This window comes from Lactuca sativa, chromosome 5 (genome assembly GCF_002870075.4).
Source record: "Lactuca sativa cultivar Salinas chromosome 5, Lsat_Salinas_v11, whole genome shotgun sequence".
NCBI lineage: Eukaryota > Viridiplantae > Streptophyta > Magnoliopsida > Asterales > Asteraceae > Lactuca > Lactuca sativa.
In genome coordinates, this window is record NC_056627.2 from 143,747,338 (window position 1) to 143,819,426 (window position 72,089).

Below are 72,089 nucleotides of genomic sequence, written 5' to 3' on the forward strand. Positions count from 1 at the left end.
AGTTGTTATCTTGGATAAGACAAGGACCAACTAGGACCAATTTATGAAATGTTTTGATAAAAACTACGCCAACTCTTGAATATTTGTTTGCCAAGAAATGGTTATTGACAAGAGAATCTTATATGTCAAGGAGTAAGTGGGAGTCTTAATGGTTTTGAAAGGTTTCAAGAACAAATCAAATAAACCTTATCGATCATCACTAGCACACGAGTTGAGGTTTACAACCTATCGTGTTGACATTATTTTGTTTCTGTGCCAATCCAATCGAGTTCATTATGCATGTGAGTCCTATGAGTTCTCATTTGAGCTGCGTAACTACTTGAAAGACATGGTGGGCAGCTATGCTACCACAAGGCAAGAAATCAAGATTAAGAAAGTTCGATCCATATGAGTTTGAATTTGTCGTAAACTTTGGTTTTGACAAATTCACATGGATAGGAACACATACACCGTTTAAATCTAAGTGTCATAAGATTTCCTCCTTCATGAAAATGATTGTGAGGAAATGCTTTCAGTAAGAGAGATGCTAAGAAGATAGTGATTGTAAAATTTCATTCTCGAATTCGATTATGGTTACGGTATCCCTTTCCATGATTTGAATTGTGAGGTTTGGCAATTAGTCTTAATTGCTTAGACACATATATGAACTATCTAGGGCAAAGGTGTATAAGTTCAAGAAGCCTTGATAAAAGATTATCAAAGCACCAAGTATTAGAAACATGAACTTAAGAAATTCAATAAGTATTGTTTTTCTGAAAGTTAGGCTGTTTCTGAATACATGTCAAAGCTAGTGGGAGCATAAGTGTTATGTTTATAATAATCATCATGATAGTGGGAGCATAAATGTTATGATTGTATGATTATTAAGCAAAGTATTGCAAGGTTAGCAATATTAATTATAGAAAACAAGAGTCATACTTTGGAAAGTCGCAATAGTTGAAAAGTTGTTTTGCAATAATTAAGGGAGAGAATATTATGCTTCATTTCAAATCTAAAGGTTTAGGTTGTGGAATATTAATAAATTTAGTCAAAGGTATATAGTGTGTTCTTAAAATTTCGATTCTGATTACGTCATTCTTCTTCACAATTCGAATTTTGAGAATATAGCAAATAAAATATTATGGCGGAAGATTGATAAAGTACCAAATCTTTATGTAAGACATCATGCATCGTCTCCCATACGCTTCGGGTATAGGATCAATTGCAAATGCTATAATATGTGACCATTCTAAAATTTTCCAAGTGTCTAGCGCATTTAGATGGAAAAAGGACAAGAATCGGTTTTGAGTAAGATAATTAAACAACTATCAAAGGACAATCCAAAGTTCGTCGAGGATTGGTCGCTTGTGAGTAGTTGGAAGTATAGTATTAGAAAATATGGAAATGTTTCCATATTGGATGGACCATATCGACATTATCATGAATAGATAAGATTCTACTAAGAATGAGTTGTCATATGGAAATTATGGAAATGTTTCAATATTGGGAATTAAATATTGAAAATCTATGTCTAGATTAGAAACTCTTATGCAAAAGGATGTTCAATGGAATGTTCTTTGAGTGAGAGACATCATATCTAAGGAATTGTATTGTAACAATCTCCGATAGAGGATTTTGTAATATCATTGGCAATAGTCTTTGTGACGTTAGTGCAGCGATATTACGAAAGGATCATTGCATAAAATTTTAGAATCTAACATATTCTATAAGTGGCAAGAACCATAGATAAACATTGTGTGCATGCTAGGAACATGGGACAAGTGTTGTAATTCAAGTAAGAAGTTGATTAACCGAAACGACAAATAATGAGTAGTCGATATGGTGATAAATAAAAGGTGTTTTATTTATGCTCAAAGGGTTGAGGCCATATGGGATTAGTATTATTATTGTGTTTCACTTTGCATGTTTTGACTTCCTGAATAATTTAATTGGTTAAGAACAGTCAAATTATTCAAATGGGCCACAGTCGTTCATATGTTGGAAGTAGGTATGAATGAAGACTTTCATGAATTGGTGTGTGGATTGTTTAAAGAGTATTAGACATAAGCAAATGTTTGCTGCAGCATTCATGAGTGCTTATGAATATGATTTGAGCATTGGATTAAACCCACGCTCACTTGGATCACTTCATGGATTGTTATCACGAGTGATTGGTGAGACGATAACATCTTATATTCTTGAAACCGAGATGTGTCAGTTGTATCTTGCAAATTGGTTGCACATTGATAATATGTAAACACACTAGTAACTTGGTGTCATAAAACATATTGTTGTGTGTGATTCGGTGAGTAAGTGCAAGCGAGCATTGAGTCAAAGTTTATCCGTTCCTTTTATCCAAAAAAGATAAAAGCGATGTCTTTGGGCCCCTCGATGATTTAGTGATGACAAACGTAAATGGTCGGTTGGGCTAGGACTAATTTGATTTGTTCAATTAGTCAGTCGTCATAAATCGGGAATCAATATATAGTACAAAGAGAATGATTTGAAATCATACCTAATACGATCTCTAGAATGGCGGAATATATGATCCCTTATCTAAGGACACGCGTATCTGATAGGATCAGAGTTGACAGCGGCTTTGGAAAGCTACGATTGCAGATCAGGATCTGAAGTCATACGCATAAGAGTTATTAGACTTATCCAAGTGGGAGACTGTTCGATTAGTGTCTAATTCCATAGCTATTTTGGTATGTACTTGACCCAATGGTGCATGGTCCTTTTGGGTTGCCATCACCAAAGCAACTTGATAGGATGAATTATGGAGAGAAAGGATTAAATATGATTTATTAATATATTATGAGAATAATATATTAAAGGAGAAATCATATTGTTTAATTAATATTAGTCAAGAATTAATTGGTAATTAGTTTTGTGACTAAAAGAGATTAATTAAACTTAAGGGACTGAAATTGTAATTATAAGATAATTGCAATATGGGCTATGGATTGTCTTATATTAAGGAGTGGACGAATTCTATGGGGAAACCCATGAGAGATCGTCCAAGGCCTTAAGATAAAGGGGTCCATGGGTTGCTTAGGGCTTAAGCATCCAAATTAGGGTTTCCTTGTTAGATAACCCTAATAGCCTCACTATATATAGACCCCTTAAGGACCAAAAACGTGGACAAGCAACCTTCTAGGGTTAGAACACGTTTTGAGCAGCCTCCATCCTCTCTCCTCTTCATCCTCTTGCTAATGGTGTTTGTGAACCATTAGAGGAGTGACATTTGTGACTCTAAGCTTTCTAAAGTCAATACAAGGAGGTTTGGGATTGTTATTGCTACATAACAATCAAGGTAACATCTTAAACCTATTATCATGTTAATATGATTACTTGAATGCTAGAATTAGGTTTTATAGTCTTGGATAACTTGCACGTACAATAGAGAAACATAGATCCAAGCATTAGGATTTGTATGAGCACATAGGATGTTCTTATGACCATAACCCAAAAATCATAACTTCTTATCATAACAGTTGTTAATAGGGTGCAAACGAGTCAAGCCGAGCCTAAGCCTAGTCAGGTCAATCCCTAAAAGTCAATCACTTCATATTATAAGTCAATTTCATTTCTATTTGTTTTTAACAAATTTAAAGTTCGTTTGACTATTATGATAATTATTCTTTAAATGAACGGGTGAAAGAATGTAACACCTCGAGTCTTGAAATTTCAAAACCATGAATACCACGTAGCTTAGAAGTTCATGGTTAAACTTTTATGTTTGGGCCGTAAACTACCCCAAAAACCGTAAACTTATGCCTTAAGCATGAGTTTACTCCCCAAAGTACCTCATTTTTTACTTTCATTCTCAGGAGTAAACTCCGAACACTCTCAACTATCATCCCGGTTTTCATGTGATTTCCCGAAAACGTGAGTATTTCTCGACTTGATTAGTTGATGTATCATAACCACTAGTGACTATACATCTTTTCATCCATCACTAGTAAGTTACCATAGGGGTAGCACAGGAGTATACTAATACTATTACTAGTACAATGAAACATACAAAGAGTCAGTTCATTCATGAGTCTGTACATTCTATACATGCTAGATAGAGAGAGAACATACATTACAGCTAGTACACACAGTACATTACTATATGTCACACCCCAAAACCGAGAACGGCGGAAACGTTCTAGGGCGGAGGACGTCATGTAATGTATCACAACAATGCAAAGTAGTAAACAAGCAACAACATCATCCATTGCGTTAATAGTATAATTTTAATTACATTTGAGTTCTTTCATAGTATAATTCTACAAAAATGAATATTCAAAAATAAAAGACGAGTCTTGATTGCTCCGTCTTCACAGAACCTGGTAGTCGTACCTGTCTATCCGTATCCTGGGAATACAAGTTATTTTGAAAGCGAGTATCAGCAATAATGTTGGTGAGTTCATAAGTATTTATGTGACTTTAAGTTGTAAAGCTGTAAAAAAAGACCTGTAAATGTATGAAGGAAAGTTTGTACCAACGAACATGTTTGTAAGTAATTGTACACGTTTGAAAATCCTTAGAAAATCCCATATTTTCTATTAGTATAAAATGTAGCCTTCTACCAAGACTCGACTGTTTTGAATGTTTGCTTTAGAAATTCAATATTTGTTTATAAGTGGATGGTAGATTAAAAGTCCCAAAATGAACTACCATGATGTTTTTTATGTCATAATATAGTAGATTTGTGTACAGTTATAATCGCTAAGATATATGAAAACTCCATAAATCAACATGTTTTTAATACTCCATGTGAGTTTTATAACCATGCTAATGACCTAGACTGCCTGTAACAACGTTCTTCAGGCGTTGGAATGTTATGACATTTGTCACCCCAAACCTGCCGGTCTAACTGTAGCTAACAGTTTAGGTGCGGGATCGTCAATCCCGTATAGATCTATACACAAGTATCATGCTCCCCCTACAAGGGATTATGGTATATAATACAGGACTTAATAATGCATACTCGAAAGTACGTGAAAAGTCTCACAACCTAGTATAAAATAGATTTACGTATGAAAATGTCCATTTGTTCTTGTATATGAAAATATCTCTTTGATATGGTACTTGTAGTATGTAAAATTTCATTAATATCTATTACACTATCTTATGTAATCGTATATCTTGTAATTGTATGTCTTGAAATTTGTATGCCTTGTACTTGTATGTAATCGTATCTCTTGTAATTGTATGTCTTGAAATTCGTATGCCTTGTAATTGTATATAATCGTATCTCCTTATATAGTATATAATGTATTAGTATAAACTGACTCTTGTGTGATTCCTCGTAAGTAGTATTTTCCTAACTATAACTATTATAGTTACTAGTAGTGTATGTGTATAACCGAAATATGTCTTTGCTACCCAAAGGTACTGAACCAACTGATGGAAAACTTTTCTGTTTATAACTGTATACATGTTATATATATACATATATATATATATATATATATATATATATATATATATACACACACACATATATATATATAACTACACATGTATAGGCGTGCATTTGACAATAAAAATATAAAAGAAGTTTTTGTACAACCTTTGAGAAGTTCAATAAATAAGAAATGATGACTGGATGTCAGTTTATAAAACGATTTGAAAGTAGTTTGTTTGTTAAGAACAATTTTTAGTATAAGAAGACCCTTGTTTGAAATACGATTCTAGCAGTGTTTGAAAGGAAACATAAATTATGTAAGACAATTTGATAAAGAGTTTTTGACGTGTAAAAATGTTTGTCGTAACCTATTATAGTTTTTCCAAAAGTTTCTTTCGTTTGTATAGTAAACCCTAGTGTGATGCTTACTTATTATGTAATGTGTGACTTTTTGTGGTGACATGAACACATATAGTCAAAGTATAAATAAAGTGTTTGATTCGTATATAACAACATATCTAATTTCAACAGATAAGATGATATTGATGGGTTTTAGCCATAAGAACTTTTCTATGTGCGCATGCAAAACCCTAATGCTTGGATCTAGGCTTTCTAATAAACATGCTTTGAATCCAAGTCTTCTAATGACTAATTAGGTTAAATAACAACATTGCAACAGATCTAGAATTATACCTTTGAGTTCCTTGTTGATCTTGAGGTCTTGGAGCTTCTAGAGTCACAAATGTCACTCCTCTAATGGATTACAAACACCAATAGCAAGAAAGATGATTTAGGAGAGAAGAGAGAGGAGGAATTTGGCCAGTGTTCTCTTGCTTTTGGAGATGTGCGGAATTCCCTATGCCATGTGGTCTATTTATACTTGTAGACTCCTTAAGGGTTACAACCTAAACCCTAATTAGATAACTTAGACTTTAAGTTAATCCATATCCTTTCCTTGATAACCCTTTGGACGATTTTGGCTTATCCCAGCCCTAGAAATCGTCCAATCCTATATCAATAAGGATTTACAGTCTAAAGTTTAACTATCAAACAATTGACAGTTTATACCCCTTTATTTAATTAATCTCCTTAAGTCTCCAAATTAATTCTAATTAATTCTATGACTTATATTAATCAAATAACAAATATATTATTCACTATATTATTCTCATAATATATTAATAATATTTACTCTCTCGTAATAAATCATCCTATCAAGTTGCTATGGTGAAGGCAACCCAAAAGGACCATGCACAACCGGGTCAAATACTTGTCTAATATAGTTGCAGCCTTAGACACTATTCCAACAGTCTTCCACTTGGATAAGTGTCACACCCCGAAAATCGAAGGCGGAAACATTTCCGGGGTTGACTCCACGTTGAGTATCAAATCCAATGCACATAGTAAGTAAAGTAGAACAACCATTACATTACATTATAAAGTTTTATAGTTGTTTCAAAAGTAAAGTTTGTACAATTGTGATACATAGTATATATAAACAAAAGAAACGGATCTTCATGTACTTCATCTTCTGATCAAAAGAAATCTCCGGGTACCTGTTCTAACGTTGACCTGAGAACACAAGCGGTTTGAAAATCAGCATAAAGCTGGTGAGTTCATAAGTAGTTTTGTTTTGTGAAAATGTTTATGATTCCTTTCTGTTTCTGAAAATGTATCAGTGTATTCCCAGGAAAGTCCCATACTTTCCTGAATAGTTAATTATTGTGAAAGATGTAATGATTTACAATTGGTTACACTTTTCTGGTTTTATGAATGTTACCCAGAAATGCCCCATGCTTTCCTGTATGTCGGTTTTTAAAGTAAGAGATGTTTTCTGTCAAACTGGTTATGTACAAAGTTTTCCCCAGGAAGATCCCATACCTTCCTAAATGTTGGTTATCATATGTAAAAGATGTAAAAGATGTAAAGGATGTAAAAGATGTAAACTGATTCCTGATTATCCGTAAAATCTAGTATAAGGTTCATTATTACTGTAAGTAAATCTCTGTTATCCTAATTGCGAGTTCCATAACCATACTAAAGACTGAACCTGTGGCAATAAGTAGTCCACAATTCCTATGACTTTCGTCACCCTTGAACCATTTCGGTTCGGCTGTACCTAGCAGCCAGGTGTGGGGTAGTCGGCCCCGTATAGATCTATACACTCAAGTCACGCTCTCTAAATTCCAGAGATTCTGGTTACGGGTGTAGTCCTCCACTCGCGTATCTCTGTGGAGTGTTCGCCGAGGATGTGTCTCCAATCATACGGAATAACAAATTTACTAGTAATAATAGAATAATCCTCCATTCGCGTATCTTTGTGGAATGTTACCGAGGACAGGACAGTGTACGAATTATATTGTTCATGTGTTATAATGTCATGCTTTTAACTGATAAAATGTGGAAACCATTTGTGAAATATATATATATATATATATATATATATATATATATAACATAATCATTTAGAAAATCTATTTCACAAATAAATGTTTAAGTGAACTGTATGATCTACTAGTTATCAGTTACGTATATCAGTATTAAAAGCATAAGAAATGTAAAACACACACACGAAAATAAGTTTTGAGTACAAGGAAACCCTTGTACTTTGCTTGTGTTCCCCCCCTGAAAACAGTGAAAAATAGTGAAAAAGGTAGGGGTATGAACTCACCGGACTCGGAAACGTGTCGGTTTTGAATGCTAGACGTTGGTTCGAGGTTTGATTACTCGCGATGACCCTATGTAAAATGAAATAATGTCCATATATATACAATTAGGGATACATTCACTAATCATATGGAACATTACACTCCAATCAGTTTAAACATCTTAAAATGAGCGTTTGGAGTGACCCGGGTGGCGTTTAAGGACTTGTAAAGGCACTAGGGACTAGGGACTTGAGTTTACTCTCCATACGTAAACATTTAAATGAGTGTACAACCACAAAACACACACATACATGAGTTTACGGCCGTAAACTCATGTGGGTGTGGTTTTGGGTGTTTAAATTGCTTAAATGGCTTACTTGGACATGGGAAATGATTCTAGGCTTTGATCTAAATGCATGGAATGAATTAAAATTATCAAAATGATTAATTTATGGGAGTTTACGGCCTAGCATAGGCTCCTGGCCGTAAACTCCTTATTCCTTAAGAAAATGATGCCAAATGTTGTTAAAACAAATCACATGTGATTAATAGGATTATTACAAGGCCTCGTATGAGTTTTATGGGACATATGAGGGGAGTTATGGAGTTTACGGCCCATGAGACCCTCTTCATGGCCGTAAACTCTAATATAGAGTGATATAATGTGTTTCAATGTCTATAACTTGCATAGAAGGGCTTCTAAAATTCATCTAAAGGCTTTAGGGGTGTTTAGTTTGCATTCTAACACCAAAAATTTTGGAGTTTACGGCCCAAGAACAATGCCTTGGCCGTAAACTCTTAGAAAACCCACAAATGTTGTGTTTAAGTCCCTTAAACTATTTTTGGTTGGTCCCTTGATTTATTCCAAGGCTTTTGGTGGTGTTGGATGGCTTTCTAACACCTTAGAAATGAAATTATGTCATGTTTTAGGGAGTTTACGGCCCAAGCACTCCCCTTGGCCGTAAACTCACATAAGTCCCTCAAAAGTTATGTTTCAAGTGTCCAAATGGTATATCCAAGGTCCTATAATTCATACCTAAGTCATAGAAGGGATTTGGAAGGGTTTAAAGGCATAAAAACCCTAGATTATTGAGTTTACGGCCCAAGCTTGCTCCTTGGCCGTAAACTCTTGTTCTTGACCCTAAAACTCATTTAATTCATCAATTTGAAGGCTAAAGATGATGAATAACATGTTATAGAGGTTACCTTAAAGATTTGATGCCTTAAACTTGTGATTTGGACCTTAATTCTAGCTTGGAGGAGAGAGGTTGTAAGAGTTTAGTGTGAATTTGGCCAAAGGCTTCAAATGGAGTCTTAAACATGTTTATATAATGTTCGAGAAATGGACACGATAGAATTCTACCCAATACCGACGTTAATTGAGGTTTTTGGTCGTACCCGATTGAGTTACCTTAACCCGACATAGTAATTTCTAGAAATATTCTGATCACTAAAGTTGGGTGTTTAAAATGATTTCTAATGTATTAAGACACCCATTAAGTCATTTTAGGTCAATATAAACTAATGACTTTAATAAATTGGTGAAATCGGAAACGAAATTGAAAATGACATTTGGTTGATCGGATCGGATTACAAGTTGTGATATAAGAAGTGATATGAAATTTCGGGTTGTTACAATAAGTCTAGTAACTATATTTACAGGTACAATTCGGTTTGCAATCGTAGCTCTCAAAGACGCTGTCAACTCTGATCTAATCAATCTTGTCCTTTAGATAAGGGAACGTACAGTCCTCTGTTAGATATCATGCTGACAATCCTATGGAATGGTTAGTCAAGCATTTAGGTTTCTCGATCTCTGATTTATTTGACATAGAACTTAATCGAACACATCAATTCAGTTCTGACCGGGCCCGGCACATAAGTCAAATCAAATCATCGAGCGGCCGAGATATCGCTTTTACCTTCTTAGATAAAAGTTACAGATAAAGTTCGACTTATATGCATTTACTTATTCATTAACCAACTATACACAACAATACGTTTTATAACACCAAGTTACTGATGCGTTTTCGTATTATCAATGTACAATCAATTAACAAATAACAAATCATATATCTAGGTTTTAAGACTATATGATATTATCGTCTTGCGATCACCTTTTATATCGTATTCCATAAGGTGATTCCAGCAAGCGCGGGTTTATTCCAATGCTCAAAACTAGTTCATAAGCACTCATGAACGTTGCAGCAATCCTTTGCTATGTCTAACACCATTTAGACGTTCTACACACCAATTCATGACAATCTTCATTCATATGTACTCCCAACATATGAATGATTGTGGACCATTTGAAGAATTCGATTATTCCTAATAAACTCAATTATTCTGGAAGTCAAAACATGCAAAGTGAAACAATAGCTAAACAATTAACATAAGATAGTAACATTACTCATAAATAAAACTCCTTTATTTAATCATCAAATGTCAATTACATTTATCTATTACACGTTTCTAATACTATCTAATCTATGCTAATATCATCCTTCAGCCCAATACTCCTAGCATGCTGCAAGTGCTTAACCCTACTTAGTCCCTTCGTAAGCGGATCTACTGGGTTATCTTCTGATGATATCCTCTTTACTACGAGTTGTCCTTCTTCTACACCATGTCTAATGAAGTGATACTTTCTGTCGATATGTCTTGATCTACCATGATCCCTCGGTTCCTTGGTCAAGGCAACCGCGCCTTCGTTATCACAGAAAATCTCCATTGGCTCCTTTATGGCAGGTACAACTCCAAGATCACTGATGAAGTTCTTTAGCCATATTGTCTCCTTCGACGCTTCGCTTGCTGCAATGTACTCTGATTCGCACGTTGAATCAGCTACGGTTTCCTGCTTGGAACTCTTCCATGTCATTGCTCCTCCATTTAGGGTAAAGACCCAGCCCGACTGCGAACGGTAGTTGTCCCTGTCGGTCTAAAAGCTGGCGTCACTATACCCTCGCACCTTCAAGTCATCACTCCCTCCGAGGACTAAGAACCATTCCTTCGTCCTCCGAAGGTACTTAAGGATGTTTTTCACCGCAATCCAAGGTGCTTTGCCAGGATTCCCTTGATATCTACTAACCATGCTCAAAGCGAAGGCTACATCAGGGCGAGTACAAGTCATAGCGTACATGATTGAGCCAACTGCGGAAGCGTATGGTACTCGGCTCATTTCTGCTATCTCAGCTTCGGTACTCGGACTTTGAGTCTTACTCAATTTGGCATTACTTTGTATCGGTAGTTCTCCCTTCTTTGAGTTTTCCATACTAAAACGTTTTAGTACATTCTCTAAGTAAGTATTCTGACTAAGTCCAATTAGTCTCTTACTTCTTTCTCTTACTATCCTTATTCCCAAAATGTAAGAAGCCTCTCCGAGGTCCTTCATAGCGAAGCACTTCCCAAGCCAGGACTTAACCTCCTGCAGAGTCGGGATGTCGTTTCCTATGAGTAATATGTCATCGACATATAGAACGAGGAAGCTTACTATACTCCCACTGGCTTTGACATATACACAAGATTCGTCTTCGCTTCGTACAGATCCAAACTCTTTGACTTTCTCATCGAAGCAAAGATTCCATCTGCGAGACGCTTGCTTAAGTCCATAAATGGACTTCTCAAGCTTACACACTCTATTCGGATGCTTCGGATCCACAAACCCCTCTGGCTGAGCCATGTATACATCCTCAGCCAACTTTCCGTTAAGGAAGGCGGTCTTGACATCCATTTGCCAAATCTCATAATCATGAAATGCGGCAATTGCTAGCATCACTCTAATAGATTTAATCTTCGCAACTGGCGAGAAGGTCTCATCATAGTCAACTCCGGGAGTTTGAGTAAAGCCCTTCGCGACCAATCGCGCTTTATATGTGTGTACGTTTCCATCCACGTCGGTCTTCTTCTTCAAGATCCATTTGCACCCAACGGTCTTACGTCCAGGCACGTAATCAACCAAATTCCAAACTTGGTTATCATACATGGATTGGATCTCGCTATCCATTGCCTCTTTCCACTTTGCAGACTCCGGGCCTGCCATGGCTTCCTTATAGCTATTAGGTTCATCAAGGTTTACTAGTGTACCATCACTAATATACGTGTCCCCTTCGGTAGTAATATGAAAGCCATAAAACTGGGGATGAACTCTAACTCTATCGGAACGTCTAAGAGGTAAGGATTCGTCAATCGGTTCAACCGGAGTTTCCTCCTCGGGTTGAATGCCAGCGGTAGAGGTTCCTTCATCTATCGACTCTTGAATCTCTTCAAGTTCGATTTTCCTCCCACTGTCTCCTTGGCTCATGAGTTCTCGCTCTCGGAAAACTCCTCTCCTCGCAACGAAGACAACGTTGTCCTTCGGTCTATAGAAGAGATATCCAAAGGATGTATGCGGGTAGCCGATGAACATACATCGCTCACTTCAAGGTTAAGGCTTGTTGTGAGTATCTCGTCTTGCGAAAGCCTCGCAACCCCAAACCTTGATATGTGCCAACGAGGGAGCTTTCCCTGTCCACTTCTCGTGAGGTGTTTTGGCAACCTTCTTAGTAGGGACTCGGTTAAGGATATGGGCGGCAGTCTCTAAGGCATACCCCCCAAAAGAGATAGGTAGTGAAGCACGACTCATCATAGAGCGAACCATATCCAATAAGGTTCGATTATGCCTTTCTGCCACACCATTCAATTGCGGTGTCCTAGGAGGCGTCAATTGTGAAACTATTCCACACTCCTTGAGATAATCGTGGAATTCAAGACTTAAGTACTCTCCTCCTCGATCGGATCGAAGCATCTTGATTTTCCTGCCCAATTGATTCTCCACTTCATTCTTGAACTCTTTGAACTTTTCAAAGGTGTCTGACTTTTGCTTGATCAAGTATATATACCCATATCTACTATAGTCATCGGTAAAAGTCACATAGAAGCGGTTCCCATCCTTCGTGGTTGATCTAAACGGTCCACATACATCGGTATGTATTAGGTCCAATACACCCTTTCCCCTTTCACATGTACTTGTGAAGGGTGACTTAGTCATCTTTCCAAGCAAACAAGACTCGCATGTGTCATCTTCCATAAGGTCGAATGACTCCAACACTCCATCCTTTTGGAGTTGGGCTATGCGTTTCTTGTTGACATGTCCAAGACGACAATGCCACAAGGATGCTTTATCTATACTAGTGGAAGAATCAATATTCAAAACATCATTTCCTAAGTTATCAACAATCATAACGGTTTCATATATTCCATTACATGGTATAGCTTCAAAGTAAAAGACACCATTTAGATAAGCCAAAATAGAACCATTCTTATTATTAAAAAAAAATCTAAATCCTTGTCTATATAAACCATAAAATGAAATGATGTTTCTAGCCATTTCTGGCGAATAACAACAATTGTTCAAATCTAAAACCAAACTATTCCTAAGCACTAAAGAATACACTCCAATCTTGGTCACAGGCGACGATCTTCTGTTCCCCATGATTAGATTGATCCTTCCTTGCTCCACATCCCTACTTCTTCTTAGTCCCTGCACATTAGAACAAATGTGATAACCACAACCGGTATCAAGAACCTAGGAAATAGCATGATTAGAATCGTTAGATTTGATTGTGTATATACCTGCGAAAGATGGCTTGATCTTTCCCTCTTTGATTGCTTGCAGGTAATATGGGCAGCTTCTCTTCCAATGTCCTATCTTGTGGCAGTGGTGGCACTCTGCCTCCTTCGGGTTAGAGCAGGGCTTAGTGGGATCAACTTTGGTCCCACTAGAAGAGGCACCATCTCGGGCTTTCACCTTGCGATAGTTCTTCGATGAAGCTTTCCTCTTCTTTCCCTTTCCTTGACCAATAGCCAAGACAGGAGCAGCGGTGTAACATCCAAAATTTCAAAACAATTAAAACTTTTCAAAATCACCCATTTTATTAACATTATTACAAAAAGGTTTTCAATACATTATTAAACAGAGTAATTTCCCAAGTTCATATCATAAAACATCAACGCGTGGAACGGTATGATCACGCCCTTGCCTTGCCACAGACTCTTGAGAACCTGAAACATAAAACCACAACTGTAAGCCCGAAAGCTTAGTGAGATACCCCTAGAATACCAACCACATATACGCCTTCCGGCCCATAACATATCGCCTTCCGGCCCATAACATATTGCCTTCCGGCCCATAACATATTGCCTTTCGGCCCGTAAGAATAAAATGCATATTTAACATAACAAATAATCATATAGCAGTTCATTTACAACAATCGATCAACAGATCACATATCATAGCATTACTCTAAACAAGATACCGGTCTAGCCGGTCACTAGCATAACATTACCCTATAAATCAGTCAACATACTAAATGCATACATACGCCTTTCCAGGCCATGACCTTCCGGTCCACATAGCAATGCCTTCCGGCCCATAACATGCAATGACAACTACCCGAATTTCCATCCGATAAAAGGGTCGGCCTTGATGCCATAAACCCTAGCGATATAGTGAGGATAACTCACCTCGAAACTGCCGACTGAACAGATAGCTCAAGCTGCTCCGATCACTGATACGATCTCCACCTCTGGACAGCTACCAATGCACTGAACTCAAACAGTAATCAACAATTACCAAAATACCCCTGGAACCACTGGTAAATCCTTGGTCAAAGACAAGGTCTAAGTCAACCCCTGACTGACCCTACTCGCCGAGTCAACCCTATGACTCGCCGAGTCCCCATACTCAGAACTTCACTCAACCCGCGACCTAACTCGCCGAGTCACCCCAAGACTCGCCGAGTTCAACGACTCTGAGTCCACTCGCCCTTAACTCACCGATTCCTTAAGATTCCCTTTCTATACATCGAGTATCCCCTTTTTACTCGACGAGTTCCTCCTGGAAGAATCGCGGGGCCACCCCGACTCAACTCGCTGAGTCTGAAGAACAACTCGACGAGTCCCAGTTATTCTTCAAGCTACTCGCAGAGTCTGTTCATCGGACTCGGCGAGTCCATGCCATGCAACCGCTCAAACTGCTTCCTAAGGTCAGAACTGCTCCGACCATTCATAGGTCTGGCCTTCCTAGACTGGTCCATCACGTAAGGTCCTCATTTTGGTGCTCATGATACACCCCATGATTCATAACATACATATTGACCTTAGGCATAAGGATTCCAATCCAAAACCTTCATCAATTCCCGAAATGCACAGACATGGGATATTCTGGACCTCCCAAAGGTCTCAATACAGGGTTACACTCGTTTAGGGGACTAGGGTAACATTCAATCTAATCACAAAAGGGTTCCATAAACCCTAAATCCATAAATACATCAATATAGCAGAGTATACTCGAATTCTTACCTGGATGATGTATTCTCTGTGTCCCCAATCCTCAGAATGTGACTCCCTTGCTGTTCCTTTAGCCAAGTCCTTCTCTTCCTTGCACAACAACTCTTCTATAATCAACAATGGCCTATAATCCTTGCTCCAGATGCACACACTCGATTTAGGGTTCTTCTCAGAAGGCTAAAATGAACAATGACGGCCAATAAGTGCCTCTTATACGTCCCAAACTTGAACGGTTAGGGTTTTCGCTAAACAGCGCAGACTTGCCGAGTCCATATCTGGACTCGTCGAGTCCAGTCGCGAACCCGCGACCCGGTCTACGATCCTACTCGGCGAGTCTAGGCTCCAACTTGCCGAGTCCCCTCTTAAAACACCCCAAAATCATAATTATATCAATATTTGGAATCCCGGGCTGTTACAACTCTCCCCCACTAGAACTAGATTTCGCCCTCGAAGTCTCACTTTGAAAATAGCCCCGGATGCTGCTCCCATTTCTCACGTTCTAGATCACAGTTCATTTCCGATCCCCTCCGGTGCTGCCACTGGCTTCTCGGCATAATTCCGGGTCGCATCCCCCTGAATGTCTTCTAATGGAACCACTGCCGACTCATCGGCTATACACTTTCTCAATTGCGACACATGAAAAATGTCGTGGATTGGTCTCAAATCCGTGGGCAACTCCAAACGGTAGGCCACCCGGCCTACCCCCGCAATCACATGAAAAGGCCCAATATACCGGGGCCCCAACTTGCCTCTCTTCCTGAAGCGAATCACTCCTTTCCAAGGAGAGGCCTTCAGGAGTACGAGGTTGCCGACCTGAAACTCAAGCTCGGACCGGCATCTGTCTGCATAACTTCCCTGTCGACTCTGTCGAATCTGCTCTGTCGACTGAAGCACGATCTCTGTACTGCACATCACTCTCTGTAGCCGAAAATTACCCAAGATGCAACTCTGCTCTAAATCTCAACGATCACTCGACCCATAAGGGTTAGGAAACCATGAACCACCGGATCCCCGATCCAAAGCCCACTTTGTCCATTCCGGACCGACTGAGATATCCATTCTCACTCTCAGAGCAACTCTCACAAGTTCTCCTCTTGCCATCACATACACATACTGAGCTAGTCCCAACACCTGCAGGTTGAAAGACCCGATACACTGATGATATCCTCGAACATCTCCTAAGATGAACCACTACATCCACCCTACACTCTGATCAGAATCACACTGAGAATTTAAGATTCTCCCTCTCCCTGCATCCCTTCTGAGCCTCAACAGACATCCCAAACCGGATGGGTTCCTACTTCGCTGCCGCAAACACGATGCTCGAAGGCATACTCGAAATACTCTAACCATAACTCTGCTCCGCAGCTTTCATTCTCGTGAACTTGCACTCCCCTTCAGAGTTACACACCTTTCTCTTTTCCTTACAAGGGACCCTCTTGGCCATAATGCCACTCCAACCGGTGCTACGGTGCTTGCCCCAAGCGACACCACCCTTTTTGCGTAACCGCTATTCACATACTTTGGTTCTCATTGCAGGGGCTCTCAATCCCATGCACTCTCTCCACTCATCAAAATCACTGCCTCAGCTAAACAAAATCACTAACCCGGGGCCAGACCTTCCAATGCAATCACACTGCAACATACACGATCCGCAATCTCAAACTGATCCAGCAATACCAACAGAGTCTCCAGCATGACTGGACCGACTCTCATAACACATACTAGCCACTCGAGGCTATATCTCTATGGGTCCGTACACCCAACTCTGCGAACCCTCAGGTTCTAACTCTGGGAACCTTCCGGTTCCAGCTCTAGAAACAAGCACAACATAATCCCGTGGGATTAATGCAGTACAACCCATCACGTACCTCAAACATACCAATACTCTGATCGCATAACCCCGGTTACTTACTCAAGCTTGATCCCGGCCTTCTCTCAGGCCTCCACAATCAAATGCCCTAGGTCTGTATCCCGCCCCGCATACCCGACACTCGCTCTCGTCAGCCTATACTCTGCGCTGACAAACACTGCTGAATCCCAACAGCTAAGCACCCTCACATACTCATCGATCTCCCGGAGAATTCTCCAATTCTCCCCCACTAAAGCACTGACTAACTGCCACCGATCGTCATTAACGACCATTCAGAACAATCCTGCACAAAGAGAACATTTACCCACTGACTGCTTCCCACAAGCATAAGCAACCCTCAGCAAAACACATCTCCTCCCTGATCAATCCGCTCAAAAGAATTCGGTCTTTCAATTATTCACTCCACGACTGCAGATGCTACCCGACATTCAACCCAGTGCCGCATCTCCACTATCAACCCTCACGAACGATAACCAACGGAATTCCCAGGCAATAACCCATAACCAAACCCACAACCTGAAAAAGGATGAATACCGCATCGAAAACCGCACAAGGATACCAGCACCAAAACACCAACTATAACCATACCAAACCATCAGGGAACAACGAATGCCAAAGAGAAAACCGGAAGCACCAATCCATAACCATGCCAAACCCGCGAAACAACGAATACCGCATCGAAATCCACACAAGATACCAGCACAAACAATACGCCACAATCATCGCAAGGCAATCAAGACATCAAGAAAGCATCATACCCGCAGCTGCCTCCGGCACTGCTCCGTCTCCCTCTGCCGCAAGCCGATAAGCACGACTCTGAGCCCTTGGGGCTCCGCTCCATCCTGTCCTCCTCCTGAACTCCTCAAGGTGGCTGGTGCTAGAGCCTGCACCGGTCCTGCAGAAAGCTGTGGACAGTTGACCCTCAAATGTCCAACCTACCGACAATGATGACAAATCCTCAAATCCCAAATCGGCACTGACTGCTGACAATCCCGCGCATATTGCCCCTCTTTTCCGCACTTGCGGCATGCACCACCGGACCAGCAACTCCGGTGTGACCCCTCCCATACTTCCCACAAGTGTGGCCGCTCCGATCCCCCATTCTAACATCAACGGTACTGGACCGTTTCGGCGCTGGCTGCGACTGCATCGGAGCCTGCCTCAGCTCACGCAACTGCAACTCAACCTCTAACTCACGCCGCATGGCGGCCTCCTGCAACACCAACAAGGTCTCACACCTCTGCGCAGACACGAACTGTCTGATATCCCCCTTGAGCATACTTAGATATCGGAACATCTGAGCCTACTCCGAAGCGAACTCAGGGCAAAACTTCGCCCTCTCAATAAACATCCTGGTGCTCTCAGTCACCAACTCCAAATCCTGCTTCAGCTCAGGGAATTCCCGAGCCAATCTCTCCTTTTCATCCCGCGGAACATAGCGAGTACTGAACATCTCTCTGAATTGATCCCATGAAACCGCAGCCCTCTGCGCATCGGAAAATGACCTCGTAGTCAATCTCCACCAATCCTTCGCTCCTAGCCTCAACAGGTTCAGAGCACACCTCACCCTCTGATCAGCAGGGCATAAACTCGTGGAGAAACACCCCTCCAAGTCTGATAACCATCTCATAGCAACAATCGGGTCCTGAACTCCATCGAATGTGGGAGGCTTCGTATAATAGAAGTCCTGATACTGAAACCCCGACTAGGTCTTCCCTTTGCCGCTGCTACAGCCGCTGTAACCGCCGCGGCAGCCGTCTCTGCGAGAGCCGCATATCGCTCATCAAACTACTCAACCATGGCGGTCCTGATCGACCCAAACAATTCCGGCAACTCAGCCCGTAGCAATGCAGCAACCTCATCACGCAGGATCTCGCGAATCCTCGCATCCCGCTCGCTCGTGCTCGTCCGATCGATAACCTCCGACGGCACCGATTCACCCGGAACTCGCTCTCCCGCTCCCGATCCTGATCCGGATCCACTATCATCATGCCTCGAAATCTCCATACTGAAGGCACCCTACCAATCTCAGACACTTCCTACAATCCTGGGATCCAACTCTCGCAACCCTACCCTAGAGATCATGGTTTCCCTGATACGCGTATGGGTCCTGTGCTTTCAGTAGTACGGGCCCATACTACCTTCCACACGTACCCATATTTGTATGAAGTACTACCACAATACCCTAGAGAACATGCATAACAACTATCAACCCTCACCACTAGAGGAACACTGAGAATATCCCATAAGGGACACTAGGCTACAGGCATCACAATCAGGCAACATTATCATGAATTCCTGAAGATCCCTAGCCTAACTCTAACATGCTGTTCTATCAAGCTCAATAAAACAAATATCATGTATAGTATCTTGGGGTTACTTACTGGCTCCGGCTGATCGTACCTCTGCGTCCTCCTTTTACCAAATTGAAAACCATTTTAATTTCTCATTTTAAATTTTCTCTTTTGGAAATCCTCCTCGATTTGAGACTGGAGTCACACGAATGTTTCCCCAATTCACTCAAACCAAGGCTCTAATACCAACTTGTAACATCCAAAATTTCAAAACAATTAAAACTTTTCAAAATCACCCATTTTATTAACATTATTACAAAAAGGTTTTCAATATATTATTAAACAGAGTAATTTCCCAAGTTCATATCATAAAACATCAACGCGTGGAACGGTGCGATCACGCCCTTGCCTTTCCACAGACTCTTGAGAACCTGAAACATAAAACCACAACTGTAAGCCCGAAAGCTTAATGAGATACCCCCAGAATACCAACCACATATACGCCTTCCGGCCCATAACATATCCCCTTCCGGCCCATAACATATTGCCTTCCGGCCCATAACATATTGCCTTCCGGCCCGTAAGCATAAAATGCATATTTAACATAACAAATAATCATATAGCAGTTCATAGACAACAATCGATCAACAGATCACATATCATAGCATTACTCTAAACAAGATACCGGTCTAGCCGGTCACTAGCATAACATTACCCTATAAATCAGTCAACATACTAAATGCATACATACGCCTTTCCAGGCCATGACCTTCCGGTCCACATAGCAATGCCTTCCGGCCCATAACATGCAATGACAACTACCCGGATTTCCATCCGATAAAAGGGTCGGCCTTGATGCCATAAACCCTAGCGATATAGTGAGGATAACTCACCTCGAAACTGCCGACTGAACAGATAGCTCAAGCTGCTCCGATCACTGATACGATCTCCACCTCTGGACAGCCACCAATGCACTGAACTCAAACAGTAATCAACAATTACCAAAATACCCCTGGAACCACTGGTAAATCCTTGGTCAAAGACAAGGTCAAAGTCAACCCCTGACTGACCCTACTCGCCGAGTCAACCCTATGACTCGCCGAGTCCCCATACTCAGAACTTCACTCAACCCGCGACCTAACTCGCCGAGTCACCCCAAGACTCGCTGAGTTCAACGACTCTGAGTCCACTCGCCCTTAACTCACCGATTCCTTAAGATTCCCTTTCTATACGTCGAGTATCCCCTTTTTACTCGACGAGTTCCTCCTGGAAGAATCGCGGGGCCACCCCGACTCAACTCGCCGAGTCTGAAGAACAACTCGATGAGTCCCAGATATTCTTCAAGCTACTCGCCGAGTCTGTTCATCAGACTCGGCGAGTCCATGCCATGCAACCGCTCAAACTGCTTCCTAAGGTCAGAACTGCTCCGACCATTCATAGGTCTGGCCTTCCTAGACTGGTCCATCACGTAAGGTCCTCATTTTGGTGCTCATGATACACCCCATGATTCATAACATACATATTGACCTAAGGCATAAGGATTCCAATCCAAAACCTTCATCAATTCCCGAAATGCACAGACATGGGACATTCTGGACCTGCCAAAGGTCTCAATACAGGGTTACACTCATTTAGGGACTAGGGTAACATTCAATCTAATCACAAAAGGGTTCCATAAACCCTAAATCCATAAATACATCAATATAGCAGAGTATACTCGAATTCTTACCTAGATGATGTATTCTCTGTGTCCCCAATCCTCAGAATGTGACTCCCTTGCTGTTCCTTTAGCCAAGTCCTTCTCTTCCTTGCACAACAACTCTTCTATAATCAACAATGGCCTATAATCCTTGCTCCAGATGCACACACTCAATTTAGGGTTCTTCTCAGAAGGCTAAAATGAACAATGACAGCCAATAAGTGCCTCTTATACGTCCCAAACCTGAACGGTTAGGGTTTTCGCTAAATAGTGCAGACTCGCTGAGTCCATATCTGGACTCGTCGAGTCCAATCGCGAACCCGCGACCCGGTCTACGATCCTACTCGGCGAGTCTAGGCTCCAACTCGCCGAGTCCCCTCTTAAAACACCCCGAAAATCATAATTATATCAATATTTGGAATCCCGGGCTGTTACAAGCGGACGGATTGGGAGTAGGTGCAACAGACTTGTCCTTGAAGTTGCTCTCAGCGACCCTCAAGAGACCTTGGAGTTTGCTTAGTGTGACTTCTTCTTTGTTCATGTGGTAGGTCATCCTAAATTGGTTGTACATCGGAGGCAAAGAGTGAAGCACCATGTCGATCGCCAAGTCTTCACCGAAGTCAACATTTAACTTGCGAAGGCGGTCGACATACCTTTGCATCTTTTGCAGGGGCACGGTAAGAGATTCTCCGTGACCCATCTTAGCGGAAATCATGTTGGTGAAAATCTCATAACGCTCTTGTTTCGCGTTTTGGTGGTATCTCTCCAATAAGTCTTGGTGCATTTCGTACGGATACATGTCCTCGTAGGACTTTTGGAATTCGGAGTTCTTGGTAGCGATCATGACGCAATGTACCTTCGTTGCATCTCGCTCATGAGTTTCAAAAGCGGTGATTTCGGCAGGAGTAGCAACTTCGGGGTTGATTTTCTCGAGCTTCTCACCGAGGACATACTCCTTATCCTCATTGCGAGCAATGGTGCGAATGTATCTTATCCATTCACTAAAGTTCGTTCCATCGAAGGTGACCTTTTGGCAAAGGCTCATCAACGTGAAAAAACTAGCAGCAGCGTTGTTTGCGTTCGACATCTACAATTAGAAAAGGACAAAGATAGATTAGAATAAGAATCCCTAATTATCACCCAATAAGAAAAATTAGGGCTAGGATCCAACAATAACATTTACATACTAGAAAAGGGATGCCGTAATCTAACATGCAAATAAATTGAAGGTAAGTGAATGACGATTCACTAATTCTCCATTACAAAACTTAAACTATTAGTCCTAAGTGTTTTTTTTTAGAATTCCTAGGTTCGGATGAGATTCATTGAAACTATTCAATGGCATGTTTAAATCTCGATATGCCCCTCTCGTTTGTGACTGGGATGCCGAGGATCACAAAGCGGGTGAATTACCATGAAAATTCACATGGTGCCTTCATTGTAACGATCACCTATTCGATGTGCCGGTAAACCACACACGCTCCATCGAACTATGGTAAACAATGAATCACCCTTTGCCACCTTCGCTTAGAACCAATTAGTGTGCCGGTAAACCACACACGCTCCACTAACTTCTTAGCAAGGTGCAAAGTGTAATTTCATGGGATTGCATCAATTCACTTTTCCTAAAGTAACTAGGATTGGGAAATTTTTAAAATATGTGTAGTTACTTTATATTTCTTATTATACTTTTAATGAGAGGATGAGGTTGCCCTATCCTACCCGTTCGGCTAACGACCCTCCACCAATCAAGCAAACGGTGGGTGTGAGTGTACACCCATTAAGCGCCATTTTATAGGCCGCAACCTTATACCCACCTTATAGATCGGCTTGGTGAATGAGGCCTACTAACGGTAAGACTAGCATTTAGTTATATATATATATATATATATATATATATATATATATATATATATATATATATATATTATAGTAATATCATATTAGTATAGGGTTGTATTTTAAAACTTTTAAAATCTAGGGTTTGAAATTTAAGTTGTCTAAATTAAAACTTTTAATCACAAATTATAAATTTCAAAACTTGTGGGTAAGTTTTAAACATTTAAAACATGGAGGATCAAATAACAAATAATTCCAATTAACAATTAATATCCTAATTATCTATATTTGATTTTATTCAAGATTTCTTTGAAAGATAATTACCCAAATAATTAAAATAATTAATTAATTATCATATAAGGAAATCAAATATTTTATTAGTTGATAAATACCTTTAACTAGATCAAGATAATAGTCATATATATCAAAAAATCGGATTTAGATTGGTCTATTATGATTAAGGTAAGTTTCCATAAGATAATTATGAAAAAATCCCGAATTTGGCCATTCCTGACGCCTGGACTCGCCGAGTGCACAAGGGGACTCGCCGAGTCAGGCCTACTCGTCGAGTCCACCTTGGAACTCGCCGAGTCCATGACTCAGAAACCTAAAAATTGAATTTTGCAGGTTTGTTTCAGTTAATCAAGCAACAATTAAAAGAAAACCAAGCTAGGCTCTGATACCACTGATGGGTTTTAGCCATAAGAACTTTCCTATGTGCGCATGCAAAACCCTAATGCTTGGATCTAGGCTTTCTAATAAACATGCTTTGAATCCAAGTCTTCTAATGACTAATTAGGTTAAATAACAACATTGAAACAGATCTAGAATCATACCTTTGAGTTCCTTGTTGATCTTGAGGTCTTGGAGCTTCTAGAGTCACAAATGTCACTCCTCTAATGGCTTACAAACACCAATAGCAAGAAAGATGTTTTAGGAGAGAGAGGAGAGAGGAGGAATTCGGCCAGGGTTCTCTTGCTTTTGGAGATGTGCGGAATTCCCTATGCCATGGGGTCTATTTATACTTGTAGACTCCTTAAGGGTTACAACCTAAACCCTAATTAGATAACTTAGACTTTAAGTTAATCCATTTCCTTTCCTTGATAACCCTTTGGACGATTTTGGCTTATCCTAGCCCTAGAAATCATCCAATCCTATATCAATAAGGATTTACAGTCTAAAGTTTAACTATCAAACAATTGACAGTTTATACCCCTTTATTTAATTAATCTCTTTAAGTCACCAAATTAATTCTAATTAATTCTATGACTTATATTAATCAAATAACAAATATATTATTCATTATATTATTCTCATAATATATTAATAATATTTACTCTCTCGTAATAATCATCCTATCAAGTTGCTATGGTGAAGGCAACCCAAAAGGACCATGCACAACCGGGTCAAATACTTGCCTAATATAGTTGCAGCCTTAGACACTATTCCAACAGATATCGTGTTATGTTTTCTGTACGAAGGATTCCATATAATGGTTATGAATCACATATGATTTACTTGATAAAAATGAGTATTTAGTGAAACTTTGAGTTACACACGATAATAATCGTGTGTTTACTTGTATTCCCCCCCTTAAAAGTGTATATAAAAAGTATTGATAACACTTTTAAAAATGTAGATTATAGGGGTATGAACTTACCGAAGAAAGTGCGTGATTTAAAGAAAACCATATTTTCCCGGGCGGCACCTCGACCGGAAAGTGACGAGATTCTCGGGAATCTCGGGGCTTCGGACTTTCGTCGGGGATTGAATATGAAACCGGGAAGTTGGGATGTTGTCGGCACGAAAAACGAGGCGAAAATGTGAGAGAAATGAATTATTTTTGTGAAAAAAGTCGGCACTCTCGCAATCTATTTATAGGAGCTGGAGGTCCTCGGTACGCAGGGCGTACTTCGGACTTACGCGGGGCGTACTCCGAAGGTACGTAGGGCGTTCGCTTTTTTCACTGCTTACCACATCCTCGGGCAAAGTGTCTGGTCGACGTGGACAATCCGGAGCCTAGTATCCGAGTACGTTGGGCGTACTCCTTCGGATAAGACTTTGAAGTGCGTGCCAAGAACTTCTAAAATGCGTAACTTTCGCATAAGAGCTCCGTTTTTGACGTTCTTTATATCCACGCGAAGGTGAGAAAATACTCTACAACTTTCATTTAGACTCCGTCGGCAAATTTTGAATTTATTTTTAATTATACTTTAATTAATAGGTCGGATCATGATATTCTCGTTAAAAATCCATAATTTATTCATCCGACGTCCGTTTTCGTCAGACTTTTTATTGTTATACTCCTTTTGTCGGGCTCTCCAACTTTTGTTTAGGTTGTGTCGGCTAAAGATCACTCGATATCTATTTTGATTTTTTAGCTGTCTATTGCTAGGTTAGAAACTTCGAAAAATCATAACTTCCTCATACGAAGTTAGATTTGGGTATTCTTTTTATGCATGATCACGGTTTAACGTAATCTACGACTTTCGTTTAGATACCTAAGGCTAAAAATTATTGTATCGAAACTTTGCGTTTTACGTCTATCAACGTTGCCGGCTTTCGCCGTGAATCTTAGATTGGTCATAAATTCTTCGTTATAACTCGGGTTTTAGTGTTCTTTATATGCACGAAAACCTTGATATGATTTCTACTACTTTATTTAACCCAATTAAGATTTTTTTAGGAATGTTATATTTTGGCCTATATTTGACAGGTGTTACATTTTATTGTCTCAAAATATCGGGTTGTCACACTATACGTGCTAGATAGTGAGAGAACATAGATTACAGCTAGCACACGCAGAACATTTCAGTACATACAGGCTAGACAAAGAAAGAGCACACTTTTCAGTTAGCACAGAATGAGTACACTTTTCAGTTAGCACATTCATTACACGTACATTCATGTAGTTATGTGAACCATTAGACGGGTCATGGCAATTCCTGCAATGACCGTTTTTGTATCCCGAATCACCTTAATTAGGGAGCGTATGAGTTTGCGTATAGATCTATACTGGATTGACAATCCTACACCTTGTTGCTCGCTATAGTGGGACTTGCAAGTCTACGGGTGCTAAATGTCATTTCTTATGGCGTCTTACATCGTCGTTTTACTAGAGTCGGTAGCAGGATATAGGTCGATCACTTGTTACTTTGAACACCTTTTGTTTTAAGGTTACAAATACTACAGTACTATAATATTTTCCAATAACATTCACTTCGTGAATATTCACACGATGCACGGTAATGTAAAAACTATATTTTTGGTAAATGATAGTCAGAATTGGGAAAACACATGCTCTAACAAGAGACACACACACAGACACTAGATGCCATGGTAGAAGGCTACAGTTAGGAGAAAACATAGGGTTTTCTAGGAGAGTTCAAACATTTTACAAAACATCGGAAAAAACATCTTACAGAACATCTTACAAATTCTTTCATACAAACACAGACATTAATATACTTATGATCTCACCAGCTTTAAGCTGATACTCGCTTTCAAAATAATTTGTGTTCTCAGGTCAACAACAGACAGGTACAGGTGCCAGGCTTTTGAGAAGATGGACTTCGTTCAAGACTTGTCTTTTATTTGGATATGTATATTTTTTGGTGTCTATAACTTCGACACACGCTCCATTGATCTATGACAAACATTAAGTCACCCTTCGTGGTCCTTACTAGTCCAAGTTAGTGTGCCGGTTAACCACACACGCTCCACCAACGACTTGGTAAGGTACAAAGTGTGAATTCCATGGGTTAGCACCAAATTCACATTTTTCCTAAAGTAACTAAGATTGGGAATTATTAAGATTTTAGTTACTTTAGTATTTATCATTAATACTTTTAATGAAGGGAGAATTTAAAGTCATTGTCCTACCCGTTCGGCTAACGACCCTCCACCAGTCAAGCAAGCGGTGGGTGAGAGTAGACACCCATTAAGTCGCCATTTTATAGGCAACAACCTTATACCCACCTTATAGACCGGCTTCGTCAATGAGGCCTACTAACGGTAAAACGACTTGTTCTTATACATATATATAATAATTAACCATTAATGTTATAAATAGTATAAGTGTTGAATTTTAACCTTTTTAAAATTCTAAGGGCTAACTTGGAATTAAAGTATTCATAAGTGAAAACTTTTCAAATTCCAAAACTTGAGGGCAAGTTTTGAAACTATTCAAAACTAATTAATTCCATAACTTATGTGTTTAAAGTAGTTTTAATCCACAAAACTCTTCAAGTTCCATAACTTATGGAAGACTTTAAACTAATAAAAGAATTAATCTTTTCTTTATTTTTATAACTTATGGAATTAATTAAGGTTACACTTTATTTATTTATTTATTTATTAATGAAGTGACTCTTGAATTTCCATAACTTGAGGACAAGTTATGGAGTCATAAAAAAATTCAATGACACAAGACTCTTCATTTTGTAACCATTACCAACTTTTATGAGTTTTATGAGTCTTTAATGTGACTCTTCATGTAACTTGAGGACAAGTTACACAAACACATTTTGTACTCAACTCTTAGATTAAAATGGATTGAAAACAACTATTTCAATTAACTTTTCTATTAATCTAAGCAACTCATAAGAACAAGATAATTCATATCAAACTTCTTCATGTAATTAGTCTAAACCTTAAACTAATACAAAACATGAATCTATTGACAATTATCTTTGAAAATGGATTAGCATGAACATTACCACATTAAAAAACAAGTTTATAAGTTCAAAAACAACGTAGGGTAATGTTCCTAGTCCATTTCTAGCCAAAAACCTCGAAAATATGCTGTCTGGGGTCCAACTCGTCGAGTGCATGAACATAACTCGGCGAGTTGGATGAATTTTGCCTTGGACTCGTCGAGTCCCTTCATGGACTCGGCGAGTCTGCTGGGCTGACAGCATCACAACTCGATTTTTCAGCTCCATTTGCAAGTATAACAAGAAAACAAGCCTAGGCTCTGATACCACTGTTGGGTTTTGAGCATTCTAACACTCCTAAGTGTACATGCAACCCTAAATACCTTGGATCTATGTTTTCTCTATTATACATGCAAATAAGAATATCCAAGGTATCATCCTAATCTATCATACAAAACATGAATATAACAAGATAGAATACATACCTCTTTGATGTAGAAAGTCTTCATGAAGCTTGAGTGCCTAGCCCCAATAGTGTGGAAGCCTCAAATGGAATCACAGTTATCAAAACACTTAGAATAACTTGAGAGAGTTCTACACTTCATGAAATCGGCTAGCCCTCTCTAGAATAATCCTAGTGGCCGATTTTTGTCAAGAATATGATCATTATATAGTGTTACAATTAGGGTAAATCCTTAATTGTCATGACTTTCCATTTCCTTGGATCCATGGGTTCAAATACACCATGGAGCACCCATGGACCATCCTATGGGTTTTAGCCCAACTTGATTATCCATGGAGCATTAGCCCACTATATAAGTATGGATGATTTACACAATCAACCCATATATTTAATTAGTCTTCTTTTGATCACTTAATTAATCCTAGATTAATTCTTGATCAATACTAATTAAACAATCTTATTATTCTTATTATTAATATACTAGAACTTATAATATATTAATAACCATAAGTGTCTTATTTCTCTCATTATAGTCTATCTAAGTGCATGAAGGTTTGCAACCCAAATGGACCATGCCGGGTCGGGTCAAGTCTTACCAATTATAGTTATGGACTTAGACATTAATCCAACAGTCTCCCACTTGGATAAGTCTAAAACTATTATTGCGTATGACTTCAGGAACCAACCGACAATCGTAGCTCTCAAAAGCTTCTGTCGAACTCTGACCTTGTAGATGAACTCTGATCTTGTCAATGACTTGTCCATTAGATAAGGGATCATATAATCCTCTGTTCTCATGATATCAGCCGGACAAATACATGGAACAACGTCGTACTTATTGTCCAGCAGTTTGTTTCCCGATTTTCGATTTGTTTGACAAAGAACTTAATCGAACACATCAATTCAGTTCTGACCGGCCGGTACATAGGTCACAACAAGATCATCGAGGGGCCCAGATATCGCTTCTATTTCTAGAAGGAACAGATAAACTTCGACTCATATGCTTGTTCTACTACTTGTTGAATTGTACACAAAGGCACGTTTTATAACATCAAGTTACTGATGCGTTTACGTGCAATCAATGCACAACCAACTCATAGGTAACAACTCATATCTCTAGGTTTGAAGATTTATATGATATTATCGTCTCACGATCACTCGAGATAAATTCCATGAAGTGATACAAGTGAGCGTGGGTTTATTCCAATACTCATAACTTATGAGTACTCATGAATGTTGTAGCAACCATTGCCATGACTAAACTCATTTAGCCATCTACAAACCCGATTCATGACAGTCTTGATTCATACCTACTTCCAACATATGAACGACTGTGGAGTGTTTAAATAACTTAGTCATCCGGAAAGAATAACCTAGCTATTTTGGAAGTCAAAACATGCAAAGTGAAATACAATAATAATCGAATCTAATATGGTCTCAGAACCCTTTTGAATATAAATAAAACCACTTTTTATTTATCACCATATTGATTACACATTATTCAATGTTTCAAATAATCAACTTAAGACTTGAATAAAAACAACAGTCGTCCCATGCTCCTAGCATGTACACTTTGTTTTTCTAAACAATAGTTATGCCATACCCCAAGTATGCACACTATGTTTGTCTATGATCCTTACATTGTGATGTAGATCAATTGAACATGATTCCAATGATACTCATTTCACAATCCCAAATCCTTATTGTAAATGCAAGAATTCCAAATTTACGTCATTTACTGAAATCTGTTAGATTCTGAACTTATATGCATTGATCCTCTTGTAATGATTATGCACAAAGTCAGAAAGACTTGACAACAACCATTACAGAGCATTCCAAAGGAGATCAGCTCCTTGGGATCATCCTTTTTGCATTAAGTTTCCTAATCTTACATAGATTGAATCACTTCCACCTATGGAGACATTTCCATAGTCCTATTTGACTATCACTTCCGAACAAGAGTTACCTCTTCTCAGAAAATGTTGATATGGTCCTACCAAAATTAACACTAGACTTCCAAATGTCCCTGAGCAACCAATCTTTGGCGAACCTCAGATTGTCCTCGACAATTGCTTAATCACTTTAGTCATATCCAGTTCTAGACTTTTCCCTTCTAAATGCCTTAAGCATTTGGAAAATTTAGAAAGGATGAATATTATAGCACATGAAATCGATCCTATATCCGAAGCATATGGGATACTATTCATGATGTTTGACATAAAGACATGACACTAGACCAGTCTTTTGCTACAATATTTTTTATTTGCCATGTTTTCAAAATTTAACTATGAAGAGGGATGCCGTAATCATAATCGAATTTTGAAAATGCAATATATATAGAATTTCTTCAAGTTGAACCATTCCAACACAAAATTCACATATATTCTTGACTAAAGATGATTAAAATCTCAATCTAAGCTTTAGAATTGACATGAAGTATAATTTCCTCTCCCTTAATTATAGCAAAACAACTTTTCAACCCCTGCAACTTCACGGATTGAAACTTTGTTTTCTATAATTAACATTGCTAGCTTGCAATACTAATCATAATAGTCATGCTCCCACTAACATGATGATTATCAGCATAACACTTATGCTCCCACTAGCTCTGACACATTTCCAGAAATCTGTTGGACTTCTGAAATTTAGATTCATACACCCTTTCTTAGATAGCTCACATGTGTGTCTAAACAATTTTCAGAACTATGAAAGGGATGCCGTAATCATAGTCTCAATTGCTTAGGCATTTGCCATTTCTCACAAGTCCATGTTAGTGTGCCGGTTAACCACACGCGCTCCACTAATGACTTTTGAAAATGCAAATGACACAATTGATATCTACTTAAAATCTATTTAGTGAAAGCATTTCCTCACCATCATTTTCATGAATCGGAGAGAAACCTTATGACACTTAGATTTAATAGTGTATGAGTTCCTATCCATGCGAATTTGTCAAAACCATAATCACAAGATAAGGTTAGTGACAAATTCAGCCCTACATGGATTAAACTTATTCAATCTTAGTTTCTTGTCACCTTGGTAACACAAGGCCCACCAATGCTTCCAAGTTGAACTCTGATAACTCACATGTAAATTCAACTTATTTGAAGTAGGTACAGAAATAAGAATTATGTCAACACGATAGGTTGAAAACCTTAGGTCGTGTGCTAGTGATAAATTACAGGTTTTACTCTTGATTAAATCTTGAAACTCTTTCAGGATCTTTAAGGCTCCCACTGTCCCCTTGACATATAAGTTTTCCTAGTCAAGAACCATTCCTTGATAAAACAAATATTCAAGGAATAGTGCGGATTCTTATCAAGACTAACACTTCACACAATTGGTCTTAGTTGGTCTTTGTCTCATCCAAGACATCACAACTTACCAATCTCAAATGTACAAGAGTAGAAAACATTTTACTCTTACATTTGATAAGTGTTTTAAACCTTCTTTAAGACATGTCACTCAAATTACAATCTTGGAGTATGACTCCAAGACTTGTATTGGAAGGAAGTATGATTCATCTTCTTGATTTAACCATTTCAACAATTTCAAGATCCCTTCTTCTTAGTCATAAGAATGCACTAAGACTTTCTTAGAGAACAAATTTTGATATGGTTTCTTAATCATTAAGATGATCACAAAGCTGATACTAAAGTACTCTCCCGTCCTTTCAGATTTGAGAAACTTTTATCTTTCTGCCTAATTTGATTCTTCTTATTCGTTTTCCAATGTTACAAAATTATACTTAACCTTATAAGTATAATCATATTTACTAATCTTTAGTAAATCATGACAAATCAATCTTTGTGGTGGACCTTGACCAGCGCACACCCAGTGTACCTAATTCCTTAGTCCTTCAATTGACTCACATATACATGTGATCAAAGAATTAGTCTTAATTTTTCAAAGATGAAAATTCTCATTCATCATACAATACAACTTGTATGATTCCAAGTTTCTGTCCAATTGAAACTTGGGTGATGAAAAACTTTCTTCATTTGGTAAATTCAGACACTACCACAAATGAAAGAATCAAATCCACTTTCCAATATTGCTATTACTGGAAACATATAAGCAACAATTTTCCACCGATGCCATTGTAAGGATATTTTTAAAATAAATAAAATTAAAACCTTTTTTTCTTTTATTTTAAAACTTTGCGGAAAAACTTATCCTTACAATCTACATGAAAACCTTGTTGTTATCTATTCACAAGCAATATATTATAACTCTTAAGCAACAGCTTAAAATTCTGATTACCGAACCTTGCGATCGAAACCCATCTTCGCAATCAGAATCAGCATATACTTACTTTAAGCTTCCTATCTTTTCTTTGATTCTTAAAAGACATCAGCATGTGACCCATTCACATTATGTAATAAGAATCTCCAAATAGGAACTTAACAGAGTTATACAGTGTATTTTACCCGAAGTAGAGTCAAACCTCTTGACTTGATCAACCTTATGACCTTTCAGGTAAATAGGGCAGCTTCGCAACCAATGCCCCTTTCTTTGGCAATATAAACATATGGAGACCCTTTGATAATGGCACATGAGACTATTTCAGACTTAGCCTTTCTCTTTACCATTTGGTCAACCGAGTTGACTATGGCCGATCCCTTTCCATTGGGAAGAGAAATGCTTTTCTAGATATCCAATGCTACCATTGCCAATGTCCATTTAAGGTTTGGGAAGTTGATCTTCTAACAAAATTTGCTTTACTAGTGTTCCAAATCATTGCTGATTCCACAGCACAAAACAAATAGATAAGATCATTAAGGCTCGTGTCATAGTCTGTCTCATAGTAGTCCCAAAGTGACCCGCTATGTTACTAAGAAAGTGATTGAACATCCAACTTTCACGACACTTTGACACCCAACTCTCCCGTCTTGTCAATATGTGACTACATCTCCAAGATGTGACCACACCAAGACCTTAACTTGCCAATAGGGCTTGAGTGACTTTAAACTTTTCAAGAACTTGTGGGTGAGGGAGAATAATTGGAGGAGATAAAGGAAGTGAAGCATGATGTTGAGGAACATCATCTTCAAGAGATTTGGGAAGATCATAAATGTCTAAACCAGACATGTTTTGGGAGATATTCAAGATAGTTGATTTAAAGTCCTTAATATGACACCCAATATGAAATATTAAGGCTAGGACCCAACAAACTATTTTATAACTTAGAAGAGGGATGCCGTAATCCAAGCTATAAAATATTTGAAGGTAGGCGAATGACGATTCACCAATTTCCACCATGAAAAACGAAATAATTTATTAGGTTTTAATTGGATTTGAAATTCCTAGATCTTTTGAGATTCATTGAACTTTTCAATGGCATGTTTCAATCTCGAGTGTGCCCTCTCAAATTTTGTGACTGGGATGCCGAGGATCACAAAACAAGGTGTGAATAACCATACCAATTCACTTGGTATCCTTAATATTATCACCTAATCAATGTGCCGGTTAACCACACACGCTCCATTGATCTATGACAAACATTAAGTCACCCTTCGTGGTCCTTACTAGTCCAAGTTAGTGTGCCGGTTAACCACACACGCTCCACCAACGACTTGGTAAGGTACAAAGTGTGAATTCCATGGGTTAGCACCAAATTCACATTTTTCCTAAAGTAACTAAGATTGGGAATTATTAAGATTTTAGTTACTTTAGTATTTATCATTAATACTTTTAATGAAGGGAGAATTTAAAGTCATTGTCCTACCCGTTCGGCTAACGACCCTCCACCAGTCAAGCAAGCGGTGGGTGAGAGTAGACACCCATTAAGTCGCCATTTTATAGGCAACAACCTTATACCCACCTTATAGACCGGCTTCGTGAATGAGGCCTACTAACGGTAAAACGACTTGTTCTTATACATATATATAATAATTAACCATTAATGTTATAAATAGTATAAGTGTTGAATTTTAACCTTTTTAAAATTCTAAGGGCTAACTTGGAATTAAAGTATTCATAAGTGAAAACTTTTCAAATTCCAAAACTTGAGGGCAAGTTTTGAAACTATTCAAAACTAATTAATTCCATAACTTATGTGTTTAAAGTAGTTTTAATCCACAAAACTCTTCAAGTTCCATAACTTATGGAAGACTTTAAACTAATAAAAGAATTAATCTTTTCTTTATTTTTATAACTTATGGAATTAATTAAGGTTACACTTTATTTATTTATTTATTTATTAATGAAGTGACTCTTGAATTTCCATAACTTGAGGACAAGTTATGGAGTCATAAAAAAATTCAATGACACAAGACTCTTCATTTTGTAACCATTACCAACTTTTATGAGTTTTATGAGTCTTTAATGTGACTCTTCATGTAACTTGAGGACAAGTTACACAAACACATTTTGTACTCAACTCTTAGATTAAAATGGATTGAAAACAACTATTTCAATTAACTTTTCTATTAATCTAAGCAACTCATAAGAACAAGATAATTCATATCAAACTTCTTCATGTAATTAGTCTAAACCTTAAACTAATACAAAACATGAATCTATTGACAATTATCTTTGAAAATGGATTAGCATGAACATTACCACATTAAAAAACAAGTTTATAAGTTCAAAAACAACGTAGGGTAATGTTCCTAGTCCATTTCTAGCCAAAAACCTCGAAAATATGCTGTCTGGGGTCCAACTCGTCGAGTGCATGAACATAACTCGGCGAGTTGGATGAATTTTGCCTTGGACTCGTCGAGTCCCTTCATGGACTCGGCGAGTCTGCTGGGCTGACAGCATCACAACTCGATTTTTCAGCTCCATTTGCAAGTATAACAAGAAAACAAGCCTAGGCTCTGATACCACTGTTGGGTTTTGAGCATTCTAACACTCCTAAGTGTACATGCAACCCTAAATACCTTGGATCTATGTTTTCTCTATTATACATGCAAATAAGAATATCCAAGGTATCATCCTAATCTATCATACAAAACATGAATATAACAAGATAGAATACATACCTCTTTGATGTAGAAAGTCTTCATGAAGCTTGAGTGCCTAGCCCCAATAGTGTGGAAGCCTCAAATGGAATCACAGTTATCAAAACACTTAGAATAACTTGAGAGAGTTCTACACTTCATGAAATCGGCTAGCCCTCTCTAGAATAATCCTAGTGGCCGATTTTTGTCAAGAATATGATCATTATATAGTGTTACAATTAGGGTAAATCCTTAATTGTCATGACTTTCCATTTCCTTGGATCCATGGGTTCAAATACACCATGGAGCACCCATGGACCATCCTATGGGTTTTAGCCCAACTTGATTATCCATGGAGCATTAGCCCACTATATAAGTATGGATGATTTACACAATCAACCCATATATTTAATTAGTCTTCTTTTGATCACTTAATTAATCCTAGATTAATTCTTGATCAATACTAATTAAACAATCTTATTATTCTTATTATTAATATACTAGAACTTATAATATATTAATAACCATAAGTGTCTTATTTCTCTCATTATAGTCTATCTAAGTGCATGAAGGTTTGCAACCCAAATGGACCATGCCGGGTCGGGTCAAGTCTTACCAATTATAGTTATGGACTTAGACATTAATCCAACAGCTTGGTGTATACAAGTCATGTATAATTAAGAATAGAAAAACAGTCGACTGAGTGACTCTGCCCTAAATCCACAACCAAACAACATTTCAAATGTGTTAACCTTTCAATACTTTCTCGTATTAGAAAATGTCAGTCCAGACTTTGTAGATTGAAAAATTTTCACATCTAATGAGACATTGAATATCCTCAATATGTCTCGAAACATATAAGTGGGTGTTAATTATATTATGTTTTATTAAACAAAATGGTGTTGGTTAAAAAAACAAAGCTACTGAGAGGCTAGAGTTACAAGTAGTTGAGGCAATCTTTGCGAGTATTGGTAGAGCTGATTAACTAAAAAAACTATTCATCTTTTCTAGCCATAATACTTAACCAACAAGAGGTTGGATGTCACCTACTAACTCTTTGTTTCTTCTATATGTCCAACTAAAGACAACCCCATTGCCATATCTACATTATTCAAAACGGAGCCATCAAACAGGGCCATCAGAGTAGAGATTGTCCAACCTCAAAAATAAATCCGTGGTAGACACACTAGTAATAGGGATGTCCCTCCACAAACGATGCAAAATTACACTGGCCTCGATGACTTCAGGGTAGTCTAGAAATAAGTGTGATTTAGACTCGTTACTAGTCGTACAAAGGGTGCATATAGGTGATTACAAAGGGATTTCAATTCTATGGAGTTTTAATCTAGTGTATAGATGACCACGCCTAACACAAAAACTAAGATGTATGCTTAAGATGTTTGCTTTGGCAGATTCAGTGTGATTCCAAATAGTATTGCAAGTGTTACTTTTTAACAAAACATCATCATTTATCGACCTGATAGAGGACTCTGAGAAATTGCCATCCTTGATTTCAATCCAACTAGACCTATTGTTTTTGATAGAAAACATGGCAAGAAGGTCCAAATTCAAATTATTAAAATCATTTTGAAGATGAAAGATTTTGCCCCAAATGCCAGTTTTACAAACCATCAATTGGTTTCTCTCTAGAGTGCCATTATTATCTCTTTTTCTAATAGACCATTCATCAGCATAGAACTCTCACCGTCATTTTGCCAATAATGCGAGATCAAATGCCCGTACTTTGCCAATGTTGAAACCAAATTTTTCATTGGTATCCAAAACATTTTCCCTAGACAAGTAATGTAACATCCTGTTTCATATTGTTGCGATTCAAGACTCGTGGGCCGTAATCAGAATATGAGAGTGTTTCGAAATTTTTAAAGAGGAATGTTTAGACCTTCTTCAAAATTATATAGGGTGTATTAAGGGAGAAAAGGGTTCAGGTTGTGCTTTAGGTCCCAAGGTTATCGGCAAGTTTGGTTTGGACTTTTTCATGAATTTTTGGATCTGAGTTCGAGTGGGCTTTAGGAGAAATAAAGTTAATATAAGTGTAGAGCTTCTCGTTACCTTCTCGTGGATATAGAGTTCGTCGGAGACAGACAACGGGTGAGGAAGATATAGCACTTTAAAGTTTTTAACATAAATGGACCCAGATGGAAAAGTTAGAAAAGAGGGGGGCCATGCACGCAAAGTAGGAGGCGCATGGGTACGCCCAACATATATATGAAAGGAATATGATCACAGGTATCATTGGTGTACGCCCAATGTACAAGGAGGTACACCCAGCGTGCGTATGGAGTCCAAAAACCCTAAATATTTGGGTAAGCCACTATATAAAGAACACCCCCTGGTTATCAGCCTCCATCTCATCTTCACTCAGTTCCCACGAAAGCCTTAATCCTCTTGGAGCATTCTTGGTGCTTGGAAGGCCTTGTGAGGGCATTTTGTTGTTTTGGTACCACTCTCCAAAGAAGGAAAGGTCAAGGCAAGATGTTTGTGCAAGAGAGAAAGTTCAGATCTGGGATTATTGCTTCACTTCAGACCATCTCAAGGTATAAAGATCTAAACTTGGTGATTGTTTCCTTAGATCTCTTAGAGTGAGTTTTTGAACCATTTAGGTATAAAGGTTGAAGCTTTGTGGTTCAATCCGACTTCCAGGACTTGGAGTTACTACTCTTAGTTCTAAAAGTGTCCCTAAGGAAGAAATTTGCCATCTTGTAAGTCTTAATGGATTCATGCATGAGTTAAGACCTTTTCCTTGGAAGTAGATTATTGTTTTTGGAGTTTCAACTTAGGTGGGTCATGCAAAGCCATCAAGTAAGCAACTTTATGGTTTAAGACATGGAAAAAACCTAGATTTCAATTGGTAGCCTCTGGAAGGGAGTATTATGAACTTAATGGGAAAGTGTCTTAACAAGGGTAATACGCCCAACGTACATTCAGGTACGCCCAATATACGTACCTTTTGCCTAGTATGCTTAGCGTACGAGAGTGTACGCTCCGCGTACTCTGGCAGTTTGGGCCTTGTGTTGTTGGGCCATGTTATGGGCCATGCTTTGGGTCTTCTGGCTGTTGGGCCAACATAAGTCTGAAGTTATGGGCCAATGATATATTTGGGCTTGGGGTAAGGCACATTGGAGGGAGTGGGCCATTAGTGGGCTTGGAGAGCTTATCTAGTGTTGGACATGCCTTTGAGATCCGAGATTTTCGGCCTCTGGAGGGCCCACTTATCATTGGGCCTTAGTGGGCCTAATGGGTTCTAGGTTATTGATGGAATGATTAGTGGTATGTCTTGGACCTTTTGAGTAAGAATTGGACTTAGTTTCTAATTGGGTTAATTGTGGGTTGTCACAGAGTTAGTAATCGGTACTTAGCAGCAGCATTTATAGGGGCTTTCATCACCCGAGGTGAGTCCTCTCACTATATTTCACCTAGAGTGGTAATTATGTGTGACCAGAGGGTCTTATGTGCTTACATTGAGTATTATGTTATCCTGTTTTATGTTGTATGCTATGCATCATGTCTTTGTGATTTATGCTATGCAGAGTATATAAACCGGACCAGAGGGTCTAACGACCTATGAGGCCGGAAGGCTCTCAACCAGACCGGACCGGAGGGCCAACGAGCTATGACCGGACCGGAGGCTCCGACGAGCTATGACTGGACCAGAGGGTCCAACAAAATATGGGATTGGAGGGTTCCACTGAGACACATTGACCGGAAGGTCTTATAGAGTTGTAGCCTCGAGTGGCTAGTATGTGCATGTGGTATTTTAGGGAACTCACTAAGTTTTGTGCTTACCGTGTTATATGTTATGTGTTTTAGGTTTCTCTAAGTATCGCGGGACGGCACCGGCTTGATTGTACATACCAGAGCAAGACTTATGTTTCAAGGATCCTGGATTATTAATTAATTAAACATTGAGTTACGTTTTGTAAATTCAATAAATGAGATTTTATGAAATGTAGTATGCAGATTATATGATTTAAAATGAAAATTTTGTTTGTAAAATTTACGTTGTTACAAGTAACTTTCGTGTTGTACCCGAACCGACCCAATAGAATCTACTCTGGATGCTATCAGTCTTTTTGATGACTTCATTTAGCACCTTGAAAAGAGAGAAAAATATTCAGTTATTCAAATTTTGTAGTCATTCATACTTTTTAAACTAGGTAGTGAATCAAAACTGTCATGAATTGTTTATTGATTGTATATGGAGATTAGACATTGCACAGGGATTGCTACAATATTTATGATTACTTAGAAAATGAGGATTTTATGTATCGGATAAATCCATGCTTAGAGTGTAACACCCAGAATCTTGAAGAGAAAGTATAAGGAATGAATCCCATTTTGAGGAATGGACATGGAATGTTGGAGGAACCAACACGATGTTTCTAGTTGAGGAAAAGTGTGATTCTCATTTAGGTCAACTTGGCGTGTTGGTGTCTAAACACGACATGTTGGAAGCTGGGAAGGAAACCCTAATTTTTAGAAGGTTGTATCTTATATAATCTCGTTAAGCCCCGAGAGCTGGTCTCCTTACCAGCCTCCATTGACACTAAAACCCTAAAATTGATCTTTAAGTCTCTTGGTGGTGTTCTTCAACTAGTAAAATGCTCTTTGTGCTCGTTGTTGGTCCTTGTGAAAGCGGAGCAGGTCTTGAAGTTGCTTGTTTGGGGAAAAGGCTTTAATCTATAATCATCGTCTTGTGAGGAAGCTTTCTGAGGTATCAAGTTTGCATCTTGGCTTTTAGGTGTTTAGATCTCTCCATTTTGTGCTTTGTTGTGCTTTCGGTCCACTTTTTGCGTTAATGAGAGTGTGAAGTCGTTTAAGGGCTTCTTATTCCAGATCTGAGTTTGTTTTGGTCTCTTTGAGCATAAAGGTGCAAGATTTATGAGAATTATGGTTTCATGCATACATTAAGTCAATTATGATGTCCCTTTTAAGCTTGGGAGCTTCATTTAGGCATGAATAAATGTAAAGTTGGCAACTTTATGTGGTTTTCTACCTCAAGAAAGTCAGATCTGTATTTTGGGGTTCAAGGATTAAATGCTTATTCGTTAATCCCTTGCTATGCCAATACGTTTTAGTTGGGTCTGGGCCTTTTTTGGTAATCCCCATTGCAAAGGATGGAAGCTTTACCCTTCTAAGTTTAATTTTGGTCTAGATCTGAGCTTTAGAGCTCTTAAAATCGGAGATAGTAGCTTAATGTATTAAGCTGTTGAATCTCGGGCAAACACGATGTGTTGGCTAGGGATTTACCGATTATATGGATGCGGGAGGAACACGGCATGTTCAAGGGGAAACACGGCGTGTTTGGTCAACATGGGTTGTTGACTATGACTTTGAGCAGAAGTTTAACCAAGGTTGACCATGCGTTATTTTGGGCCTTGGGTGTTTATTTGGAATTTGGCCTTTGAATTGTTGAATGCGGCATTGATTTTGGGCCAAATTATGAAAAGAGTAAAAAGCTCTTTCACCCTGTTTTGAACACTTAATGTGGGTCACCTGAGATTATTCATGGGTGTTTAGCTTGTGATTGATAGAGCGAGTCTTCTTGCAGGCCAATAACAAGAGATTCTTTATGTATGATTCGGCAGTGCGAGGTTAGTCTCCTCACTACATTTAGTGGGTTCAACGCACCAATGAGACCCATGGCTTGCTATCTAGAGTGCTATATTTCTATGTAACTCTTGCATGTGTATGTGGTTTGTATGCTTACTTGGCGGGGCCCAATCGTTACTTTGTATGCTAGTATCAGGTTATTCATACATGATTTGTATGTGGACGGGGCCCGATGATTGTACAATATGCTAATATCTTTATGATTTAAGCATGTGTTTGAATGTTCTATGATTATATGGTTATATTCTTAGTGGGCAGGGCCAATTATGCGAGTGTGGGCGGGGCCCATATCTCATTGTTATGAGAGTGTGGGCAGGGCCCATATTTGATTGTAATCCGAGTGTGGGCGGGGCTTGTATCTCATTGGCCGGGTCCTGTTACTCGAGTATGGATAGGGACTGTATATCATTAGGCAGGGCCTAGTATTTGAGTGTGGGTTGGACCCGTATCTCATTTGGATGGGGCCCGTTATATGATTTGTATGGTATGAGGTATTTTGGGGAACTCACTAAGCTTTGTGCTTACAGTTTTTAGTTTATGTTTCAAGTACTTTGGTTTTCAAATGGAAGAGCTCGGGATGATTGCAAAGCACAACACAGGTTTCTGCATTCTGTGATTTACTCTAATTCAATGATGTTTTGCTAAATCTTGATTACCTTAGGTTATGGAAATGATATGTATTAACGATTTATTAATCTAAGAAAGAAAATTTTATATCATTATTTATGGGATGTTTCATATAGATTACTTAATGGATATTATCACGAGTAATTCATAGATGGAAATATATATTATTCTTCAAGCAAATATATATATAGCTCATAGTTCGTGGATCATTTGTGCATTGCTTTGCTCAAAATCATCTTGTAACATGATGTTATAAAGAGTAATTTCATGAATGATTTGGTAACTCAAGTGTATTACTATATAGTCTAAGTAATACCTTTCTTTTATCGTAACTAGAAAATCAATATCTTTGGGCCACTTGACGGTTTGATGTTGACATTATAGTGTTGGTCCCAACAGGGACTAAATTAATTTGTTCAATTGGTAGTCTGATGATGTCATCATAAATCAGATATTGGGAAATAGAATCTTGGGGTCGATTGGAATTAATTTAAAGTGGAAGGGCTACTTTGTAATTGCTTAATTGTTAAGCAAAGAAGAGGTTCTAGAAACCTCTTCATATGGACAGATTTTGGATGCCTTGCAAGGCAATCCAGAATGTTCCATTTAACAAAAGGAATGCATATAATTTGTAGGATTAGAAATAATATTATTTTATGTTCAAATCTAGGGTTTTTGCATTTTTGTAGCAGCTATATATAGGGGTTATTAGCTATCAAATTTCATCCATTTCTTTGAAGATTACCTTAGCCGGAAATTTGATCCTCTCTAATCTCTCCTGTCTTATTGTTCTAATTCCTAGCTTTCGGTGTGGGCCATTAGAGGCATCATCTGTTTGGTGCTAGCTTTATGAAGGTCTACAAGGGAAGGAATCATAGGAAGTTTTTGCAATAACATTTCAAAGGAATGTAAACCTAAACCTATGAATTTCAATTGTAGTAGGTTTCTTCTAGGGTTTGTTGTTCATATATGTTACCTTAATGTGAATACATAGATCCATAATAGGTTGCATGTATCCTTAATCGTTAAGTGTAATTTTATGCTATGTACATTAATTTTTTAACCTATAGAACGCATCAACATCATGAATAGTTGGTCGGGTCCTAATTGAAATTGATGTGTTGAACTTAGTTATCAGATGCAATCGTCATAAGTATTTATCGAGAAACAAATCTTGAATATTGAGATTGACCGTTATCTATGTCTCAGATTCATACATATATCTTGAGAATGAAGGAATAACTCCTCACTTATCGGAGGGTTGAAACCGATTTGATCAAAGTTCGACAGATGCATTGGATGACATTCTCTCTGTTGATTATTACAAAAGTATTAGACCATGTATAGTTCATGACCTGTCAAAGTGGTAGACTATTGGAAAGTGTCTCCAAGGTCGTCAACTACTGTTGATATCTCTAATAATAGCAGGTTCCTCTTGAGTTGTCTTCAATACTAAAATCAAGTGGAATCAATAAAAAGGGAATTGCTTTATTAGTTATTATGGTTTAATAATTAGTTAGAAATTAACTAGAAAATATTATCGAAATTAATTAATAATTTAATTAATTAAAGGGTTGAATAGCAATTTATCAATAGTTTATTAATCAAACAAATTATAAAACCTGTGGTGGACGGTATTACCATTAGATTTAAAAGGAATTTCATTTTAGGGATATCTCATCCACATGGGTGGAAGCATAAAACTGATGGGTTTTATTCAAAACAAATAGAAAACTTAAGTGTGTATGCAACCCTAAAATAAGATCTATGGTTTTTCTAATTGAATATACAACTATCAACATCAAATAAGAAACCCTAGGATACCTAACATACTTTCAAAAATATGAATAGGGTTAAAAGAAACATACCTTCATTGTTATTGACAAATAACAAAGATCCTTTTCTTGTTGAAGCCTTGATAGCAAGCACCAAAAATGTCGTACCTATAGCGGTTCACACCCAACACTAGCAAGAGGATGAATATGGAGAGAGGAGACAGGAAGATAAGAAATTCAGCTATCTCTCTAAAGATATGAGTGGCCAAAATCATATCGGTGAGGGCCCTTTTTTTGTGTAACGACCCAAAAATCAAGGGTAAAAATTTCACTTTGAATATAACTAAAACATTGATACCATTTAATTAAAACATTTCAAATCAGAGTCAAACCAGTTGTTTATCAGAGTTTATCCCAAAATCATTCATTGTGGAAAACATAGGTGTGTGCATTTCCAAAATGATGATACCTGAAACCATGAACAAAACCTGTAACCACGAAGCTTAGTGAGTTTCCCAGAGCATACCATACACACAAACCACATATCACATATCCTGTTAGCTATAGAAGCTACCTGTACCACACAAGTAATGCATACATAGAACCTAGGAACGCCATGGGCTACCCCACATGGTCTTACATCCAATGTCATGGGTTATCCCACATGGTCTTTAACTAGGAATGCCATGGGCTAACCCATATGGTCTTACTTCTCTCTAAAGATATGAGTGCCAAAATCATATCAGTGAGGGCCCTTTTTTGTGTAACAACCCAAAAATCAAGGGTAAAAATATCACTTTTAATAAAACTAAAACATTGATACCATTTACTTCAAACATTTCAAATCATAGGCAAACCAATCATTTATCAGAGTTTATCCCAAAATCATTCATTGTGGAAAACATAGGTGTGTGCATTACGATCAATCTGAGCGCTTCCTTTCCAAAATGATGATACCTGAAACCATGAACAAAACCTGTAACCACGAAGCTTAGTGAGTTTCCCAGAGCATACAGTACACACAAACCACATATCACATATCCTGTTAGCTATAGAAACTACCTGTACCACACAAGTCACGCATACATAGAACCTTGGAACGCCATGGCTACTGTCACACCCCGAAAACCGAAGGCGGAAACATTTCCGGGGCGGACTCCACGTTGAGTATCAAATCCAATGCACATAGTAAGTGAAGTAAAACACAAAACATTACATTACATTACATAGATTTCATTACATCTGTTGAAAAGTAAAGTAGTACAAGTTTCATAGATACATAGTTTAAACGAAAGAAAGATGTGACTTCCATTCGCTCCGTCTTCTGCAAAAAGAACGCAGGGTACCTGTCTAAGATGAATCTGAGAATACAAGCAGTTTGAAAATCAGCAAAAAGCTAGTGAGTTCATAAGCGGTTTGTTTTTATGAAAATGTGCAAGATTCCTTTTAAATTCTGAAAATGTTACGACCCAAGAAAATCCCATATTTTCTTAAGAGTAGTTTTACTTTTTAGTTTAAGATCACATTATAAAGTTTAACTCATAAAACTATTCACTGAAAAATCATGGGATTATTATCCCGTACCAAATATAGATTTAAAACCATGGGATTATCATCTCGTACCAAATATAGATTTAAACCATGGGATTATCATCCCGTACCAGATATAAGAATTATAGATAGAAGATACATATAAAGTTCAATTTCGTGAATAAACTTATATTAATACGTATTGTGAGTCGGGTAACCATGCTGATACGACAACATGACCTCCTTGATGCTTGTCAGACGTCGGACGATATCAAGAACTTGTCACCCCAGGCGTGCCCGCCTAACTATACCTAGCAATTAAGGTGTGGGATTGTCAGTCCCAAATAGATCTATTCACAAATTCCTCGCTCTCCCTCCAGGAGACTCTGGTTACACTTCCAGGGAGGATTTACTGATCATCCAATAAGGGTAGTGACTAACTCACAAACTAGTAGTAAACTATTCACAGGGTTCTCATACGATATCAAACATACAAGAGATTATGAAACATAATACAGTGAATATAGATACATACAATGAAACTATCTGGCAATACGTTCAAATGATATGGAGATAAACTGAATCAGACATAGTTTATCTAATATCTTTATATACATATTAGTACATGATAAAACAAACATTAAAGAACCCCAAATTATTCCCATAATAATTTGATTAGTTTGGTTATTTTCTTAACTAAAATCCATTTAGTTGTAGTTGATAAATCATCCCTTATGCTCTAAATAATACATAAGGGGTAAAAGTATTTATAAATTTTCCAGATATTATTTGAAACACATCAATGTTCGGGGCTTGTAAACGTACGAGATTCCTATGTAAAACGAAAAGATACACATTTGTATCTAATTAGGACTTAGATTACTTCATTGTTAGGGACAAACACTTTTAGTCGTGGAAACACCCCATTTCAAGTGTTTGGAAGGACCCAAGTGGCGTTTAACGATGTGTAATGATGCGATGGACTTGGAAAATGAGTTTTCGGCCATAACACCCATTCCCCATGAGTTTACGGCCGTAACTCATGGTGGGGTGGTTTATGGTGCAAATTGGCTTGAAACACTTAGGGGAAAATTTCTAGGGTTTGTTTTAAGGCTTGGAATTGATTAAATTCATCAAATAAGACCATTTAAGGGAGTTTACGGCCTTAGTATGGAGCTTACGGCCATAAACTCCTATGCACCCTTGAATAAGTGTTTTAATGCTTTCAAATCAATCAAATGTGATTCCTAAAATTGTTCCAAATCCTTTCATGAATTTTTAAGGGACTTTTGATGTGTTTTTCGAGTTTACGGCCCATGAGACCCCCCTCATGGCCATAAAATATCCTAGAGAGGGATTAATTATGTTTTAAGGCCAAAAACTTATTTGCAAACACTTCTAAAAATTATTCTAAGGCTTTAGGGGTGTTAAAGTGGCTTTCTAACAGCTTACATTGAGTTTACACCCATGTTTTAGGGAGTTTATGGCCCAAGCACATGCCTTGGCCGTAAACTCATATAAATCCTCCAAAAATTATGTTTAAAGTGTTCCAAGGCTAAATCAATTATTCTAGAAGTCGTATCCATGTCTTGTTGGGGTTTTAGGAAGGGTTTAAGGGCTTAAAAACCCTATAATTATGAGTTTACGGCCTAAACACCATCCTTGACCGTAAACTCATATACAAGTCTCCAAATTATAGTTTAAGGCATTCTAGGTCCATTCCATAAAGCCATCTAGCCATATCTAAAGTACAATTGTGGTTTGGAAGGGTTTTTGGGCTCCAAAACCCATTTCATATGAGTTCACGGCCTAGGACTGTTCCAGGGCCGTAAACTCATGAATGTGGTCCCATTCCATGTTTTAAACTCGAATTTGAAGGCTAGGGAGGTTACATAACAAGTTAGGGAAGGTACCTCAAAGATTTGGAGCCAAAAATTGATGATTTGGATCCTTAAACTTGGATTTAGGAGAGAGGTTAGATAGAGAGTAGAAAGAGGAAGAAAAAGCTTCAAATTAATGTTTAAAAACGTTTATATAGGTCCTAAAACTTGGACACGGTGAAATTCGACCCGATACCGCCCTTAAACGGGGCTTTAGGTCGCACCCGATTAAGTTTCCGTCAACCGGCGGGGACGTTTCTAAACTTTTTGAAATAAATGTTTTGGGCTAGTTTCATGAGTTCCTAAAAGGTTTCGACACTCATTGGATTATAATAAACATATAAATTTAAATAATTCAACCCAAAACGAAAACGGAACGATTGACAAACGGCGAATTTTTACGGGTAGAACGGGTTTTCGACGATGGAAAACTTCGAGTTGTTACATTATCCCCCCGTTAGAGGGAATTTCGTCCCGAAATTCAAAGATTTAGATATAGATCATGAATTGGAATGAGATACGGATAGATTTGTTGCCTCGGATCTTCATGCTCTCAAGTGGAATCGGGTCTCCGCTGGGCGCTCCAGTGAACCCTCACTATCGGGACGTGCCTTTGTTTCGTACGTTTGATCTCTCGGTCTATGGTCTCGATTTGTTCAAGAGGAATTACTAAAGTTTCATCGAACAAGTACTTCTAAAGATTCGGAACATTGGAGACAGGATTGACGTTTCTAAGTCCTGAAGGTACTCAGAGTTCGAAGGCTACGGGGTGGATCCTAATGAGGATCTCAAAGGGTCTATTGTATCACAAGTTAAACTTTCCTTGCTCTCCATAGTGTGCCATGTGTTTCCAGGGCGAGACCATTAGTAGGACACGATCTCCAACTTGGAATTTCCCAAGGTTTTCATTGGACATTGGTATAACTCTTCTATCAATCTAGTGATGTTTTAAATTGTTCTCATAATAGTTGGCAAAACCCAAGAACTGACCGGTTTTTCTATGGATGTCTTCGGTGCCGATCAATTATCTATTGCTTCGACCTTATGAGAATCCACGTGTATGTCTTCATTGCTAACTACATGACCAAGGGAGAATGGTTTGACCGAACGGTATCAATATGAACTCCTAGTGATCATATTGAGCCTTGAATGCTTCCTTGAAGCATCACTCTCATGATCTCATAGCTGATGGTTTCTTGACCTAAGGTATATCTTCGAGGAGTAGCTGGCTCCCTGAAGTTATAGAAGAAGTCATCTATTTGGGAAAGAGGATATCGGTTTTGACGGTTAACTCATTAAGCTGATTGGAGAACTCTTGCATTTCTGCTGGAGTAAAACGATATGGAAATTTGGCTACGAGGATAGTTCCAGGGATTAGATTGACATGAGACTCGACTTGGCGTTCGGAAGAAATTCTCGGGTGCTCTTCGGGAAGATTTCAGGAATAGTACAGTTTTCGGGGACGGTCTAGAGATCTTTAACTTCTTATTCCTCGCTGATTGCATGGATTAGGAATACCTAACACTCCTTTTTGCAGGAGTTTTCGAGCTTTGATTCAGAGAATGATGCGAAGATTTGAGCCAAGCTTGACACCATATCTCATGAGGGTCCGGTCAGAGGGAAAAGTTGAGACAAATAACTTTTTCATAACAAAGTGTATTAATATGATTAGGACTCAACTGATACATGCCAAAGATAACATCAAAGCTCTTTATTAAAACTGACATCAGGGCAATGAGGAAAGAATGATTACTCAATGTAAGGACGTAGCTTGAGGATAATTCGCTAGTGCACTCATTCTCACCAGTAACCATATTGACGGAAAATGTTTCGGTTATTAGACAAGGACTATATTTACGAAGATATTTGAATGAATGACTAATAAAACTTTCTTGACACTAGATTCGAAAAGAATGCGAACATATGAATTGTCGAGAAGAAATATACCCGCGGTGGTGGGAGCAGCGGCTGCTTCCTCTTGCTTCATAGCTAAAACCATCTTGGTGTTGTTGATGTTGTTGGTGGTTGCTGCCTTTGGGCAGTTTCGCTTGAAATGACCGATTTCTCCACAACCATAGCAGGCCTGTCCGATACTTGATCCAGAAGCTTGATTGATTAGATGAACTGGTGTTTTGCAATTTTGAGCAGAGTGCCCCTTTTTGCCACATCTTTTGCAGATCCTATCGAAGCACAGGCCAGGGATATAATGGTGATATTTGCACTTGTTCCACCAAGGGAGATTACCCGCATACCTAGTGGTAGGTGCTTGAGCTACAGGTACAACAACAGGAGTAGTAGCAGCTTGAACTGTAGACACAACGACAGGAGTAGTGACAGCTTGAACTGCCACAGTTTCGCGCCTCTTGGAGGGTCCTTGGGAACTCTGACCCTTCCGCTTTTTACTCTTATCGTTTTCATTTTGATGCTCCTGAACATTTTTATGGTTCTGGGGGTAGGGGTTATATCCTGGACCAACGGACTTGTTAGGGTTCAAGATCGTCATTGCAGCTGTCACTGCAGTAGAAACAACCAGCAGGAACATCACAGGGTTGAAGCGAGATGAGGGTGGCAACGGAGGGTTGTTGTTACTTGAACTGGATCCTTTCTTTGAAGACATTTCGATCTAAAGTGATTAGGAAAAAGAGGATGGTAAGTCCTCTACATTAAATCAAGAGATATGAAACAAGGGATATCTCGTTAAGACAAACATATAATTCTATTAATTGATAAAGCAGGAATGAATTATTAGGTCAGATAAATTATTGCTAAAGGAATGATCGAGGGGCTATGCTTGAATGAGAATTTTCTACAACAAGTTGAATCTAGAAATACTCTTATAGTATTTCATGATTCACTGCGATGACTACTCGTTGTTTGGGGTATTTGGTTAAGTTTTAGGCATGTTGAATACCACAATCACTCCCAGGCACATGTTGGCCGTGTCTTTAATGAATATAGTTGATCAGGCTATATTGATCCTAGACACGACTACATAACTGCCCACGTTTAACCGCAGCATACAACACCCATTTACTTATGTTTTTGTTCTACTTGTAGTTACGGATCTCGGTGGTTAGGTATACTTGTATGTTTTTCATAATACTTATATTTTGAAGTATACTTTTAGTTCAGAGCACTTAGGCCCCTTAATGTTTATAGTCGTATACCATGTAAGGATTGGTATACTCAGTTCACTATAAACAAGGGTTGTGATACCAATCTGTCACACCCTGAAAACCGAAGGCAGAAACATTGCCGGGGCGGACTCCACATTGAGTATCAAATCCAATGCACATAGTAAGCGAAGTAAAACACAAAACATTACATTACATTACGTAGACTTCATTACATCACTTGAAAAGTAAAGTAGTACAAGTTTCATAGATACATAGTTTAAACGAAAGAAAGACGTGACTTCTATTCGCTCCGTCTTCTGCAAAAGAACGCAGCGTACCTGTCTATGAAGAACATGAGAATACAAGCAGTTTGAAAATCAGCAAAAAGCTGGTGAGTTCATAAGCGGTTTGTTTTTATGAAAATGTGCAAGATTCCTTTTAAATTCTGAAAATGTTACGACCCAAGAAAATCCCATATTTTCTTAAGAGTAGTTTTATTTTTTAGTTTAAGATCACATTATAAAGTTTAACTGGTAAAACTATTCACTGAAAAATCATGGGATTAATATCCCGTACCAAATATACATTTAAAACCATGGGATTATCATCCCGTACCAAATATAGATTTAAACCATGGGATTATCATCTCGTACCAGATATAAGAATTATAGATAGAAGATAGATATAAAGTTCAATTCCGTGAATAAACTTATATTAATACGTATTGTTAGTCGGCCAACCATGCTAATACGACAACAAGACCTCCTTGATGCTTGTCAGACGTCGGACGATATCCATAATTTGTCACCCCAAGCGTGCCCGCCTAACTGTAGCTAGTAGTTAAGGTGTGGGATTGTCATTCCCAAATAGATCTATTCACAAATTCCTCGCTCTCCCTCCAGGAGACTCTGGTTACACTTTCGGGGAGGATTTACTGATCATCCAATAAGGGTAGTGACTAACTCACAAACTAGTACTAAACTATTCACAAGGTTCTCATACGATATCAAACATACAAAAGATTATGAAACATAATACAGTGAATATAGATACACACAATGAAACTATCAAGCAATACATTCAAATGATACGGAGATAAACTGAATCAGACATAGTTTATCTAATATCTTTATATACATATTAGTACATGATAAAACAAATGTTAAAGAACCCCAAATTATTCCCATAATAATTTGATTAGTTTGGTTATTTTCTTAACTAAAATCCATTTAGTTGTAGTTGATAAATCATCCCTTATGCTCAGCATAATACATAAGGGGTAAAAGTATTTATAAATTTGCCAGATATTATTTGAAACACATCAATGTTATGTTTTGAAAACAGTTATAGTTTGCTTGTATTCCCCCCCCCCCCCCTGAAAACATTGAAAATCACAAAAAAAGCGCAGGGGTATGAACTCACCGGACGAGAAATGTGATGATTTCGGATGTTAAATTTTAGTTCGGGGCTTGCAAACGTACGAGATTCCTATGTAAAATGAAAAGATACACATTTGTATCTAATTAGGACTTAGATTACTTAATTGTTAGGGACAAACACTGGAAACACCCCATTTCAAGTGTTTGGAAAGATCCGGGTGGCGTTTAACGACGTGTAATGACGCGAGGGACTTGGAAAATGAGTTTACTCCCCAAGAGTAAACTCCCTAATGGAGTTTTCGGCCATAACACCCATTCCCCATGAGTTTACGGTCGTAAACCCATGGTGGGGTGGTTTATGGTGCAAATTGGCTTGAAACACTTAGGGGAAAATTTCTATGGTTTGATTTAAGGCTTGGAATTGATTAAATTCATCAAATAAGACCATTTAAAGGAGTTTACGGCCTTAGCATGGAGCTTACAGCCGTAAACTCATATGCACCCTTGAATAAGTGTTTTAATGCTTTCAAATCAATCACATGTGATTCCTAAAATTGTTCAAAAGCCATTCATGAATTTTTAAGGGACTTTTGATGTGTTTTTGGAGTTTACGGCCCACGAGACCCCCCTCATGGCCGTAAAATCTCCTAGAGAGGGATTAATTATGTTTTAAGGCCAAAAAATTGTTTTCAAACACTTCTAAAAATTATTCTAAGGCTTTAGGGGTGTTAAAGTGGCTTTCTAACACCTTACATTGAGTTTACACCCATGTTTTAAGGAGTTTACGGCCCAAGCACATGCCTTGGCCGTAAACTCATATAAATCCTCCAAAAATTATGTTTAAAGTGTTCCAAGGCTAAAGCAATTATTCTAGAAGTCATATCCATGTCTTGTTGGGGTTTTAGGAAGGGTTTAAGGGCTTAAAAACACTATAATTATGAGTTTACGGCCTAAACACCATCCTTGGCCGTAAACTCATATACAAGTCTCCAAATTATAGTTTAAGGCATTCTAGGTCCATTCCATAAAGCTATCTAGCCATATCTAAGGTCCAATTGTGGTTTGGTAGGGTTTTTGGGCTCCAAAACCCATTTCATATGAGTTCACGACCTAGGACTGTTCCAGAGCCGTAAACTCATGAATGTGGTCCTATTCCATGTTTTGAACTCGAATTTGAAGGCTAGGGAGGTTACATAACAAGTTAGGGAAGGTACCTCAAAGATTTGGAGACTAAAATTGATGATTTGGATCCTTAAACATGGATTTAGGAGAGAGGTTAGAGAGAGAGTAGAGAGAGGAAGAAAAAGCTTCAAATGAATGTTTAAACACGTTTATATAGGTCCTAAAACTTGGACACGGTGAAATTCTACCCGATACCAGCCTTAAACGGGGCTTTAGGTCGCACCCGATTAAGTTTCCGTCACCCGGCGGGGACGTTTCTAAACTTTTTGAAATAAATGTTTTTGGGCTAGTTTCATGAGTTCCTAAAAGGTTTGGACACTCCCGGTAATGGTGGGTAAGCTAGCCAATCAGTCCTATCAGTCCGGAGTTCAAGCTAGCCGACTCCGGGATGTCAACGTGTAAGTGCAGGTTCACACTTCTGACATCCGTAGGCTGGACAAGATACAAGACAATGCTCAACTCCAAACCGAGGCATTCCAAGCACAAATGATTGTAGCCCTCGCTGAACTGAGGGAACAACAAGTCGCTTTAGATAGGCGTCTAATGGAGTCGAAGTAATCAGATGTAGAGTCAAGCTCCAAGCGCAACCTATGTCGCAAGTAGTGCTTGTCAAAGACTCAAATTTTGTTATAGCTTAGGACCTCAGCTAAAAGTCTTTAAATTTCTCGAACTTTGTAATCGGAGACCCTTATAGGGGTCAAACTTTCATGATCGTTGTATCAACTTTTATATTAATATAAGTGACACTATTATTACTACGTTAAGTATTCCGTTCAAACCTTGAAAAGTCTTTGAGAAACCAAATACTTCTTTCATACCTTCAGTTTTGCAAATAACTTTCATTCTTCTATTTTAAGACTCATACTATCATCTGTTGTTGAACTCTAGCCATTTAGTTCATGAGACACATACATTTTCTATCCTATGGAATTCTTATCTTTACCTTTTCAACCTATAGTTGAAGGATGCCTCCGCGTAGGAATCCAAGGCGAAACAACGGTGGGGAAGCACCTATACCACCACCTCCACCACCTCAATTTGATGCTGTCATGTTCCAAGCAGCAGTCACCGCAGCGGTAGCAGCTGCCATGTCACAGATCAATAACTCGAGTACTAATGGCTCGGGATCTGGCACACACCCATCCAACCATGGCGAGAGTCATGGACCACCCCGAGAATGCACCTATAAGGACTTTACTCATGCCAAGCCCAGGATGTTTTATGGAACTGGTGGTGTAATAGCCCTGAGGCAGTGGATTGTAAGGACGGAGGCAGTCTTTGAAATCTGCTCTTGTCCCGAGCACAGCAAAGTCAAGTTTGCAACTTTCACCCTTATTGATAGAGCTTTAACTTGGTGGAATGGCCATATTAAGGTACTTACCCTGATTGTGGTGAACTCCATAAGCTGGGATAGCCTAAAAGCCATGATGATGAGAGAATACTGCCCACGGGGAGAGATTCAAAAGCTCAAACACGAATTATGGATTCTCGGAATGGTTGGTACCGACATCGCTACTTATACCAACAGGTTCTGCGATCTGGCAATCCTTTGCCCAGATATGACTGCTCCTGAGAGCAAGAAGATAGAGAGATACATTTGGGGGTTGTCTCCCCAAATTAGGTCCAGCGTGTTAGCTTCAAAACCTGACACCTTTGAAAGTGCCAAGGAACTGGCACAATCTCTTGTTGATTATGGAGGTCATCAGAACTCAACGGTTGCTACACCAGAACCATAAAAAGGAAACAACAACAACAACAACAAAAACAACAATAGCAAGAAGAGGGTATGGAGTAAAGGGAAGGGTGGGTCTTCCTAAGAGCCTGCAAAGAAACAAATGGTTTCGGTGAATGCTGCCACTGTACCTACTACAGCTCCTACAAATCCCTACCCCACAAAGCCTTATGTAGGTAACCTTCCAAAGTGCACCAAATGCACTTACCACCACCATGGACCTTGTCGGGAAATGCAGTGCGCCAACTGCAACAGAAAGGGACACAGAACCCGTTTGTGCAAGGACCCCGCAAAGCCGATCACTCAAGTCCCTAGCGCGGGTGTAGGCCAAACTTGCTACGGTTGTGGCGAGGTGTGCCACTACAAGAGGAACTGCCCTAAGGCAGCAGGCACCGGCAGTGTGGGGCGAGTTTTGGCTATAGGCCACGATGAAGCAGTAGCTGACCCAACTATAGTTGCTGGTACGTTCCTTCTCGATAATTCATATGCATGCATATTATTCGATAGTGGAGCGGAGAGAAGCTTCGTGAGTCAAAACTTTATTCACTTACTTAAACCTAAACCTAGTAAGTTATAAAAATCATTCACTATAGAGATGGCTAATGGAAAAACCGAAAACACTAACTGCATATACATGGGTTGGACGTTAACTTTAGACGGCCATTCTTTTCCAATCAATCTCGTGCCGGTCCAAATTAAAAGTTTCGACGTCATAGTCGGCATGGATTGGTTGAGTCTTCTTCGCGCCGACATCATGTGCTTTGAGAAAGCAGTCCGTCTTAATCTCCCTAATAACGAAACTTTAGTTATCTACGGTGACAAATCAAGTACAAACCTTCGCGTCATTTCGTGCATCCAAGCTCGAAAGTGCTTCCGGAAGGATTGTGGAGCATTCCTAGCGCACATCGTTGATACAAGTCAAGAATTGAAGGACATCAATAACATTTCAGTAGTACGCGACTTTCCCAATATCTTTCCAGAAGAACTACCAGGATTACCACCTCAACGCCAAGTCGAATTCAGAATCGACTTAGTTCCAGGGGCTACCCCAGTAGCGAAGTCACCTTATCGTCTCGCACCAGCAGAGATGCAGGAACTTTCCAGTCAACTTAATGAACTCCTTCAAAAAGGATTCATAAGACCAAGTTTCTCACCTTGGGGAACACCGGTCTTGTTCGTAAAGAAGAAAGACGGATCGTTCCGCATGTGCATCGACTACAAGGAATTGAACAAGCTTACTATCAAAAATCGCTATCCTCTACCCCATATTGACGACCTATTTGATCAACTTCAAGGAGCAAACTAATTCTCAAAGATAGATCTACGATCCGGATTGTAACAGCCCGGAATCTCTGGTATTGTTAAATTATGTTTTTGGGGTGAGTTAAGAGGGGACTCGGCGAGTTGGAGCCTAGACTCGTCGAGTAGGATCGCAGACTTGGTCGCGGGTTTGCGACTGGACTCGACGAGTCCGATATGGACTCGGCGAGTCTACGCTGTTTAGCGAAAACCCTAACCGTTCAGGGTTGGGTCGTATATAATGCACTTATAGGCCGTCATTGTCCGTCTTTAGTCGACTGAGAAGAACCCTAAACGGCTGTGGGCATCTAGAGCAAGATTGAAGGATATTAGGGATTTGAAGAAATTGTTGTGCAAGGAGGAGAAGAGCTTTGGCTAAAGGAACAGCAAGGGATTCGAGTTCTGCGGTTTGGGGACACAGAGAGTGCATATTTCAGGTAATATTTCGGATTCCTTTCTGTTATGTTGATGTGTGCATGGATTTAGGGTTTATGGAACCCATTTGGTGATTAGATGAATTAGTACCTTGTTACCCAACGACTATAATCCTGTATTAGGACCTTTATAGGTCCAGAAGGTCCCATGCTTGGGTATTTCAGGACGAAACTTATCTCAGGAAGCAGTTTGATCGACTGCATGGCATGGACTCGCCGAGTCCGATGAACAGACTCGGCGAGTAGCTTGGAGATTGTCTGGAACTCGTCGAGCTGTTCTTCAGACTCGGCGAGTGGAGTCGGGGTGGCCCCGCGATTCTTCCAGGAGTAACTCGTCGGGTCAAGGAGGATACTCGACGAGTAGATAGGGACTCTCAGACAGTTGGAGAACGTCTAGACTCGCCGAGTCGCCATGGCACTCGCCGAGTCCGGTCGAGTTGACCGTTGACCAGAGTTGACCTAAGTCTGACTTCTTAGGGATAGTCACACTTAGAAGATATAAGTGTTAATGAGAGATATGTGATGTTATAGAGAGGTTGTAGCTCGTCGGATTGTGCACGAGTGATTTCAGGATTTGCTAGCTTTCAGCATTTACGAGGTGAGTCTTCTCACTACACTGTACCCGGAAGGGTTTGACTTTGTGACCGGAAGGTCAGATATGATATGTGATATGTATGCTATATGTGGTAAGTTATTTGTTATATGTGTGCTATGTATGTTATGTGGGCCGGAAGGCAATATGTTATGGGCCGAAAGGCGATTATGTTATGGGCCAGAAGGCGTTGTGTTGAGGACCGGAAGGTCAGGGCCTGGAAAGGCGTATGTGCGTAAGTGTATATTGGGGGACTCACTAAGCATTTATGCTTACAGTGGTTATGTATGTGTTTCAGGTACTAGCGAGGACCGTGGGAAGGCGCCGGCGTGATCGATACACACTGAAGAATGTTTTTGATGATCTTGGGATTTAGACAGTTTGTATTTGACATGACACTTAAATTATTTATGCCTTGTTTTGAATGAAATTACTCTATTATTAAAAAGAAAAATTCGTTTGAAAATTTGAGTTGTTACAATTGGTATGAGAGCCTTGGTTTGAGGGATTCGGGTGCACCTTCGGGAGTAACTGGACTCAAACCAAGGATTTGAGGAAAACTTTTTAAATAATGGCATAAACTTTTGTAAATGGTTTTGTGGTAAGCAAGAAAGAAGCAGTGTGTACGATCAGTCAGCGCCCGAACGGTAAAGATCCCCAAAATACCTTACAATGTTATATAATGTAAATTGTTATGCATGCTAGAAGACTAGGTATTCATGATAGGACTAGAGTGGCCTGATTTGTGATGCCTTAGTCTAGGGAAGTTTGCCGATATGAGATGCTTTGCTAGTATGCGGGTAGATACTGCATATCAGAAGTAGAGTACTCACTATCCGGGGTTTGGGGAGGAAGACTTGGGATGAATGCTGATGCGGTGTGGTCGGTAGTATTGGGCCCGTACTACCGAAGACACCGGGTCAGTGGGAGACCCAAGTACGAATCCCTGGATATCGGAGACTAAGTAGGGTTGCGTTATCGAGTGCAATGACACTCGATGGAGTCTCTGATAGTTTTATGTTGTATTTCAGAGACATCATGGTTAGACCACGCCACGGAGCGAGTACGAGCGGTGTGAGTGACGAGGAGATTCGTCAGATGATTCACGAGGAGGTGGCGGCGGCGATCCGGGCTGAGATCCCGGAGATGTTTTGGTCTATTAAGACCACCCTGATGGAGACATTCGATGAGCGGTACGCCGCATTGACTGAGGCTGCAACCGCTGCAGCTACCGCAGCTGTGGCCGCTGCTAGGCCACAGGGGGGTGACTCGTTGCTGTTCCGAGAGTTCAGCAACACGAAGCCACCGGAGTTCGATGGGACGCAGGATCCGATTGCTGCGATGAGGTGGATCGCGGACATAGAGGGGTGCTTCTACACTTGTTCATGCCCGGAGCACCTGAGGGTACGGTTCGCTTTGAACCAACTCCGCCTGGGAGCGACGGACTGGTGGAAGTTCGTGACGGCGAACTTCACTTTGGTAGAGACTACAGCGGTGACATGGGAGGGGTTTACTGCCATGTTCAGGGATGAGTACATTCCCCCGGTGGAGCGGGAACGATTGGTTCAGGAGTTCTTAACCCTCAAGCAGGGTACAGATTCGGTGGCGGCGATCACGCGGAAGTTTCATGAGAGGGCGATGTTTTGCCCCGAGCTGGTGTCCACAGAGCAGGCTCGGATGAGCCGGTACTTGGGTGTCTTGAGGAGGGATATCCGGGAGTTTGTGTCAAACTCCACCTATCATAATTTTACGGAGCTTCAGGCGAATGCCAGGAAGCGTGAGATCGAGTTGGAGACTCAGGCCAGGGAGGAGGCTGAGTCTCAGCAGGCAGACCGGCGGCCGGCTCAGTCTCAACCGGCAGCCAAGCGGATCAAGTCCGCCGATTCGAGGACGGGAGGTCCGAAGAGCCACACTTGCGGAAAGTGCGGCAAGGGTCACAATGGGGCGTGTCGAGCCGGTGCTTGCTACAAGTGCGGCAAGGAGGGGCACATTGCTAGGGAGTGCCCCAAGGGGTTTATGGTTTGCTTTCATTGCAACCAGACCGGCCATCGGAAGGCCGAGTGTCCGCAGCTTCGTCAGGGATCTGCACCTATTGCCAGGACTACTGAGGCTCGACCGGTGAAGGTCGAGGCCCCGAGGGCTCGTGGGAGAGCCTTTCAGCTGACTGCGGAGGAGGTCCGCGCTGCGCCCCATGTCGTGGCAGGTATGTTGTAATTCATGTATTTATTTTAATGTCGAGATGTTATGCTCATGTGATTATATGCGTAGGTACTTTCCTTGTGAGCTCTGTGCCTGCCTTAGTGTTATTTGACTCGGGTGCGAGTAGGTCCTTTGTGTCCTTAGCCTTTAGTCAGCATATCAGCGCTAGTCATGAGTCGTTGAGTCGACCTTTGAGGGTTTCTATAGCTGACGAGAAAGTGATTTGTGCCACGGAGGTTCTTCGGGGATGCGTGCTAGAGATCTTCGGGGTCGAATTCCCGATTGACCTGATTCCTATTGCGATGGGTGATGTTTGCGTCATCGTAGGCATGGACTGGTTGAGCCGATTCGGCGCTGTCATCGACTGTGAGCGTCAGTTGCTAACCATACGAGACCATAGTGGGGGAGTTCTTTCGGTGTACGGCGAGGGTACCCGTTCGGGATCAGCTTTTTGTTCGGCCGCTAGGGCGAGGCAGTGTCTACAGCAGGGCTGTAAGGGTTTTGTGGCGTATGTGATGGATACGCGGGTGGTTTCCGAGAGACCGAAGTCATTTGAGGAGGTCCCTGTGGTGCGTGAGTTTCCAGATGTTTTCCCCGAGGAGCTGCCGGGAGTACCTCCTGTGAGGCAAGTAGAGTTTGGTATCGATCTGGTTCCGGGGGCCGCGCCTATTGCTAAAGTGCCTAATCGTCTTGCACCTCCAGAGATGCAAGAGTTGTCCTTGCAGCTCCATGAGTTGCTGGGGAAGGGATTCATTCGGCCGAGCAGCTCGCTGTGGGGAGCACCTATTCTGTTCGTCAAGAAGAAGGATGGTTCACACCGGATGTGCATTGATTACCGGGAGTTGAACAAGTTGACGGTCAAGAACCGTTACCCGTTACCGAGGATCGATGATTTATTCGATCAGTTGCAGGGAGCGTCTTGGTTTTCCAAGATCGATCTGAGGTCAGGGTACCATCAGGTGAGAGTGCGGGATGAGGATGTCCAGAAGACAGCGTTTAGGACGCGATATGGGCATTATGAGTTTGTGGTGATGCCTTTCGGGCTCACCAATGCCCCGGCTGTGTTCATGGATCTCATGAACAGGGTATGCAGACCGATGTTGGATCGATCAGTGATCGTATTTATCGACGACATCCTGGTGTATTCCAGATCTAGAGAGCAGCATGAGGAGCATTTGAGGGAGGTCCTCGAGGTATTGAGGTCGGAGAAGCTTTATGCAAAGTTCTCCAAATGTGACTTCTGGCTGCGGGAGGTCCAATTTCTAGGACATGTCGTTAATCAGAAAGGGATATTGGTCGATCCGGCCAAGGTTGAGCCGGTGATGAGTTGGGAAGTGCCGAAATCACCTTCTGAGATCAGGAGCTTCCTTGGGTTGGCAGGGTATTATCGGAGATTCATCAAGGATTTCTCCAAGATCGCAGTGCCACTCACCAGATTGACCCGGAAGGGTGTTGCATTCTCATGGGGGCCCGAGTAGCAGACCTCCTTTGAGACACTTCGCAAGAGGTTGTGCGAACCCCCGGTATTAGCTCTCCCAGAAGGGATGGAAGATTTTGTGGTATATTGCGACCCATCGATTTCGGGACTGGGTGCAGTGTTGATGCAAAGGGGTCATGTGATAGCTTACGCGTCGAGGCAGCTGAAGCCTCATGAGGCGAGATACCCCACGCATGATTTAGAGTTGGGAGCAGTAGTGTTCGCTCTCAAGATTTGGCGCCACTACCTGTATGGGGTTTGATGTACAATATATACGGACCATAAGAGCTTGAAGTATTTGATGGATCAGCCCAACCTAAATATGCGTCAGAGGAGGTGGTTGGATGTGCTCAAGGATTATGATTGTGAGATCTTGTACCACCCAGGTAAGGCTAATGTGGTAGCCGACGCGTTGAGCCGCAGGGCGGAGAGCACTCCATTGCGAGATGTATGCTTGAGACTGACTGTGATGACTCCAGTATTGAATGCTATTCGTGGGGCGCAGACCGAAGTTGTGCGACCAGAAATGCAGAAGAAAGAGCGGGTTGTGGGGTTAATTTCAGAGTTCGTTAAGGATGGGCGAGGGCTTATGACGTTTCAGGGTCAGATTTGGGTACCGTTTGTGGGCGGTACGCGTATTACTTTGATGGAAGAGGTTCATAGATCGAAATTTTCGATCCATCCCGGTGCTACGAAGATGTATTTGGACTTGAGGAAAGAGTATTTGTGGCCCTGTATGACGAGGGACGTCGCATGGTTCGTTGAGAGGTGCTTGACCTGTCGTAGGGTCAAGGCCGAGCACCAGAGACCGCATGGCAAGTTACAGCCATTGGAGATCCCCGAGTGGAAGTGGGAACAAATCACTATGGATTTCATCACCAAATTGCCGAGGACTGCCAGGGGAGTTGATGCAATTTGGGTGATTGTGGATAGGTTGACGAAGAGTGCACACTTCCTTGCCATCAGCGAGAGTTCTTCAGCGGAGAAGTTGGCAGAGATATATGTGAGAGAAGTGGTATCTCGGCATGGAGTACCGATCTCGATTGTTTCAGACCGTGATGTGCGCTTCACTTCCAGATTCTGGAAGAAGTTCCATGAGGAGCTGGGTACTAAATTGCATTTTAGTACCGCATACCATCCCCAGACAGACGGTCAGAGCGAGCGGACGATTCAGACGCTGGAGGACATGCTCCGGGCGTGTGTGTTAGACTTCGGGGGTAGTTGGGATGCGTATTTACCATTGGCAGAGTTTTCCTACAACAACAGCCATCATTCGAGCATTGGTATGCCACCTTTTAAGCTGTTGTATGGTAGGAGATGCCGGACCCCCATTTGCTGGGGAGAGGTGGGACAGAGAGTGATGGGCAGCACGGAGATCGTGCTTCAGACGATAGAGCAGATTCAGCAAGTTAGGCAGAGGTTATTGACTGCCCAGAGCCGACAGAAGAGTTATGCAGACAGGCGCCGATCCGAGCTTGAATTTCAGGTCGGCGACTTCGTTCTCCTGAAGGTCTCCCCTTGGAAAGGATTGATTCGATTCAGGAAGAGAGGCAAGTTGGGGCCCCGGTATATTGGGCCATTTCGTGTGATTGCAAGGATAGGCCGGGTAGCATATCGATTGGAGTTGCCAGCGGAGTTGGGACAGATCCACGACACTTTTCATGTGTCGCAATTGAGGAAGTGCATAGCCGATGAGTCGGCAGTGGTTCCATTGGAGGATATTCAGGTGGATGCGAGCCTGAATTATGCCGAGAGACCAGTGGCCATCAGGGATCGGAAGATCAAGGTTCTGAGGAACAAGGAAGTACCTCTGGTGTTGGTCCAGTGGCAACACCGTAAGGGGTCGGAAATGACTTGGGAGCCGGAACGTGAGATGCGGGAGCAGCATCCGGAAATATTTTCAGAGTGAGACTTCGAGGGCGAAGTCTAAGCCAAGTGGGGGAGAGTTGTAACAGCCCGGAATCTCAGGTATTGTTAAATTATGTTTTTGGGGTGAGTTAAGAGGGGACTCGGCGAGTTGGAGCCTAGACTCGCCGAGTAGGATCGCAGACTTGGTCGCGGGTTCGCGACAGGACTCGACGAGTCCGATATGGACTCGGCGAGTCTACGCTGTTTAGCGAAAACCCTAACCGTTCAGGGTTGGGTCGTATATAATGCACTTATAGGCCGTCATTGTCCGTCTTTAGTCGACTGAGAAGAACCCTAAACGGCTGTGGGCATCTAGAGCAAGATTGAAGGATATTAGGGCTTTGAAGAAATTGTTGTGCAAGGAGGAGAAGAGCTTTGGCTAAAGGAACAGCAAGGGATTCGAGTTCTGCGGTTTGGGGACACAGAGAGTGCATATTTCAGGTAATATTTCGGATTCCTTTCTGTTATGTTGATGTGTGCATGGATTTAGGGTTTATGGAACCCATTTGGTGATTAGATGAATTAGTACCTTGTTACCCAACGACTATAATCCTGTATTAGGACATTTAGAGGTCCAGAAGGTCCCATGCTTGGGTATTTCGGGACGAAACTTATCTCAGGAAGCAGTTTGATCGACTGCATGGCATGGACTCGCCGAGTCCGATGAACAGACTCGACGAGTAGCTTGGAGATTGAATGGAACTCGTCGAGCTGTTCTTCAGACTCGGCGAGTGGAGTCGGGGTGGCCCCGCGATTCTTCCAGGAGTAACTCGTCAGGTCAAGGAGGATACTCGACGAGTAGATAGGGACTCTCAGAGAGTTGGAGAACGTCTAGACTCGCCGAGTCGCCATGGCACTCGCCGAGTCCGGTCGAGTTGACCGTTGACCGTTGACCGTTGACCAGAGTTGACCTAAGTCTGACTTCTTAGGGATAGTCACACTTAGAAGATATAAGTGTTAATGAGAGATATGTGATGTTATAGAGAGGTTGTAGATCGTCGGATTGTGCACGAGTGATTTCAGGATTTGCTAGCTTTCAGCATTTACGAGGTGAGTCTTCTCACTACACTGTACCCGGAAGGGTTTGACTTTGTGACCGGAAGGTCAGATATGATATGTGATATGTATGCTATATGTGGTAAGTTATTTGTTATATGTGTGCTATGTATGTTATGTGGGCCGGAAGGTAATATGTTATGGGCCGGAAGGCGATTATGTTATGGGCCGGAAGGCGTTGTGTTGAGGACCGGAAGGTCAGGGCCTGGAAAGGCGTATGTGCGTAAGTGTATATTGGGGGACTCACTAAGCATTTATGCTTACAGTGGTTATGTATGTGTTTCAGGTACTAGCGAGGACCGTGGGAAGGCGCCGGCGTGATCGATACACACTGAAGAATGTTTTTGATGATCTTGGGATTTAGACAGTTTGTATTTGACATGACACTTAAATTATTTATGCCTTGTTTTGAATGAAATTACTCTATTATTAAAAAGAAAAATTCGTTTGAAAATTTGAGTTGTTACACGGATATCACCAATTATGAGTTCTAGAGGCGGATATTCCAAAGACAGCTTTCCGAACTCGTTATGGACACTACGAATTTGTAGTGATGCCGTTCGGATTAACCAATGCACCAGCAGTATTTATGGACCTAATGAATAGGGTATGCCGTCCTTACATGGATCAATTCTTCATCCTCTTCATCGATGATATACTTGTCTACTCCCGAAGTAAGGAAGAGCATAGTCAGCACCTACGAAAAGTCCTAGAAACACTACGAACGGAGAAACTCTATGCGAAGTTCTCTAAATGCGAACTTTGGATCCAAAGAGTCGAATTTTTAGGCCACGTTGTTAGCGAGAAATGGATACACGTGGACCCCTCCAAAATTAAGGCCATTGAGAACTGGTCGGCACCAAAGACACCTACAGAAATTCGTCATTTTCTAGGTCTCGCTGGCTACTATCGCAGATTCATAAAGAACTTCCCTAGCATTGCGAAACCTCTCACTACATTAACCCAGAAAGGTGTGGCCTTTGACTGGGAAGCGAAACAAGAGAAGGCGTTCCAAACGCTAAAATAAGCCTTGTGCACCGCATCGATACTATCCCTCCCCGAAGGGACAGAAGACTTCGTAGTGTATTGCGATGCATCAAATCAATGACTTGTTTCTGTTCTTATGCAGAGAGGGAAGGTTATTGCTTATGCCTCCCGACAGCTTAAGACACACGAAGTGAACTATACGACACACGATCTCGAGTTAGGAGCAGTGGTATTTGCTCTGAAGATCTGGAGACACTACTTATACGGAACAAAGAGTACTATTTTCACCGATCACAAGAGCCTTCAACACATTTTCGATCAGAAGGAACTCAACATGCGACAACGACGATGGGTTGAGTTACTAAATGACTACGAATGCGAAATTCGTTATCATCCTGGCAAGGCCAACGTGGTAGCTGACGCCCTCAGTCGAAAGTAATACACTGGTCGGAGGGTCAAATCTCTGACTATGACTGTCCATTCCCGCTTATCCACACAAATTAAGGAGGCACAAGTGGAAGCTTTGCAACCTGAAAATGTGGCGGGTGGATCCCTGCGAGGAATAGAAAAGAATCTAGAAGTCAAGGGTGGCGGAGCCTATTATCTCATGGACCGAATCTGGACACCGAAACATGGTGGTTTCAGAGAAGTAGTCATGACCGAAGCACACAACTCAAGATATTCCATTCACCCAGGTTCAGATAAAATGTATCTGGATCTTAAGAAACTGTATTGGTGGCCTAACATGAAAGCAGAAATTGCTACCTTCGTAAGTAAATGCATTACTTGCGCTAAGGTTAAGGTTGAGTATCAGAAACCGTCAAGATTACTACAACAACCAGAGATACCAGAATGGAAATAGGAGCGGATTACTATGGACTTCATAACCAAGTTACCCAAGACGACGAGTGGACTCGATACCATATGGGTCATCGTCAACAGATTGACCAAATCCGCGCATTTCCTACCCATCAAGGAGACTGACAAAATGGAAAAGCTTACGAGAACTTACTTAAGGGAAGTAGTGCAACTGCATGGTGTTCCGATATCCATTATCTCCGATCGAGATAGTAGATTCACTTCAAGATTCTGGCAGTCACTATAAAATTCCCTGGGGACTAGGCTAGACATGAGTACAGCCTACCACCCACAAACAGACGGGCAAAGTGAGAGAACAATACAAACTTTAGAAGATATGCTGAGAGCCTGTGTGATTGACTTTGGAAAGGCATGGGATATCCATTTACCCCTTGTCGAATTTTCATACAACAATAGTTATCATACAAGCATAAAGGCTGCTCCGTTTGAAACCCTCTATGGTCGAAAGTGCAGATCCCCTCTGTGCTGGACTGAAGTTGGCGATACCCAATTAGCTAGAGGAAGAGTTCCTGAAAGCACTCTCACCGGTCCGGAAATCATACGAGAAACGACATAGAAGATCGTTTAGATTCGTGAACGATTGAAAGCCTCTAGAGACCGACAAAAAAGCTACGCTGACCAAAGGAGGAAACCTTTGGAATTCCAGGTGGGAGACCACGTTTTATTAAAGGTCTCACCGTGGAAGGGTTTAATACGGTTTGGAAAGCGTGGGAAACTAAATCCAAGATACATAGGGCCTTTCGAGATTATTGCCAGAATCGGCCCTGTGGCTTACAAGCTTAACCTACCGCGTGAACTTAGTAGCATACATCCAACCTTCCATGTCTCAAACTTGAAAAAGTGTATGTCTGATGAGACTCTTGTTATTCCACTCGAAGAGATCGAGATCAATGAGAGCCTCAACTTTGTGGAAGAACCAGTAGAAATCATGGACCGAGAGGTCAAACAAACAAAACAAAGTCGCATACCCATCGTGAAGGTTCGCTGGAACGCCAAGCGGGGACCTGAATTCACATGGGAACGCGAAGATCAGATGAAGAAAAAGTACCCTCATCTCTTTCATGTTCACTAGTATCCTCACTACTTTAAATTTTGGGACTAAAAACTCGAATTGGAGATCGAGAGACTTTTGGTCGGAATGACCTAAATGAGAATCGAAGGTCTCGACAATGGTATTTCAGCGGTAAAAAGTCTGGCAAAAACCGACGTCAGATAAAGAAGTTATGAATTTTTAAAGAAATTCCTTAATCACGTCATTTTAATAAATAAATAATAAAAGTAATTTCGGAATTTGCCAACGAAATCTAAACGAAAGTTGTAGAGCGTAGTCTCACCTACGTGTGGATATAAAGATCATCGAAAACGGAATTCGTATGAAGAAGATATGATTTTTTTGAAGTTTATTAAATAAATTATATATAAAAATAAATCAAAAATCCGGTAATATCCAAAGGAGGAGTCAGCGTCCTCATCTGAGTTACGCGCCGCGTAACCCCGTACGCCCCGCGTACCCGAGGGCCTTGGTCTCGGACCGTCCACGTCGCCCCTATGCGAAGCTACCCCCTTTCCGTCCCATCCGAAGCTGAGGTAGTCGAGGACTCGGTCATGCATGACGTACGCGTACGCGCTGCGTACGAGCGTACGCCCCGCGTACCGAGGCTTCTCAGACCCCTATAAATAGAATGCGAGGATTTCCGAAAATCTTGCTCATTTCTTCTCATTTCCCTTGCGTTTTACCTCGTTTTCCGTGCCCGTTCAAACCCAAAGCCCTGGTCATTTTTACTCAAGTCCCGAAGGTCGATTTTACTCCCGAGATTTCCGAGAATCCCAAGAAAAATCCGTTTCCCGAGACGAAACTCTGCCCGGTTTTCCATCTCGCTATCTTCAAACTTTCAAGTGAGTTCATACCCCTTAATTAACCCTTTTTAATTATTCTAAATGCTTTTATATGCTTTCTAAGGGGGGAAATACAAGTAAAACACACGACTACTATCGGTTGTATTATATAAAGATTTTATACAACTTTATTAAGTAGAATCATATGTGATTTATAAACTTTATAGGGAACTTTCATATATACAAAATATGTTATAATAATATTCCATTTTTTGAAATATAAATTGTTGTAATGCATGTATAAACTAAACATTTTCTTAGATTATATGTATACTTGCCTATCTTAGACTCTACACAAAAATCTATGCTTTCATAACAAATGATTCCTTTTCTAGGTATTTCTAAACAAACGAGACACACTGTTAGAAAACTATAATAGGTGTAGTTTTACGAACAAATTCCTAACTCTTATGTACTAGAAACATGAATTTCAAGAAGTCACTTTCGTATACAAGAACAAACGTACCATTTTAACAAGTAGATCTGTTTTTATACCACGGTTTTTGTGAGACACTAACTTCACGTACGTTCGAGTACACATTGCAAGTCCTGTATTATATACCAGAATCCCTTGGAGGGGGAGCATGGTGTTTGTGTATAGATCTATACGGGCTTGACAACCCGCGCCTTGACTGTTAGCTACAGTCCACCATTTGGGGTGACAAACATCATAACATTCCAACACCTGAAGAACGTTGTGTATAGGCAGTCCGAGTCAATAGTATGGTTATAAAACTCACATGGGGTATTAAAAATGCATTGATTTACAAGGTTTTCAAACACATTGGTTATTTTACACTTACCTACATTTTAGAAACAAACATTGGTCTTGAGAGAAGACTACTTTTATACTAGTAGAAAATATAGGATTTTCTAAACACAAACAAACAAGAACAAAACATTTCATTTCATACAAACATTGTCATTTAAATACTTATGAAACTCGCCAGCTTAAATGTTGATCTACTCTTTCAAAATTACTTGTATGCCCCAGGGAATCAGTAATTTCAGGTATCATTATGCTTTTGATGAAGGGATGCTGCGGCGCTAGTTTAATCTCATATTTTGACATCATATTGTAATTGGTTTTGAACATGTAACTTTTTGACAAATGTAAACTTTCAATTATATATATGATGGTTGTATTGCTTTCTTTACTATGTATTCATTTGTTACGTTACCACATGAAGTCACCCTAAAGCGGCTGAATGCTTCTATTGCCATGAAAAGTTACATTGGAAGCGAAACTGCCCAAACTACTAGCAAGATGTGAAGGATGGGAAAGTCATACCCAACCATGCAGGTATTTACACTATCTTATCTAATAATTCACCGTATTCTAACTCTTGGGTCCTTGATACCGGTTACGGTATTTATATTTCTTCTGATTTGTAGCGACTAAGAAGATGTGAGAATGTGGAGGAAGGAAGAATAAACTTGATCATGGGGAATATGAAAGCATCACCTGTCACCAAGATTGGAGTTTATACTTTAACGCTAAGTAGTGGGTTTAATTTAGATTTGAATAAATGTTGTTATTCACCAGAAATGGCAAGAAATATTATTTCCTTTCATGCATTGTATAAACAAGGTTTTACCTTATCGTTTGATAATGAAATTGGTTATATTAATGCTTTCTTTAATAATGTTCTTTATTTTAAAGCATTACCTTGTGATGGTGTGTATGAAACTGTATATGTTGTAGATAACTTAGGAAATAATGTGTTGTGTATTAATTCTATTAATAATAATAACTTGGATAAAGCGTCATTATGGCATTGCCGTCTTGGTCATATAAGCAATAAACGCATAGGCCAAGTCCAAAAGGATGGAGTCTTGGAATCATTCGACCTAAAGTCAGATGATAGTTGCGACTCATGCTGACTTGGAAAAATAACAAAGTCACCGTTCACTGGTTCTTGTGAGAGGGGTGAAGGTTTGTTGGATCTTGTACACATACATGTGTGTGGACCCTTCAAACATGCCACTAGGGATGCTAATCGTTATTATTTGACTTTTAATGATGATTATAGTAGATATGGATATGTCTACTTAATCAAGCATAAGTCAGAGACTTTCGAAAGGTTTATGGAATTTAAACAGGAAGTCGAGAATCAATTGGGCAGGAACATTAAGATGCTTTGATCCGATCAAGGTGGTGAGTATCTTAGTGCTGAGTTCCTCGACTATCTTAGGGAATGTGGGATTGTCTGACAATTGACACCTCCTAGGATACCACAGTTGAATGGTGTGGCTGAGAGGCGTAATCGAACCTTGTTAGATATGGTTCGTTGCATGATGAGTCGAGCTACGCTACTAATCTCATTCTAGGGGTATGCCTTAGAGACTTCCACTCATATCCTTAATCTAGTCCTTACAAATAAATTTGCCAAAACTCCTGACGAGATGTAGACTGGTAAAGTACCTAAACTAGACCACATCAAGATTTACGGTTGTGAGGCTTTCGTGAGACGCGAGACTCATGATAAGCTCAAACCTCGAAGCGAGAGGTGTATTTTCATCGGTTACCCACAGAAATCCTTTGGTTACCTCTTCTACACACCTAGTGACAATGTGGTCTTTGTAGCAAAAAGAGGAGTCTTTCGTGAGGGAGAATTTATAAGCCCAGGAGACAGTGGGAGGCAAATTGACCTTGAAGAAATTTAAGGGTCGATTGGTGAAGGAACTTCAAACCCTTGCCCTCAACCTGAGGAGGAAACTCCTGTTGAGCAAACTGACGAGTCTGTACCTCTGAGGCATTCCACAAGAGTTAGAAAATGCACCCGAGCATTACTATGGGTTTCATACTATTGCGGAGGGTGATACACTTATTAGTGATGAGACACTAGTAAGTCTGGATGAGCCTAACCATTACGCGGAAGCCATGGAAGGCCCCATGTTTGCCAAATGGAAAGAGGCAATGGACAGCAAGATACAATCCATGTATTACAATCAAGTTTGGAACTTGGTTGAGAATGTACCAGGTCGTAAGACTGTAGGGTGCAAATGGATCTTCTAGAAGAAGACCGACATGGATGGTAATGTACACACTTATAAGGCACGACTGGTTGCAAAGGGTTTTTTCTCAAACTCCAAGAGTGGATTATGATGAGACCTTTTCTCCAGTAGCCAAGATTAAGTCTATTAGGGTTATGTTAGCCATAGCTGCATTTCATGACTATGAAATATGGCAAATGGATGTCAAAGCCGCTTTCCTTAATGGAAAGTTGACCGAAGATGTTTACATGAGTCAGCCAGAAGATTTTGTCAATAACGAGTATCCTAATAGAGTGTGTAAGCTTGAGAAATCCATTTGTGGATTAAAGCAAGCACCTCGCAGATGGAATCTTTGCTTTGATTAGAAAGTCAAGGAATTTGGCTTTTCTAGGAGTGAAGATGTATCTTGTGTATATGTTAAGGCTAGTGTGAGTATAGTTAGCTTCTTGGTATTGTATGTGGATGACATACTACTCATAGGAAATGAAATCCCAACTTTGTAGGAAGTTAAGTCCTGGCTTGGGAAGTGTTTCTCTATGAAGGACCTAGGAGAAGCTGCCTATATTCTAGGGATAAGGATTTTGAGAGACCACAGTAAAAGACTAATTGGACTTAGTCAAAGTACTTACTTGGACAAGGTGCTGAAGAGATTCAACATGGAGAACTCCAGGAAAGGAGAGTTACCTATCTAGAGTAACGCCATATTGAGTAAAACTCAGAGCCCAAGTACTGAGGCTGAGATAGCATAAATGAGTCGAGTGCCTTATGCTTCAGTTGTAGGCTCGATCATGTATGCTATGACTTGTACTCGACCTGATTTTCTCAAGTACCTACAGAGGACTAAGGACTGGGTTCTTACCCTCGGTGGGAGTGATGACTTGAGAGTTGTAGGGTATTGTGATGTAGCTTTCAGACTGATAGGGATAATTTCTGCTCTCAGTCAGGCTGGGTCTTTACCCTAAACAGAGGAGCAATCACTTGGAAGAGTTCCAAGTAGGAGACAGTGGTTGATTCCACTTGTGAATCAAAGTATATAGCAACAAGCGAGGCAGCAAAGGAGGCTATATGGCTGAAGAACTTCTTTTAGACCTTGGAGTAGTACCAGCTATAAAGGAGTCTATGGAAATTTTTTGTGATAGTGAAAGTGTCGTTGCCTTAGCTAACGAACCAAGGGATCACGGGAGATCCAGAAACATCGACAAAAAATATCATTTTATCAAACATCGCATAGAAGAAGGAATCCTCGTGGAAAAGAGGGTATCATCGGATGAGAACCCAACAGATCCCCTCACGAAGGGACTGAGTAGGGTTAAGCATCTTCAACATGCTCGAGGATAGGGCTAAAGGATGATATTAGTTTTAGTAGTTAGATAAATTATGAAATTTGTAAAGTGTAATTGACATTTGATGATAAATAATAGTTGGTTGTTTATTTATGAGTAAAGTGTTGCTATCTTTTGTCATTCGTTTACTATAATTTCTTTTGCATGTTTTGACTTCCAGAATATTATGTTGTGTTTTACATATTATTGAAATTTCCACTGTCGGTCATATGTTGGAAGTAGATATGAATTAAGACTGTCATGAAGTTGGTTGTAGGTGTCAAGATTAAGGACAACACTTCATGAGTACTCATAAGTTCTGGGTATTGGAATCAACCCACGCTCACTGGAATCACTTCATGGAATTTCATGTCGAGTGATCGTGAGATAGTAATATCATATAAGTCTTCAAACCTAGAGATATGATTTGTTGCCTATGAATTGGATATGCATTGGTTGAACGAAAATGCGTTGATAACTCAATGTTATAAAACGTGCTTTTGTGTATGATTCAACAAGTAGTAGAAGAAACATATGAGTCGAAGTTTATCTGTTCCTTCTTGGATTAGAAGTTGATATATGGGCCCCTCGATGATTGTGTTTTGACCCATGTACCGGGCCCGGTCAGAATTAATTGATGTGTTCGATTAAGTTCTTTGTCAAACAAATCGGAAATCGGGAAACAAACTGCTGGACACTAAGCAAGATATTGTTCAATGTATTTGTCAGGCTGATATCTAGAAAAGAGGATTATATGAACACTTATCTTAAATGGCATATCAAAATTTTCTCAGTTCCGTGAAACTTTGAAAGAGCTACGATTGTTGATTGGTACCTGATGTATTGCAGTTATAGTTATTAGGCTTATCCAAGTGGGAGACTTTTGGATAAGCTGTCTAAGTCGATAACTATTTCTGGTATATACTTGACCCAACCCGGCATGGTCCATTTGGGTTGCATGGCATCATGCAATTGAAGAAACTAAATGAGAGAATAATAACACGTATGGTTTATTAATATATTATAAGTTCTAATATATTAATAATATTGTTAATTAGTTTTGATGAAGA